Genomic DNA, 72,089 nt, shown 5'->3' with positions numbered 1-72,089 from the left:
ACATGTTCAGGGTGTGAAGTTTTTTTATTTACTTTATTCACACCACACACACACACCACAATCACTGTGCGGCATCATGTCGCTGAGCTGCATCGGGCCACATCACCTCATCCACATCGCAGGCTATATTCTCTCTTGCCAGGCACTGCGGGAAAAACCTCCTGGAATGGCGAATCCATCCTTGGAAGGCCTACACTGGGATGTCAACACAGGCCAGCTCCATTGCCCTTAGGAGGTTCTCTCTAGTGTATGGTTGTCTGTCATAAACCTTCCATCTCCACGATGAGAAGAACTCCTCTGTAGGGTTCAGGAAAGGGGAGTAGGGTGGCAGACAGACGTTATAAAAACTGGTTACTGTTGGTAGTGAACCACTCTCTGATTTGGTTTGTTCTGTGGAAGCGGACATTGTCCCAAATGATCACATAAATGGGATGTGCGGGCCCAGGATGGTGTTGTTGGCAGTCCAGGAGGATGTCTCTTAGCTCCTCTAGGAAGGTGAGGAGACGTTGGGTGTTGTAAGACCCAAGGACAGCATGCTGGTGGCCCCTCCGAACCCATGGCCACACAAAGAGTAATATTACCCCCCCCCCCCGTTGGCCAGGAAACCTCAGTGATGGCTCTTTGGCCAATCATGTGTGCAAACTGTGCACTCTGAACTTGCTTTTATACATGTGGTCATAGCATTAGCAACGGGTGTGTTCAATTTTGAGTCGTTGTGTGTAAAGAATGACGCCAGGTGTGTTCATTGTGTTCAAATATTGCTGACTGTGGCAAGCATTTTGCATCACATGAGCTTTCATTTGAGAATATGAGCAGAGTTCTTTTGCAACTTGTGTTTTAGCAAGGAAAAATGTGTTTAGATTTATGAGAACGGAGGATTGTGTTTAGTGAATTGTGTCTTCATGTGATATGTGTTTATGATATTGGCAAATATCTCTAGATTTAGTAAATGTGTTTAGACAACTGGTCATTTGTTTTAGAGTATTGGCTTTTGTGTTTTAGCATTTGAAAAAAACTGTAAGTCTCTTTCTGTCCCTCTCAGAGCTTCCACAGCCCCAGCAGACCACTGCGTAAAAGACCGCAGATGCAACCACAGAGTCATAGAAAGTCCTCAGTAATGTCCTACATACTCCAAAGGACCTCAGTCTTCTCAGGAGATGGAGACGACTTTGGCCCTGTCTGTACAGGTGTTCGTGGACCAGTCCAGTTTATTGTTTAGGTGTACACCCAGGTATTTGTACTCCTCCACGATCTCAATGTAAAAACCCTCGATGCACACCGGTGTAGTCTGTGGTGTTTTCCTGCGGAAGTCAATCACCATCTCCTTGGTCTTGCCGGCATTGATGTGCAGGTGGTTTAGTCCACACCAGTCGACAAAATTAGAGATGACTTCCCTGTATTCCAAATCGTTTCCATGCGATACACATCCAACGATGGCTGTATTGTCAGAGAACCTCTGGAGGTGGTAGCTGGTTGTGTTGTGTCTGAAGTCCAATGCGTAGAGGGTGAAGAGGAAAGGAGAGAGCACAGTACCCTGCGGAGCCCCGGTGATGCAAACTGCCACATCCGACACACAGTCGCAAAGCCTCACATACTGTGGTCTGTTGGTGAGGTAGTGGATGGTCTATGCAGCCAGGGGACAGTCTACTCCGGCACTTTCCAGCTTCCAACTTAACAGTGATGGCTGGATTGTGTTGAAAGCACTGAAGTCAAAAAACATGATCCTCACGGTGTTACTAGTGCTCTCCAGGTGGGAAAGAGAGCAATGAAGCAGGTAGATGATAGCATCTTCCAGACCAATGCCTGGTCGGTATGCAAACTGTTTGGGGTCCAGCTTGCTACCCACCAGGTGACGAAGATGGTTAAGTATAATCCTCTCCAATGTCTTCATCAGGTGGGAAGTTAAGGCTACAGGCCTGAAGTGGTTGGGCTCCCTGGAATGCACTGTCTTTGGAACTGGAACCACACAGGAAGTTTTCCACAGGGCAGGGACTCTCTCCAGACTGAGGCTCATGTTGAAGATGTGCTGAACAACCCCACAGAGCTGATCTGCACAATCCCTGAGCAGTCTGGAGCTGATGCCATCAGGGCCAGTAGCCTTCCTCATCTTCGTCCTCTTGAGCTCCAGGTGGGGGACAGGGGGGTGGCTCCTGTTGGGTGAGGTGGGGGGCTGGGTTCAAGTCTGTGATGTGGATTGGAGGGGGTGAAGTGGTGTAAAGACGGAGCTGCTGGTGTCAGGGATGCACTGGGGGGAAGGCAGGGGATGCTGAGCGGTAACACCATTTGGTCTGGGCTCTGGTGGATGGTTGAGGGAACTGGGGTAGAATCAAACCTGTTAAAAAACAGGTTCAGCTCATTTGCCCATTCTCAGGCCCCTCCAAACCTCTCTGGCATTGTTCCCCTGTAGGTGCTTCTCCAGCTTCCTCCTATAGCTCTCCTTGCCTTGCCTGATCTCTCTTTTCTGCTCCCTCTGCACCCTCTTCAACTGAGTGAATTCTTTCAGTGCAGGGGACACCCAGTGTTTGTTAAATGGGAAACACTGTACCTTTCTGGTCGGCACAGTGTTGTCCACACAAAAGTTAATGTAGTCCGAGATGCATGTTGTCAAACTGTCAGTGTCCTCCCTGTGAGGACTGCACGACACTTCCCAGTCGGTGGTGTCAAAACAGTCCCTCAGTGGACTCATCTGACCACGTTTTCACATACCTAATGGTTAGCCGTTGTTGACTCATCAAGTAAGTAGGTTGCAGATGAACCAGGTTGTGATTAGATCAGCAGAGTGGGGCAAAGGGTGAAGAGCTGTAAGCATCCTTGGTGTTTGCAGACAGTACATCCAGTGTTTTATTAGGAGCTCGCATGCTGCTACCGCCTCGCCTAGGGGGGGGGGGCGAACCGAATGCTAACAGCTAGCAGCTCAATGTCTCTTGTGCAGCACTGCTCCTTTACACTAATATGCACTGGATCACATCATCTGTTGTTCACAAACATCGCTATGCCTCCACCCTTCCTCTTACCGCCCTCCGTCACTCCGTCACTCGCCTGTCCGCTCTCAGCAGATGAAATACTCATGCTGCAGTCTGGCTAGTGGCAGTTGCTACTTAATCAGACCCCCCACACTGTGCCAATATCAGCAGTTCTTGATGACCCTGTAATTGCACATAGCCTTCTGGTAACTGCTTTTTTTTCAGGCTTCTGATTGGAAGACATGGCTTTAGGGATAGAAGTACATAGTTGCGTGTTGGTTTGCCATGTTCTTGACAGTACTTCAGTCGTGTTTTTGTGTTTTCATATTGGCACAGACTTTTTTGATAACAAATGAGAAAAAACCCTGTTTTAAGCAGAATGTTAATGTTGCTTCATGTCTGATGGATGTGTAAGCGAGGGCTCTGCAGTGGGGATTTAAAACCACCCAGAGCACCATTGGTACCCATCTATCGAGCATTTGTGGTATTGGAGAGGAGAGGTGCCTGTGCAGAGCTCAAAAGATTCTAAAAGACAATACCCACTCCAACAACAGCCTGGTCACCCTGCTGCTGTCTGGCAAGTGATACAGAAGTATCTACTGCTGTACTACTGCAGAAGAGCTTCTTTCATCAGGCTCTGAGACTTCTGAATTCATCCTCCACCATAAAAAATACTTTATTTGTATGACTTATTTTAGTTTTGTGAGGAGCACAAAGGGACTACAGTTTGCATTTTGTTGTCCAACTCTGTGTTGTAGAATAATAACTGAATGATCCTTGTACCTTGTACTCCTTTTCCCTTTCCACACTACCACTTGCCTCTGGTATCACATCTCATTTCATTGTCACATCACCTTAATCTTAACATACATGTATGTCATTACCTATATTAATTGACAGTGAGAATCTTGTGTAATAGTAATTAGGTCAACCTAATCAACATTTCTTTTGGGCCTTCTTTGGGCCTCTCCTCCATTTCCTTTGTTGTGCTTTGTTTGTTTTTACCTTGTGCACAGCAAAGTCAGCTGTTTTAGTTCAACAGTAATAGAGTTAAATACTTTCAAGGTGTCTATATTGGCCCACACTAAATATAGTTAAAAATACACTTCTTAAAGTGTTAAACACAATTGCAGGTACTAGTATGTAGTGTCAAAAGTTAACACAATCAGGAACATTTTTTTAACACTAAATAGAGTTGCTGCGATATTAATACTATAGAGGAAGTAAAATATAATAATTATAAAACTGTGATAGGGTTTGTAATAAATCAACTCCTCAACAGAAATAACAGGAAATGAATTAGCTCTCTCCTCACAGTATGGATTTAAGTATGCATTAAAGTGGTCAACAAAATAAAAAGTGTCAACTCTGCAAGTCACAATAAAATTTAATCTGTGATGATATTCATTTTTCAGAAAACAGGAATTTCCATATTTATTCTAGTATATCTAGATATAGATATACTAACACAAATTACCCTCATTTGCCAGTGGGAACACACCTCTGAAAAAAACTGCCCACACAAGGTGTTTTGGGTCATAACTGCAAACAAAAAGCAGGCAGTGTAACTGCAAAGCTGGCAGCGGGGGCAAAGGTCTGACATATTATCAAAAAAGTAAAAGACCAGTAGTTTGTTTTCAATTTCTAAGTTTTACTTTTGAGATGACATTTTTTGCTTCAGTGCATTTTATTCTCTCACAAATCCTTATTATTTTTTTTTAAGTTTTGTTTGATAATATGACACATTTGATTATATTGACATATCTCTCACCATCAAAAAGATGAAAAATCGCAAAGGTAGTCTTCATGTTTGTCTTCCATGCAACAAAACTATTGCTAATCTGCACAATATATTTATAGCTGAATTTCTGATTTGCTTCTTTTCACTCTACTGTTTCCCTCAAGAATTACTGTTGCATCTGACAAATCAGATAGCACAGAAAATTAGGTGTCTCACACATGTGACTCAAACAAAGTGAGAGTTAAAAGAAATACGCATGCACACGACATACACGCCCACACACAGACAGTATAAAAAGTATTGCTCAAGGCACACTAACAATCTTGACTTGGCTTGACAACCAAACTGTGGATCACAGAAATTCACAACAGCCTGACTGACAGTGAAGTTTGATGAACAACATTGTCATTAGTCCTCCAGAATACTTTCTCATTACAATACTTCTGGTTATTCTGGATAATTTTTCCCTACTGTTGCTAAGTCTTACCTGTAGACTGATGGTGAGGTTCCTTGCTTGAAAAAGTTCCTCAAACACATTTGCATCCACTTCTGATTCATCTGTCATGTGCAGCTCAGTCTGTAGTGAAACTTCAACTAACTTTTCTATAACTGAGAGAATATTAAATACAATAAAATACAACAGAAAAAAACCCATAGCATTCTTAACAGTGTGTAGAGTTTTTCTACAATTTTGATAATCTACTGATTCTTATGACAGTTTTGTTTTGACTTGTTCAAAGACATGGATACTATAGTGACTTGTTCTTAACAAAAACAACAAAACAAACCTAAGCCACTGAGGGGCTGCTGCTACCTGCTAGAACTAGTAATTGAATCCGTCGTCTTCCGGGTCCAATGAATCCAACACTCGTTTGCAATTATCGACATTTATTTATAGATTTACGTTCTTGACACTATGCCCCGGTACTGAACTGTGCATACAAAGGCTCACATAATTTGTCACAACGCATAAACAAAGTCGACAAACACGATCCGACGTGAGGTGACGGTCAAAAAACTGTTTGCTCTCATTCAGCAGCACACCTGCTGAGTAATTACCTTTTACTCTATTTAATCATTTCTGCCCCCCACAGTGCAGAGCGCCCCCTACTGTGGCTTCCAGACAATAAACAAAAAATAAACACAAATACACATAACCCAAAAAATGGCTCTAACAGATACAAATGGCAAAATATAAATAAATGCAAATTGGGTAGATAGGCCATAAACTGAATTGACATCACAGCTATCTGACAAAAGTAGTCCCAACCTTTCTAAAAAAAATTATTCCTGTCTTAATAGTCTTCCTCAGTCTTGGCCACTTTGACATATTTCTGACTTTCATCAAGTCTCACCTTGAACAACTTAATGTCTTATAAAGAAAACAAAGTACCATCATAAACTGAATACAGCTTTATATAATTTATAATAACCAGGCCTGGTGCTACAGCACATTTCCATTATGCTAATGTAACATTATGAGTAAGTCACTAAATGTCCCAGAAACACTGTCTCAACAATACATTCCAGAGTGACAAGTTACTAGGCAGCCCTGCCGCACACACAGACCTCGACCCTCTTCTCCCTTAATTAACAGACTTATGCGTGAAAACAAATAAAATTGAAAGACAAATGTTACAGTGTTAATACAGACTTTTCATGTATTTTAACTCAACTTAACTTCACATATAACACAGCTTATAGCACAGCTAAAGCTCAGAGAAGTTATTTTACCTTCCTGCAAGAACACCATACAAATAGGACGTAAAGCCCAAGGAAGCGCAGCAAGTGCAGTTTGTAAAATAAGATGCTTGCTTTGCTTCAGGAAAAACCCCCAGCATTTTCTTCATGGAAAGGTGACTAACCTTAATTTGAAACCCAGTGCACTTATTTACAAAATTGCATAAGAACATACTGTGGACATATCAAGAACACTAAAGGAACCAGGAAACATAATACTGGAAATTATAACTGACATCCTTCCATATAAAAGTCTGTGCTACATCCACACAGAATTTGTCCAAAATGTACAATGCCCTTCTCTATAATAACATCCTAAAAATCCACATTAACCCAGTCAAATACAGCACACAGCTTTGAACATATGCATCTACCTAACCTTGATGATCAAAGCTAGTTAGCGTTTAATTCTGAAACCCTCACAGAAAATGTGCTTGATCTGTTTACACCTCTATTAAATTCATCTGACATTAGAAATTACATTAGTGCATAGAGCAAGTTATGCATATTAATAGATATTTCTGTGCATCAGGGATATTAATAAATATGTACCCATCCAAATTCAGCATAAAGCTGAGAACCTGCGGCTAGCGTCTGTGTCCTAGCTATGACAAGTGTTGCCTCATTCTGATTTGATTTAACTTATGCCAGGTCAGACTACACAATTTTTTTTTTTTTCTTTGACAATGGTCAAGTGCCATAAACTCTTGTCTTGGTCGGGTGACTGGCGAGACTACACTGGAATATTACTATGTGAATGTTATTAAATAGACACATGAAATTTATGGAATTTACTTGCACATAAATGTTCATGCTTTAAGTGATGTTTGATCATGTCCAGTCAAAAGAAAAGAGAGTAGTTGGATGGTTTCCCTCCTCATTTCAGACAAACACCTTAGATTTTGCTGTGTGCAATTAGAAAAAACAACTCAAAGTCAGCTCAAGAAGACTTCAACTCAAGAAGACTTTCCTGTCATCCCTGGACAAACAATGCTGACTCATACCCAGTCTAATATGGGAACCTGACTCTTCTCATCAAGGGCTGCTCTGTTCCTGAAGCTTTAATCCTATCTTCTCAAGCGCCTCTTAACTGCTCCCCTAAAAACAGTTTCATTTATCTCCTATAACTTATCCACTTTGATCAGTCTCCCCTTATTTTCCAATGACTCTTTTTTACACTCCTTCACACCCTGCCCTGCTTCTCTCACAGAAGCAAAAATTGAGGTTAAAGTATAATTAGTTAGAGTTAAAGTTTAAGACAAATCATGGTTACAGTTAACAAAAAGGTGAACAAAAACTGCAGGTCTGTGTCGGAACATAAACTCTGGTCTCCTGCATGAACGTGAGACAGGCAAAGCCCCCCTGACCTCCACAGCCTTACTACATTAAGAGTGGAAAGGTGGGAATCATTCAATGGGGGCGTAATTTGAGACTGTCAGGGAAAACGACAGAATGTTTCAGGAAGTGCCCCAAAACGACATCTGTTTACATTCTAGTGGCCATAGTAATTATGATGACAGCAATGGAGGAAGTCAAGTTGTGTTGTTATTGAGTGACAAATCCCACAGAGAAAAAAGGTTAGGATGGATGGGTCCATGTACCCTCTGCTCAAAGCTATGTTGAACTTCTCTGATAAGAACATTTTTCTGTTTTTTCATTTCTCTGGGTGAATTAAAAAAAACGTATGAATTCTCTTGGCTGTGCAAAGAGTTAGGATCAGTGGCCTGATCCCCTTTTTCATAGTGTGTGGTTTCCCTTTTCCCTTTTATGTCTTGTCTGTCTCTGCCTTTTTGTCTGTGTGGGTGTTTTTCTGCAGGTCGCTGTTCTCCTCCACCGACTCACTCTACCTGCTCACCTCCTGACCTCCCTTGGGGTGCATCTCACAGCGACGCTGATCCGAGTCTCTTCACCGGGTAGAGGCATACAGCCAAGAAGGCCTGGGGGTGGGTTCATTGTTCCACAATGCTATATAGCTCACTAGCACACACACTTGCACTGTGTGGGCAATGCAACGTCGCACTGCCTACATTGTCCATGTACCAGCTACATATAAGGTGCACCCAAAGTATTACTTCACGTGCATTACCTGAACACACATCCCCTCGCTCTGCTCAGTGAGACCCCTGTGAGTCAAATGGCAATTGTGTGAATAAACCTTGCTAGTAACACACTGACGTTGAATAATACAGTCCCAAAGTGAAATATGTTCAGCCAGAATGACGTTACTGTACTACCACTACTGATCATAAATAATCTGTGGCTGGGCTCATAACAGGGATGTATTAACATGTCATATGTGCTCCACAGTGAAGTCATAAAGCAGATGGGGATGGAGGGCATACTGACCCCCACACAGGTGTCCAAGAAGTTGGACAACCTCAAGAGGAAATACAAGGTGAGCACTGTATGTAATATGGACAAAGTGCACATGCATGAGCATTTGGGACAGTAAATGTTTTACATAGTGCAACACATTCTAGTGGTAGGCTAGGAACTAAAGAATCTACCGACGGGGACAGGGACAAGCGGGGGGGAGGCCACGGCAGCCACATGCCCGTTCCCCAAATGCATGAGGCCATTGGGGGGCACCCCTCTATTGAGCCCCCAGTTCTGTTAGACTCATGCGACAGGGGAAGCCACACTCCCGTGCCTGACGTTGCCGCCAGTGTCAGTGCTGCACTATCCCCTGGAGCTTGGGCCGGTACATGCAGCCAGGCATGTGTCGAGGACAGGGAGTCAGACTCCCCACAGCCTGGCACAAGTTGCGGCACCACCACACAGGCAGATGATGGGCCGTCCACCTCAGGCAGGCCCCCATTCAAGAGGCCCCGCACATGGAGGGGCGCTGTGATGGCGTTCCTCACAGTGGAGGCAGAGAGGGAGCAGGCCCGTTTTATGGACCGTAGTGCAGATACAAAATACTTCCTTGAGTTATTTAGAGAATAAGTCAGACAGTAAGTCAAATATGTGCAGTCATATGTTTAGTTAGTTTTGTATCATTATCATTATCATTTATGTTTCCATTGAATAAACTCTTTCAGTTTTGGCATCTAAGTCCTGACTCCGTGTTACTGTACCTCTGCGTCACAAACTGTAGTAACACCTGGAATTATATGTATGCTACATGTGATCTTGGCAAGTGAACATCTCTACTGTATCGTTCTATTAATGCAGTTGATACAATATTCAACATACTGTCGTGGTTGACGTTGAGACCTTTCAAGGTAACGTTATCCCTAGTACAGCTGTCATATATGACTGCATGCAGGTGCTGGATATGTACTGCAGCAAACTGGGACCGTCATCCAGCATGTGTACACCCTGTGCTGCAATGTCAGTGTCCACTAGGTATATGACGGCGAGTCTCACTGTCGCTTTGCAAGTGGTGTGTCAAACCTATACAATGATGCACATGACATACTGCCTGTTGTACAGGACTCTGAACAATTATGGACAGAACATCTGTGTCCAGTAGGCCCATCACCCGCAGGAGGGATCAGAAGGGGCCAATGCGGTGGGATTTGGGTGGCAGTCGTGGGTGGGGGCCCCGACGGCCCAATCCCTGGGGGGGGGGGCGAGCTAGTGCGGGAGGTTGAGCGGTACGAGCTAGAGGTAGTCGGGCTCACCTCCACGCACAGTCTGGGGTCTGGGAACCCAACTCCCTGAGAGAGGCTGGACTATCTTCTACTCTGGAGTTGCCCGCGGTCAGAGGCGGCGGGCTGGTGTGGGCTTGCTTGTAGCTCCCCACCTTAGCCGCCATGTGTTGGAGTTTTCCCCGGTGAACGAGAGGGTTGCTGCCCTACGACTTCGGGTTGGGGACAGGCGCCTCACTGTTGTACGGGCCGAACAGCAGTGTAGAGTACCCACCCTTCTTGGAGTCCGTGGGAGGGGTGCTGGAAAGTGCTCTGACTGGGGACTCCATTGTTCTACTGGGGGACTTCAACGCTCATGTGGGCAGCAACAGTGTTACCTGGAGAGGCGTGATTGGGAGGAACGGCCTCCCCGATCTGAACCCGAGCGGTGTTCTGTTATTGGACTTCTGTGCTAGTCACAGTTTGTCCATAACGAACACCATGTTCAAGCATAAGAGTGTCCATCAGTGCACGTGGCACCAGGACACTCTAGGCCGGAGGTAAATGATCGACTTCGTAGTCGTGTCATCTGACCTTCGGCCGTATGTCTTGGACACTCGGGTAAAGAGAGGGGCTGAACTGTCAGCTGATCACCACCTGGTGGTGAGTTGGATCCGCTGGCGGAGGAGAAAGCTGGACAGACTTGGCAGGCCCAAACGGGTCTTGAGGGTCTGTTGGGAACGTCTGGCGGAACCCTCTGTCAGAGGGGTTTTCAACTCGCACCTCCGGAAGAGCTTTGACCAGATCCTGAGGGAGGTTGGAGACATTGAGCCCGAATGGACCATGTTCTCCACCTCCATTGTTGACGCAGCTGTGGCCGTAAGGTCTCTGGTGCCTGTCGTGGCGGCAATCCCCGAACCTGGTGGTGGACACCGGAAGTAAGGGATGCCATCAAGCTGAAGAAGGAGTCCTATCAAGCCTGGTTGGTTCGTGGGACTCCTGAGGCAGCTGACAGGTACTGGCAGGCCAAGCGTGCTGCAGCCCGGGCAGTTGTGGAAGCAAAAACTTGGGTATGGGAAAAGTTCGGGGAGGCAATGGAGGAGGATTATCGGTTGGCCTCAAGGATATTCTGGCAAACCGTCCGGCGCCTCAGAAGGGGGAAGCAGTACCCTGCCAATACTGTTTACAGTGGAGGTGGGGATATTGTCGGGCGGTGGAAAGAATACTTTGAGGACCTCCTCAATCCCATTGCCACGCCAGGGAGCAGGGGCTGGGGTACCAGAGGTTGGCTCATCCATTACTCAGGCTGAGGTCACCGAGGTAGTTCGGAAGCTCCTCGGTGGCAAGGCACCGAAGGTGAATGAGATCCGCCCTGAGTACCTCAAGTCTCTGGATGTTATGGGGCTGTCTTGGCTGACACGCCTTTGCAACATCACGTGGCAGTTGGGGACAGTGCCCCTGGACTGGCAGCCCGGGGTGGTGGTCCCTCTATTTAAGAAGGGGGACCGGAGGGTGTGCTCCAACTACAACACTCCTCAGCCTCCCTGGCAAAGTCTATTCCAGGGCTCTGGAGTGGAGAATTTGGCGGATAGTCGAACCTCGGATTCAGGAGGAACAATGTGGTTTTCGTCCTGGTCGTGAAACACGACCAGCTCTACACCCTTAGCAGGGTGCTCGAGGGTTCATGGGAGTTTACCCAACCAGTCCACATGTGTTTTGTGTTTTGTCCCTCGTGGCATTCTGTGGGAGGTGCTTCGGGAGTATGGAGTCCGGGAAGCGTATGGAGTGAGGGAAGGATGGAATGTGAGATTGACAGGCGGATCGGTGCGGCAGCTGCAGCAATGCTGTCGTTGTACCGGTCTGTCGTGGTGAAGAAGGAGCTGAGCCGAAAGGCAAAGCTCTCGATTTACCGGTCAATCTACGTTCCTACCCTCACCTATGGTCATGAACTTTGGGTCATGACCGAAAGAACAAGATCTCGGATACAAGCGGCTGAAATGAGTTTCCTCCGCAGGGTGGCGGGGCGCTCCCGTAGAGACAGGGTGAGGAGCTCTGTCACTCGGGAGGAGCTCAGAGTAGAGCCGCTGCTCGTCCACGTCGAGAGGAGCCAGCTGAGGTGGCTCGGGCATCTTTACCGGATGCCTCCTGGACACCTTCCTGGGAGGGTGTTCTGGGCATGTCCCACCGGGAAGAGGCCCCGGGGAAGACCCAGGACACGCTGGAGGGACTATGTCACTTGGCTGGCCTGGGAACGCCTCGGGGTCCTCCTGGAAGAGATGGAGGAAGTGTCTGGGGAGAGGGAAGTCTGGGCATCCCTGCTTAGACTGCTGCCCTCGCGACCCGGCCCCGGATAAGCGGAAGACAATGGATGGATGGATGGATGGACATCTGTGTTGTGCTTACGAATGAATGGTGCCCCAAACATGACTGTGCAGGCGGCACCATTAGGGGAAACAAGCCTGCGTGTGCACCACACCTCTATCCCAACTACGTTATGAACACATAACACAGCCCAATACGGACGGCTGATGCTATTACACACCAGCATGTCATGTACCTGAATGTGCACATGGATTTACACAGAATACCTCACCTGTGTGCCCTTCTACATGTATTAATACGCACATACCAGTATGGTTGTATACAGGACATGTACAGGCGGACATGCAGTGGCAAAATATTTATTGAGGCAACTGAATGCAGCCACATTCATTACAAACATAAACATCCCTTTAAAGGATAATGTGTGTCATGACCCGTGCTCTGCACGCCGGTTTTTGTTAAGTTTCCCATTGTGTGTTGTCTTTGTCTGGGTTTTCTCACATCCTGTTTTATGTTGAAGGTTCATGTTATGTGTTTTGGTTTACTTTACTTCCTGTGTTTTCCCTCCCTTGTGATTGTCTGATTGTTTCCACCTGTGTGTCATTAGTGTTCCCCTCCTTGTGTATAAGTCCGTGTCTTCTCCACTGTCTTTGTCGGGTCGCTATCTGTGCTATCTCGTTGTCTTGTTCCCTTGCTGTTAGCCACAGCCACAGTCCTAGCCCTAGCCATAGCCCCCATAGTGAGTGTTTGTCGTGTTTCATGTAAGTGTTTCTTGTTGCGTTACCTTTGTTCATGTCCATGTCTGTGATTCCTTGCTGTCTGCATTCCCTTTCCATAGCCATAGCCATAGTCCCTCAGTGAGTGTTTTTTGTTACTTTGTCTTTGTTCATGTCTGTGTTTCTGTTCATGCCTGAGTTGTCCTTGGGTTTGTCTGTGTTCATGTCCGTGCCGTGTTCCTTGTGAGTTTTCCTTTTATTATAATTCGTATAGTCAAGCTTTGTTTTGTTTTCGCTAGTTATTGCCGAATTTCAGTTCTTTTTTAGATTGTTCCTTGGTTTTGTTTTATTTAATAGTAGTGTTATTTTCCTCCTAGTTTCCAGGAGTGAATTTTGTTTCTGTTGTTTTGTTAGATAAGTCCAAGTTCTTTCATAGTTTCTTCCTCCTACGGGAGCATTTTCTGTTCTCTATTTTAGTCATTGATAATTTGTCCTAGTCTTGTCTTGGTCTATAGTCCTGCCACGTTTTGTGTTAGTGAGTTTCTTGTGTTGTCTTAGTCTTTTCCCCTGCTCCGTTAAGTTTGCGTGCTATGTGTTTATTCATGTCAGTAAGGACATGTTAGTTAGCAATGTGGTTCCGAATCCTTCTGGTGGGAGGAAATGGAACCCGAGGGCAGCAGTGCAGGAGGCAGAGGCAGCTCTTAAGCATGCAGATATAGTAGGAAATGTTCAATTTGGCCGGGGAGGCTTGAGGCTTGGCCCAGGCAAACCAGTGTGGAATAAAGCAGGTCTAAAGGAGAAAAGAAAGCTTGTAGTGGAACAGGTGCATAGGCATGAGGAGTTGTTAGGGGGGCAAAAGCAGTTGGTCAAGCCAAACAGGGACAATGGTTGAATTGGGAAGGTGTTGAGAAGAGGAAACTTAGTTGGAGGGACCTGTGGAATATGGAGGAAGGCCGTATTAAATTTCTGGGGGGCGACATACGATGTGTTGCCAACCCCGCAGAACCTAAGTCTCTGGGTACAGGGCGATCAATCATGCCCACTCTGCTCAGGTACAGCAGGTTTAAAGCACATTTTGTCAGGTTGTAGATTAGCTTATCACAAGGCCGGTATACATGGCGGCATAATCAGGTGCTGAGAAGCTTAGCCGCAGGCATTGAAGAGAGAAGGAAGCAGGTGAATTCTGGAAGTTCTAGAAAGGAGAGGTTAGGTGTGCAGTTTGTTCGAGAGGGGGAGAAAAATAGAGCTGCTAAGTCAGGGAGAAGGCAGGTAGGTGGCTGCCTGGTAGGGGCTGATGATTGGCAAATGCAGGTCGACTTGGGAGGAAAGCTAGTTGTGCCCCAGGAAATAGTTTATAGTAATCTGAGGCCGGACATTGTCTTATGGTCCATGAGTAAAAAGACTGTGTATTTTATTGAGTTAACAGTCCCTTGGGAAAATTCAGTGGAGGCAGCTTATGAAAGGAAGAAGAGTAAGTATGCAGATTTAAAGACAGAATCTGAGCAGAGGGGATGGAAGACCAGGGTCTGTCCGGTTGAAGTTGGGTGTAGAGGTTTTGTTGCAGGGTCAGCTGTTTCACTGTTGAGGGAGCTGGGAGTGCATGGGAGGACATGCACGCCTAACCCGGCGGGAGAAGGGGTTAAAGTCTGAACAAGACACCTCTCCTCTGCTCTCCTTTCCCCGCCCCATCTTCTCGCTCTCCCAATAGCAAGAGAACCAGGAAGAGGAAGTTTAGATAAGGTGGGGGTGTGGCCAGCTAGAGTCTCTCTTTGGGACCATGCGGCCTGTTCAGGTGAGTTTGCGTTGTAAGATACAGAGTTTTGTTTTTTGATCTTGTTGGCTGTTTTCCTGTTTTGTTTGCTTCTTGAAGGAAATGTTAGGGTTTGTTTTCCTGCTCTGTTTGCTTTTTGAAGGAAATGGTAGGGTTTGTTGCTTCTTGAAAGAAATGTTAGAAGAGGCTGTTAAATCTAGTCTGTGGTTTAGGCCTCCACCTTCAGCACCCTCTAAATTTTCCTAACCCCTACCCAAACAAGGGTCTGTATCCAATCCCTACTTTCATCTTTGACTCTACCTCTTTACTTTCTACCCCCTACCCGAACCAGGGTTTGTATTCCCACCCGCTTTTATTGGTGCAGTCGGTGAGAGGCAGGGGTAGATGATGGGATGATGATGGTAGTGTGGCAATCGGCAGTTACATGTGGCATCTAGGCCTGTGGTAGCATTGTAGCGGCTAACAATAGCTAACGCGGTGATAGTATGATAGTATCTTAGCAGTTAGTATTGGTAGCTAGCAGTTAACATTAACAGTATAGGTGAATTTAGCTTTATTGTCTTCTTCTGTTCCTCTTAGCAGGCAGTGGTTAGCACTTAACATTAGCTAAATGGTAGCATCGGAACTGTATTGTCTTCTTCTGTTCTTCTTAGCGGTTAGCATTAGCATTAGCAATAGTTAAATGGTAGCATCGGTACTGGCCACTACCTGGAGCATCTCTGGGTCAGTTGAACGTGGCAGTGCTGTTTGGATTGTGTAGGAGCAGTGTGAACTGGCACTAGGGGGGGTGACTCTGGGACGCCGGAGTTCACCGCCTAGCCTCCTGGAGGTGTAGTGGGACTAAGTAGGCGAAACACTGTTGAAGGGAGGTTTCCACCTGATGACCCCCAGAGACGTGTTAGGAATCACTGCTCTTTGGCATATATAGAGGCAGATTAGAGCTCCAAGGTTCTTCACTGAGAATGAATCCTCTTTTTGAGCACAAGTATCTTGTGTTTAAATTAACTAATTGTTTCCCTGTGTTGTATGTATAGCCCTTCCCCCAGTGTGTGTGTGTTTAATCATAGTTTCCTTAGTTGTGGTTTTTTCGTTGTGTTTAATAAATTTATTTATTTGAGTCAAGCGCCCCCTTGTGTGTCTGCATATGGGTTCTACCCCATAGTTCTCCCTTAGTCCCCAACTTCCTGACAATGTGCAAATGAACAGCAGTGGCACAACTCAAACATTTAGAAAACACAGGACCTCGTACACACAAGGCTGGTCACATAAGGTAGACACATTGTTAACAATCCACGTGGTGACACATAGCATATCATACAGAGTGGCGTCCCAGGCCTGCATGTCCCCATGGCCTACAGATAGTCATGGTCCTGCAATGCTACAGGCTGCACACGTGGAGCAGAGAGCAGCCCTGCCAGTCGATCACACTGGCCATGTCCACTTGCCGCCCCCCTCACTGGTCGCGGTGGAACCACACCAATATCCACGCCTGGTTGCACGTTCGCACTGTTCTCATTTGCACCATTCATTACTGTTTGTGCACCCCCTTGTGTATTCTCACACGCCTCTGCTACAGTCAATGTTTCCACTGTGTGATCAATACAGTCTTATCTACTCTATTTAGGCATTATGCCATGGTGTGTGATGGGACAGCCTACAGCTACCAATGTGTTTGCTGTATTTGCTATGTTTTTGTGATATTTACCAGTCGTAGGCACAGGACGCACGCTGCCTCGGTCCTCCCCATTCTCGAGCCTATGCCAAATTGCCAGCGCGCATGCCGTTCGCTGTCATCGCCGTCGCTCCATTGTCTATTTGGCTTGTTCTCCAGATGTGGTCTGGTTTTGTTTGACACTTATATAGACCTGGTACCCGACAATCTTCATTAACTAATTGAGTTGACTGGGGCTCAACTGCTGACTTGCTGCATGACAGTAATTACACTGCATGACACAGCTCCTCACAGTCGCTGAACACTGTTGATTGCCACCGATGGTTTGTGGCATCCTATGGCAAGTGACACCATGACAATATACATATGAGCTCACCCACGAGGATGGTTTCTGTCTTAACCTGGTGTGCTTCACATGAATATCTTCAGTGTGTCATGGGTGCTGCCCCACATATCACAGACTTTGGTAATGACGTTGTCTGCAGTCACTTATACGTCTGTTGCACTTTGATCATTTCCGTGTGCATTCATCACAGTGCTACATACTTCTTTCTTGATGCTGGTGACTTCAATCTAATATTGTGTTTGTGTGTGTATGTGTCTACAGAAGGAGGGTGGGGTTGCGTTTGTGTCAGTCTGCATATAACGGTGACTGCTGGCCCTTTCATTCGCAGATCCAGCTGTGTCACATCATCACTAACGGACGTCGCTTCATGTGACGCTACAGAGGAAAGGACGTCTCAATTCTCCGTCCTCGTTTCTTCTCTCCTTGCATGGTTTCCTAGCGTCCTTCCATGCATCCCTGGTGGGAGGGACTAAGAGGCAAGGAAAAGACACAAGTGAGGGAAACGTGGATGCAATTTTGAGAAATGGGATGTACCCATAATCTCAATCACCAATCAATTTTCACCTGGTGAAAACAACTATTAGTCAAATTGTCCATTATGCAGCATGGTAACCTAATGTGTTAGTTTGTGAATCTGCTCTGCTTGCTTGCTACTGACCTGCGTGCTTACCTGCAATTATCTGTTGCACATTTCTTAAATTGGTCATTAAAGAATAATTGATTATTCACTACCTCTACTGTCTCCGAGTCTGAGTGTTGCATTTGGGTCCTAGTTTTTGTTTATATGTATAATACTCTGGTCAATAACATCAAAAGGTCCAAGATCACAACCCCAACTAGTTTCCTATCATCATGTATGTGTATGTGTATGTGTGTGTATATATATATATATATATATATATATATATATATATATATATATATATATATATATATATATATATATGCACTCTGTGGTAGCACAGAGCGGGACAGGAAGAGACTAAACAAGCTGGTCAGGAGGGCCAGCTCTGTCCTGGGCTGCCCACTGGACTCTGTGGAGGAGGTGGGTGAGAGGAGGCTGTTGGCCAAGCTCACAGCCATCATGGACAACAGCTCTCACCCACTGCACCGGACTGTAGAGGAGCCGAGCAGCTCTTTCAGTGGACGACTGAGGAACCCTCAGTGCAGGAAGGAGCGCTACCGCAGGTCATTCATTCCCACCGCTGTCAGACTGTACAACTCTACTGTATAGTTATTATGTGCAATAACCTCTGTTCCTCTCTGATTACAAACATCCAAACATCCAAATCCGCTACTGCTGGGCAAAAGACACTCTCTAGAGACACTTTCTAAATTTTTTTCTTAAAGTTACTGTACATAGTTTACCTTATTTTCTTTATTATTTTTCTATATGGAAATTCTTTTTGTGGTTTCACAGTTGTAATTTATTGCTCATTTTGTTCTTATTTGCACCTTTATTTTTCTTGTTCTTCCTATTGTTCCTACTTGCACCCTTATTTGCCCCCCGGGAACATTTCATAAAACATATATGACCAACGCATACACACTCCTATATCAACAAAAATAAATGTCTGAGAAATGGACCATACAATTTTTGTCAGTGTGTTGACCTGTGTTGTGCTTCTCGTTACACCTGATTGTCCTTATCAGCTCTCATTGTCATCTCATCAGGAGTTAGATCTAATGAGGGTCAGTCTCTCATGACTGCCCATCTTGGCTCACCCCAGTCTGACCTCTGACCTTTACCTCCCAACGACCAATTAAGGTGTGGGGGGGGGGGGGGGGGGGCAGATACAACACAAAATTGGAAAAAAAAATTGTGACAGAGTGCTTGAGAATAAAATGGGGAAAGGGGAGCCAGATAAATTTAGATGGATTTTTTTTTTTTTGGGGGGGTGGGGTCACAGGAGGATTAGGAGGTAACAATGAGTTAAATGTTGCCGTCAGACCGTGCAGAGGCCGAAGCATCCCCCCAGTGTCCACGATTTGTCTGGAATAATTGAGTGTGTGTGGGTTTGTGTGGGGGAGTGTGGGTGTGTTTGTGTTGCCAGGGCTCAGGCCTTGCTGTGTGGTTGCTGGAGGTGAAGGGGCTCTCCAGTGAGAGTGGAGGACCCTCGCTGTCAGACAGGAATCTGAAGAGACCTCCCAGTAGCCCTCGGTGGTGAGATCCTGCAGCTCTGTTTATTCACAAGTCTCAGCAGTGGAGAAAGGCTGAGAGTGAAAATGTTCATGTCATTTGACTTCAAATGGATTCTGACATGTACCAAACCATGTTTTTACAACTTTGTGTAACTTTTCAATTGAAGACAAAAAGTTCACAAAAGTCCAAATACTATATAATACTCTCATATGATTCCTGAAAATGTTGGAAATGTGTAGAGTAGTGGTGAACGTGGTGTTACCCAACAAGGTGGAGATGGTAGTCAGTGGAGGTGATGAAGGTGGGCAGTGGAGGTCAGTGATGGAGGTGGGGAAAGTGATGGTGAAAGACGAAACAACGGAAGAGGACACAGTGTGTTGTTGGTGGCAGTTTCAACCGTAAAAGAAGACAATCAAAATAAAAGGATGGTCTTTTGGTCCAGTGAATGTTCAAGCATGTGATTGAGTGTGTTGACATGTGCTCTGCCAGTGAATGACAATTTAAAGGATGCACTGCCATCTAGTGGCTAGACTGAAACTTACTAACATTCTGAGTAAGTTAAACTGTAGATACTTTTTTATTTTATGCAATGTTCAGATGCATCTAATGGCCTGCATTGGCATATGGAGGGTGATGTCTCATTGTTCTCTTATGACCATATTTACAGTATGTAATGACAACCAAACCATCTCTATGACAACTGAGCAAAAACCACCCGTTGATGGAGGCTATCAAATGTATCTGAAACATAAAACTTTGATATCAAAATGTTCAAATGCCATTAATGTCTTAATGGTATTCAAAGAACTGTAAGACCTAAGCTGCCCCAACAGGTCTACAGTACATACTGGGTTAAAAAAAATCTCAGGATTCTTCCACCTTCACTGACACCCTCACGTTTCACATTTGGTTGCATTTTGCAATACTTTCCTGATTTACAAACACAGCTGCTCACATACGTACACGTGTCCCAGCAGCTATCTGGCACAGACTAGACTGTGTAGGCATGCTCTTGACACATTTGGGTGTGTAAAGGGTGTGTATGTCCTTTTAATTATGTCCCTGTCCCTGTGTTTGTCACTGGGATAGAAAAGTATTTTTATCAGCTTAACTCAGTAACCTCTGAAGACATTTATGTCATCTTTTCATCTGAACATACTGAGCAAATAGAATAATCCTGTTTGTGTTTGCTCAGCCTATCACAGCCATGCCCTTCACCTTAAGCTGACCAGTGGGTGGACCAGTGGATGTCATCGTACATCCTATTTATGTGGAGGACAACAGCATGAAACATACACACCCTTTTGATGACATATGAAGAGCTGATTCTTTTGAAGTTGTCAGTTTGCTTTGTCTATCACCTTTCAGATAACCTCTTAACCTCTGTGACACGTGCAGAGGTTACTCTGGTTCAATTTCAGCGTGGCCCGTAAGGATATATGGCAGATTTACATGTATGACATATATTACATAGATTGTGACTGCATCAAAATCATGAGGCAACTTACTCGAGTTCAGGTGCCTGTAGATCTGTGTGGAGAATGCATGAAGTCAGCAACTAACTGGGGTGTGTGTCTATAATCCATAATCCAGGTTAAGACACTCTCCATGCAGACCTATTCAGCCTGTTATGGATATAGTTCCACCTTACTATCTTAAGCAAGTACAGTTGAGCCCAATATTTTATCCATAAAAAAAATCAGCCCTAGTTAATGTTTACATCCCACCCACCCTCCTTCAACCATACAAAAAAAAAAAATTACATCTGTCTGTATAACTTCTGACCAAATTCAAAATGATCATTTCTATCCAAGGTTCTTACAACTCACCTACTTTTTCAGATCGAAATGACATTCTGGACAAATTCAAGTCAGGTTTTAGGATGCACCACAGCACTTACTGCTGTGTTTTTTGATTATTGATTATTTGATTGATTTATGTAAATATGATATAGAACTGAGAGTCTTGCAAATATTTGAATTCCCTCTTTCAGTTTCACACACTGTGGTTTTACATTGAAGTTGTACTACATGCTGCATCTTGCCATCCATCAAATGCTCGTTATGGTGTTTACTGAAAGTCTGGACATCATTACATTATTATAGTCAGACATAGGGCAGTTGGATCATAAGGGTTGTAATCTGTTATCCGTTGCAGTCTAAACATGTCTCTTTCATATGTTTTGCTAAAAGTGAAAGCTCTTTAAAAAACATGTTGTGAGGTTTGGAGATCTCTCCTGAAACAGACCATGTATTGGAAGACCTTTGAAACGTGTACTGTAAAGTCACAGCAACTGGCACAAAATCATTAAGGTTACTAGGTCATTGTACACACTGTATTGGCCTGTATCTAGTTTATTTAGACTGGATAAAGGACACTTAGAACCTGAAGGTATTCACTAGAGCGAGGTAAGTCTTACTCATCTCTGAGTGATAGATTAGGTTATCCCTGCTTTTTCGTGAATCATTGTAGTGGACTAGTGCACTAGTGCACATTTAATTTCTTTTGCACCAAGCATACAAACAGTGCTGTGCAGCAGCCATTTGTACAGCTGTGGTGCTTTGGAGTCCTGCCAGAGTTTCTAAGTCTACACTCGCTCAGTAGCAACAGAACACAACACACACCATTACACATACACATCCATACACACACAGAGTAAGAGAGATAAAAATAGTTTAGACTGTCAGCCCTTATTTGAAAGCACACTCTTTTATTTTTACAGTAGATTGCACTAGTTAAATGCATAATAATTAAATGGGCACTTCACCAACTGGTGAAGTTATCAGAGCTATCTTGGTTTGGGTTTGTAGATATATACAGTATGTGCAACATACTTTACCATTTTATGTCGAACAGGAAATGCTGCAATATATGTGACGCCAGAAGTCAATCAAACTTTGACTTTGGCGTATCACAGTAAATTAAACTCTATTATTTGACTAGACATCAACTGGTTCCTCATTGAACGTTAAATACTTTGTTTTCCAAGATTCTTCACCACCACCCACTATTATATTATATATTACCAAAAAATTACATATTTAAAGATAAAAATATTTAAACCACGCATAATCGATATTGTGTCACTTTTTCAGTGTGACTATAGATTTCGAACCTGTTTAGAATCACTTTATCATGGATTTGGGTTACAGGTTGTGTGTCGGTTTTTGGTCATTTATTTCGTTGCAAATGATAACCAAAGTTAAATATCAACTAAATGGATCCTGAATTCTTATCTTATGTTGTTGTTTGGTTATATGATGCTAACATGGTAGATATTCCTAAATATCTTTTAAATTAAGTTCACATCAAACTAAAAGCCAGACATATTCCAGAGTTGGTTGTTCAGGGGTCCTAGGCCACATAAAGGTCTTTTTCACAGCAGAAATTTGAACGCCATAGTAGTCCATGTGTAACATGTGTCCCAGTAAACCATGACAGTGTGACAGTGAGCCAGCATGAACAATATCAGGACCCTGAAACTGAACCAGCATTATGTAATAACACCACATTATGTAATAATTTGTTTCATTCTGTAATAAACATTTTGAACACAATATTTGATAAATTGCCCTGAATTTTGTAATAACTTATTACATATTGTGGTGGCTATTACAAAATTGAGTTGGAGTTGAACTTTTAAATGAGAAAAGTAATATAATATGGTTTATCATGTAATAACCAGCCAAAATGGATGTCTTCATCTGTCCATGTTACATTTTCAACAATCAAGCAAAATTAATTATGTTATATATAATATTACATTATCACACTGGGGTGGCACCTATAGTTACGTAATATAATCTTATAACTATAGCCACTTCGTGTCAAGTTGACCTGGAAATACTCTTTTATTTCTAGAAGAGTTGTGCACTGCAATGGTCTTTTAAAAGGCCATTAAAACGCTTCAGCATATTCAAAGTGAAGTTGCCAGAGTTCTTAAAGGGACCAAAAGGTCAGACCACATTTGCCCAACTCGTAAGGCACTACACTGGCTTCCTGTCAGCCACAGAATTGAATATAAGGCAATGATACATTTTGGAAATCAGAACATGGAGTAGCACCAAAATACAACCAACATTACAGACATCTTTATGGACTACACTTCTAGCAAGCCTGTCAGGTCAAGTGGGAGTGGGCTGCTAACAGTCCCTATAGTGCCAAGGCTAAACTTGAGAAGCAACCTTTAGTCATTGTGCTGCACATCTCTGGAACAGACTCCCTGTCAGTCTTAAAGGGGCACTTTGTTGATTTTCAACCTTTTCTATATTATATCTGAAATAGCGATACAATGTGAAAAAATATAGAATATCATTGTAACATCATAATATAAGTTAAATGCATGAATCCAGTCCACCATCAGAATTCTCCAAGTCAGCTTTACTTCAAGTAGATTCTTGGTAATTATGTAGACATAACTGTCAATATATTTAAAATTATAAAAAGAAAATTGCAAAGTAGAATGTGACAAAATCAGGAAGATCATGGGGATTAAATTTAAGGCCCTTTCAGAACCAATCTAGTGGGTCTTGTGTGGCACTTTGCTCTGTCAGGATCAGGTTAAAATTGAACAAATTTGTGCTGTATGGCTTTTAGAAATGTGTTGTTGAAAACCATGACGCAATATCCATCTCGAGTGTCCCACCATCTCATGCAGCGGGTGAGAGGAGTTGTCAATGATCAATATCAGCTGGCTAACATCCTTCTGTCACCCACCTCCTCAATGGTGTCCAGAGGGCAGTCCAGGACAGAGCAAGCTCTCAAGACCAGTGAGCACCCACAGCTCCAGACCACTGCATAGAAAATTGCAGAAGCCACCACAGTGTCATAAAATGTGTCCTGCACATTCTGAAGGACCTCCTTTGTCTTGCTGGTGTTTATTCTGGTGTTCTTCTGTGCAATAGTATTAACACTATTTATTATTATTAGTAATCTGAAGGCAGCATACATTTTTTATGCAGCAATGCATTATATATTTTTTTCTACATATTTTTTCTTTTATATTGTTAAAACTTAATTTTGCTTGTATAATATGTACATATATACAGTATATAGTCAATTTTTTATTTTGTTATTATTTTTTTATTTCTCTATCTCTGTTGCCATTTTTCTTTTATACACATGCTGCTGTAATGCCCAAATTTCCCTGGCTGGGAATAAATAAAGTTTTATGTTATCTTGTCTTATCATCATGTGTTGGTGGTTCACTTCACACCATTTGACAAAATTGATGATGACCTCCCTGTATTCCAGTTTGTTCCTCCAATAATAGCTGTATCATAAGAGAACTTCTGGATGTGACAGCTGTCAATTTTTTGTCTAAAGTCCAATGTGTACAGGGTCAAGAGGAAAGAAGAGAGCACTGTGCCCTGCAGAGTAGGTGTACAGTAAGTGGAGTAAGATGTAAGCATCCTCCATGTTAGCGTACAGTAAGCCCAACGTTCTGTTGTCTGGTGTGGCATTTAACGTACTATGTGAAGGTGGGGAAAGTGGTAGATAGGGAAGCATGATTGAAGTCTCAGAAGATGAGGAGGAGGGCCTAGGGGTGCAATGTCTGCAGTTGTGAAACCACAGTGTGTAGGAGCTCACAGGCTGCTGCAGCATCGGCTGAATACTAACAGCTAGCAGCTCTATGTCTCTCCTGCAGAAATGCTCCTTTTCACTTATGTGCCTCAGATTGCACCATCTGTTCCTGACAAACATCACAATGCCCCTCTTACCACTCCCCTTTGTGCTCCTGTCTGCTCTCAGCAGTTGAAAGCTGTCCAAAGTAGCATGTGGATTGGGAAAAGTTAATTCGGCCACATCTCTGTGAAGCCTGTTGTGCCAAAGTCTGTCCCTTTGTGTTTCCCGTAACTTGCACCCAACATTATCCCTAACCAGCCAGTAGGTGGCACTATAGGAAACACAATTCTAACAGAAGGGGAATATTATTCAATGTGGAACAGACTGTGACACAGCCTTTGAAGTCTGGTTACCACTGTTAATTCTTCCAACTTATTGGGGAGAGATCTCATACCCCATAATAAGAGACGGTATGGATGGTCTATAACATCTTTTCTTCTCACACCACTTCGCTACAGCTCTGCATCTGCTTTTCCTTCTCCGTATTTCACTGGGGATCTCCAGTCTTTCCACTGGGGGAGTGCCTTCATGTGACATTTTGGTTTGCAGTGAAGTGTCCTGCATCTGGCACATTAAAATTTAAAAGGAAACAGTAAACTCACAATCAATGGGGGACACACAATTTTTTTTCAATAAAAAATTCCTAACAATACCACATTGTGCACAACACTTGCAGATGAGCATGTGTTCTAATGGAGCTAACAGCTAATGGAGTTAATAGAGATTACAGCTAACAGAGCTAATGGAGCTAACAGAGCTAAATACACAGAAGGACTGAGAGTTTCTGTTCAGAAGAACATTGAATTGCAGATAATTGTGACAGTTAATAAAGTTTACAGTAGATAAATGCTCTGATGTATTTCAGCTGAGTGCAGTTTAGAGGTAAAAGTACTTCGAGTTTGTAATCAATGTTACAGACACTTGAGACCAGTGTTTTACCAAGCTTTTGTCAGAGATGAAAGTAACCAGTTACATTTTCTCCAGTTCTGTTATGAAGTACACTGAGGAGGCACTTGGACTTTGATAGCAGTAAGTGTATGTATAGCTGTTACAAATTACCTTCTAATTGCATCAGACAAAGGACTTGTCTCTGTATTAGTCTTGTTAGATTATATGGATGGATGGCAACTATGGATGGCATTGCGCTGGCCTCCAGCACCACTGTTGATTAGTATATGTCCTTGAACTCTCACATTAAACAAATTTTCAAGGGTTGCCTTTTTCCACCCACGTAACATTGTACAAATTAGGCACAGCTTGTCTCAAAACAATGCAGAAAAACTAGTCCACGCATTTATTAGCCTACATCCAGGCTGGATTATTGCAATTACTTACTATCAAGCTGCTTCAGTTTGTTGTGAAATACTCTCCAGCTGATCCAAAACGCTGTGGCAAGTGTTCTGACTAAAACAAGGAAAACAGATCAGATTTCTCCCATATTAGCCACTCTGCAGTGGCTCCCTGTAAAATCCAGAATCAAATTTAAAATCCTTCTCCTTACTTTTAAAGCCATAAATGGCACCATCTCATCTTAAAGAGTTTATAGTACCCTATTACCCCACTAGAACACTGTATTCCACAATGCAGGTTTACTTATGGTTCCTAAAGTCTCCAAAAGCAGAATGGGAGCCAGAGCCTTTAGCTGTCAAGCTCCTCTCCTGTGGAACCATCATCAAGTCTTTGTCTGGGAGGCAGACACCCTCTCTACGTTTAAGACTAGGCTTTACTTTTGGATAAGCTTACAGTTAAGGCTGGATCAGGATTGAAGGCTAGTTATGTTGCTATAGAAATAGACTGTCGGGGGACTTCCAATGATACAGACTCACACAAATTACACACAAGGCTGGCAAGATCATTGGCCTCCCAAGTTTGAGAATGTGCTGGTGGTGGGTGTATGTTGTTGGATCCATGTATGTATCTGTTGAGTTTTGGTGTATTCTGTCCAGTTTGATGTACTTGTGCATTCTTGAGGCTGCGCAGAAGGTGGAAGCAATTTTTCTTGCAAAGGAAAAAAATAAATCTAAATCTATACATCTCATCTAATCTGTTCTTCTCTCCCCCTCCGTCTGTATGCATTCATGTCCTACCAAGGCACGTTACCAGCTTCTTCCCTGGAGTCTTTATACTTTCTCGTCTTGTACAGTATCATAGATAGTTGTTGAATCTGGATTGTAGATTATAGTTATGTCTCCTGCCATGGCTCTGTCTGACATTCACTGCAACTGCTATTACTATTAGTCATTCTTCAGTTATTATTAGACCCATAGTGTTGTCTTATGTATGTATACTATCTTGGTGCTATATAAATAAAATTGAATTGAACTGAAATGGTTATTCCAGGAAACATACATCACATATATCTGCTCTCATCTGTTAACCTGCAGTGTTTCCATTGGCTTGCAATGCCCACAAGCATCGACTTAAAATGAGGACACCAGTGCAATGGCATTGAGGCTGGCAAATAAGACATTCAGATAACGTCAAGGTTAAGAAATGGTATGGTCCACTTTAGAGAAATGGTATTTCAAGACATATTAGTATTATATTTTTTATAGATTACAAACTGTGCCAGATTTTTACTGCATGTAAGTGTTTTTACATAATCAAGTGAAAATGTGTTACATTTTATCAAGTTACAAATGCGTTGTCACACAGTTCAGTTGAATTCAGCCATCATTACTTTTATTATTTAGACCTGTGCTTTTTTTTACTTCCAATATCAAAATGTCTAACATGAAAAGGGCCTACGAAGCTCCCAACAGGGCTAGATTTACCCATTAGGGTGCCCAGGGACTAGCTGTGGAGCACTTATAGAGCTCCTCGCATCCTCATCCACAGTTGGGGTTGTGATAATTTGACTACACTCAAGTTTATATAAGAATGTGCACACTGTAAGGATAAAATCAACAAAAAGCCTGTCTGCCTTAATATCAGGTTAAACTGCAAGAGCTGCATTAAGGTCCTTATCAGTTCAGGTTAACAACCATATTTGCCCCAAGGCCACCTAATAGGTTAAAAATAGTACTAAAAAATCTAATTTTATTGGTTTTGTCATTCATGACTTTGGAGGGTTATTAGAGGACAATTCAACAAAAATGACCAAAAATGACCATATGTTCCAGACAGGTAACTATCTCCTTACTTTTTTCACTGCTCCTCAGTCGAGTGTCCCCACCCTCACAGACCAGTGAGACTTTGCCTCAGAGAACTGTTTGTATAACTAAATCATTAATCTGTGTTAATGTTGCTGATGAGCCCAAATCTAAAACCTCCAGCTGTGTTTTCACAGCTGTTAGCGGGAAAACAGGTGTACATGGGGGGTTCAGTGACATAGCACATCCTCTTTCCTGGTAGTATCAATATAAATCAGCACTAGATTTAGAACTATTTGTTTTCACCACCAGTGATAAACATCCAAAGCTGCTCATGTTTGCCTTTAGCTTTCTTTTCAAGGGGTAGAAGTCTGCAGACAGGTTATCTCAGCAGATTCAGACCCAGCTGGAGAAACCTCCTTTCTTCTTTCCACTTGCGCCATCTGCTGTCAGAATGACACATTTCAGCTAAAAGACTGCTGTTCAACAAATTCCAAAGTACCTGCACTATTTTGCAATGCAAGATCTGGATAGTCCTGCTGCTTTCGAGCAAACTTTTTTCAACTTTTCACAGAGAGACTGTTGACTGTGACTTCTTTCTAGGGCTAAAAAATTACTGTATAGACAGAAAAATTATCTGCAACTATTTAGAAAATGATATCAATTTCAGACCTATTTATTTTTATTTATTTGGAATGTGTGTGTGAATGTGTGCGTGTATATTATATATATATATATATATATATATATAGACAGACAGACAGACACAGAGACTATGTGCAGATGCATGGATTTCACTACATTCAAACAGAGAAAAGAAAAAGAGTATTTTTTTAATTAAATAATACTATGATATTTACAGTTTATTTTCGTTAAGGTGTGGATTATCTGTGTGTCAGTACACCAGAAACACAGCAAATTCCAAATTATGCATCATGTGGAAGGAAAGCTGTTCTTTTGTAAATAATATTCTGAAGTGGGTGTTAAGTGGAAGTGGAAGGCTGCTAGAAGGTTGATCTGTTTTTTGCATTCTTCCTCAATTTTAAATTGTTTTTGTAGAACTATGTATTGCCTCTATTTCATGAACATTTCCGTTGATGAACAGCCTCCTGTCATCTGGCAGGGCATACTGTCTGGGGTGCTGGCACTACTTTGTGGTAGACTCATGGGGTTTTTCTGTGGACATGGGTCAGACCCTAGACCACGTAGACATTATTATATATTAGTTTGTCCTGCCTTTGATGATGACATAATTTCAAGTATCCTGTAAGATTTAGCACTGTTAATTTCGAAAAAGAAAATTCAAAGCTTGAGACTTCATAGAGCTGACAAATGTTGCTATTTTTCTGGTTGCTGTACTGTGTTCTTTTCATTTTTTGTTTACCTCTGCCTCTTTGGTTTTTGTTTGATTGAGTTATTCTTGTCTTCCATTGACTGGAGGGTGGCGTACAGTACTCTATGATTGAACCGTACACAGAAACGGTGACTGTTCACCTCCAGACTCCGAGGGGGCAGCATTTCAGTAATGATGAAGGAAGCAGAGCAGGCTGGTGGAAACCGATGGAGACCGAAGAGTGAGGTGTTAGCAGCGGTTAGCGACAGCAGCGTATAGTGTACGTCTTTAGTGAATTAAGGTAACTAACTAAACACACGGCTGTGAAAAGTCCGTGAGCAGTAGCAGAATAAGCTTGTAAGTTAGGTGGAGATGGCAGGTAGGTCTGGAAATGAAGATCTATTTGACAGTATAATAATGGCGGAAGAAAGGTAAGGTTTCCTGCAGGGGAATGTTGTTGTTGAACAGTGTTTGGGTTGTGGAGTGAGGCTGTTAACGGTCTGTGATTGTCGGAGTTACTATAGCTGTCAGAAAACAGGGCGTAGCTGTCCTGATTCGTCTTTTTTGTTTGAGGAAAGCTATTACATACTGACACTCGTTTTGAACGTTGCTTAATGCACGGGATTTATGGAATTCGATCTCATACCATTGTGGGAAAATAACTGAAAGTCGGAAAACTGTTCAGTGCGCCATTATTATCACATATACATACATACATACATACACACACATATATATGCACAGCGTTCGACCCAGCCATCCCTGAATAACAGGAGGAGGTCACGCGCACCTGTGACAGATATGGGTGTCATGTTTCGGTTTTCATGGCCCTGGCCATATAGTGTATGTTTTCTATATCTGATTAAATAAAATCTTGTCTCACAAATTAATATTAATACTCATTTAAAATATATCTAGCTGATATGTAATGTGTTTTAAGTGCCCTTCATAGCATTAAGGCTATAATTTAAATAGATAATTTATTTTAGAAATAAAACTTTGCTGCTTGAGTTGTGAGTTGTTTGAGTTGAGTTGTTTTGTGCTGCACCCACAACATAACAATGTGGTGATAATGGCACAATGGAATACATTTATTTGCCAGAATGTTAAGAAATCAAATCACGCATTTATTTTTTATCTGTACTGGGGCTTTTTTTTTATGTTTAAAAGGGCTGAATATTGACATGTTTACGCAAACAGGCCCCAAGAATAGGTGTATTTTGAAAATGTATTAGAGATAGATATACATTTTTCCAACATAATCTGCAACAACACGACACGTTCAAAATGGGAATGAGTGTTATTATGTGACACATTTCCTCAAACAAAACTCAAAAGACGAATCAGATATGTTTTGACATTGTAATGAAAAACTAAATAAAGCAACATTCACGTGAACAGCTACGTATTGTCTAAACAGCCGTCTGAACAAGAACAATAACACACACATTCCGTTGAAAGTCACCAGTGAACAGGGTCACTCGTTAAACTGAAACACCAGGACACATGTTGAAGTTACCTGGTAACATTAAAGCCCCTGCTGAATCACTGGGAGTAGTTTCTTAGTTTATCATACACCCAAAACACAAAACAGCACTTACTAAGCAACTGGGCAAGCTTGACGTTTTGTCTTCTAGAACAAGTCCAATTGCCTCCATAAAGCACTTAGAAGTACCATGACCTGAATGAATGAGAAACCTTACAGACAAAATAGCAGCTATACTTGACTATAATTACCTTTAGACAATTTCCCACAATATAGTGAAAGAGGTGTTGACTAAATGTTGCTTATAAACAAACAAAGCCTGTGTTCAACAAGCGGTATCAACACTAATGACAAGTGAAGTTGATCTTCACAAACTTGAGGCAGTTTTTATTCTTCTTGCCAAGCATGTGAAAATCCAGCATGTGAAAAAAAAAAAAATAAAGTTTGAGTCGAGCAACAACCAGTGACTGAGGGTTTGATTGTTTTTTAGGTTCCGAGGGGAGGGCTACCGGGAGGGATTTGAGAAAGGGACCTACCGAGGACTGCAGGGTGGCCGCAGGCATGGAGCCTCTCATGGGGCAAAGCTATCCACTGAGGTGAGTCAGCACTGTGAATGTGACTGTAGTTAAGTGCCTTAACTTGACCTGCACAGAACATGACTGACATCTAGACCTGTAAACCCTCCTGTTTTTCCCAGGATTCTCTTATATTTTACCCTTCTGTCCCGCTGTCCTCCTATTTCAATATTTTCCCTTATATTCTCCCTCTCCCGTATGTAGTAGAGGGCTGCATTGGGATTGGGTCCCGTCGACACAAATCTCACGGGAGCGGGCAGTTTGACTTTTGCTGCGGGCGGGAGCGGGCGGCTAAAAAAAAACACTGTGGGAGTGACAGGATGATGGAGTCAACAACTGAAATCGAAAAAAAAGCTAAAACAAGGTCTCTACCAGTGTGTCAAAGACACGCAGCCCAGGGAAACGAATCAAACATCCCCATGAGCATCTATTAATAACCTATAAAATGACGTGTTTTCTCCTGCGGGACAGGAGAAGACACAAAATCAATTCATTTCTATTATTGTGCGGGCATAAATTCTCAGAGTTTTGCTGGTGCAGGCAGGAGTGTAACACACGTCGCGGGCAGTAATGGTCAGAAATTCAGTGGGAGCGGGCAGGAGCAGGATTAAGAAACAGTCCCGCGCAGGGCTCTGCACTCATGCACTCAAAAGGCACCCACCAATAAAACAAGAAGAAGATGAAGATGAAGGATGAATGTGAGAGGAATGGAGTACCTGCCAAAAAGGCAAAAAGTTTGTACAAATATCCCACCAAATGGTAGGAGTCTTGCCCGGACTTAATGAAGAGCAACGTCAATGTTGTGCTTTTTGTAAAATTTGTCTCACAGATTTAAGTCTATCACAAGGAGGGAAAGCTAACATGATCTGGCATGATATATCTGCCAAGCATAAGCATGCAGAAACATACTCTACCAGTGATTGTATTTGTATTATCTCTCCCATCCATTTTCAGAATCACCCTCTCCTACCAACTGTCTCATTTGCCAGTAGCAAATGTGTTGCTTTAAATTCCTCCAGCCTCAGGTTTTTTTTCCTGTCTCTTGGTCTCTAATCTACAGATTTCCTTCTATTATGGGTTTGCCATCACGTGGAAATGTCTCCTCCGACATAATACAGATCTCAAATCAAGGTATGGTCTCCTCAAACAAGGTCATTATCTTCTTCCAATTTAGCCTAAACACTATGCTGGGGGACATTCATTGTTTTTCATGTACATCTTATAACATACTACTACATTCATCATGCAAATTATTTAATTCTAACATTTCTAAAAGCAATAGGCAGAGACCCCTGTCTGGGCCCCACAGACAGTTGACTGACTTATCAATATTGGATGTAGTTTTTTTGAATGACAGTGCACTCTTCTTCTACCTTCTCATCAAAAACAATCATCATCCCTATAGTAAGTAGCAATATAGTAAGTAGTAGATACAGAGTAATTTGTTTCTAAAAAAATGGGTCACCCTCAAAACTCTTGGTCATCACCAGCTAACTGTGAATAAGCCTGCAGATTTGGGCTTGTGGATTTGTTACAGACACATTTCAATCCAACTTCGAAGAAAAGAAAAATCCCAACTTGTGTCCAATCATCAACAATCAAATCAAGCTAACTCAGTTATCCAACTACAAAGAACAATGTGCTATCTGAGAGTTTTGAGAAGCTGTTTTCCAGATGTGGCCAGGGTGGATAAAGGGGAGTTTCGTATGCTGCATCCAGCTTTTTGGGTCCAGCTGCACCCAGAGGCTGTGTACCTTTGTAGAGGATCCATATTCAGAGAACATTTACTGATTATGGTAGTGACTTGCTTGTGGAAAATCCAGTGACTTACTTCAAAGCCACAGTGAGTGTCCTGTCTGATCATTTTGTGTCTGTGTGTATCTATACTGTTAGAAAGCGTATGAAAGCACTGGGTTCTCTTCTGGGTTTGATCCAAAACTCTCCTCATGATGATCCGCAGTCTGCAAAGCTGCAGGAGGACATGGAGAAACTGCGTGCCAAATTCAGACAGGTACTCGTTTTACTTTAAGTTTGTAATAGTAAAGGATGTCCAGGGGTCAGTTTAAGTTTGTAATGAATCACTACCAGCTGTTGATCCTTTGTTTCCTGTAACCCACTGTGGTCCAGGCATGTCAGATGTCAAACACACTCTATTGTGCTACATTAATACTCTGGTTCTGTAACCTAAGCCACATCTTAATGAGTGAGTAGCCGTGATATAGTTTGTTAAAATTAGTACAAAATGTATTACAAATATCTGCAAATATGTACTACCTACCTGTATACATTGCCCAGTATAAGTATAACAGGTTTCTCAGTGGACAGTAATCTGTCATTGGAACCATGAAAACATTTAAACCAACGCAAGTACACAGGAGTCAATGCCAGATACAAAAAATATACTAAATATGTTGGATGTATCCTTACCAATAAAATTTTCTATTGTCCTGTGTGTGCGTGCGTGCGTGCGTGCGTGCGTGCGTGCGTGCGTGCGTGTGTGTGTGCGCGCGCTTGCACTATGCAGCCTGTATAGACACTGTAATGTGAATGTCTGGTATGCTTATCCTACTGCGAATTACATGTAACCATCTGCATTAGCAAAGCAGTTATTGCATGCTAGCTAACTTCTGGTATTGTCCAGGTCTGCGCTATGCTGAGTGTCCCAACTGACTTCAACGATTACATCAAAACTTCTGAAGGGACTTCTTTCTGAATCTCTCCTGATCATGTGGAGAAGCTGGGCTGACCTTCGTGTCCTGTGCAGCTGATGTCAGTCTCACAGGTGGCATCAAGTGATTGTCTGCACTGGATTCATCAAAGGGTTTGGAGTACGAAATACGAACTGTCAGTTTGACTGTGGTCTTTGCCGTCACATTCTGGTGGGAAGGTCTAACATGTAGTAACTACAGCAAAAGACACAAAAGTCAAATCTTGGAACATGATTTGCTTATTGGTGTCTTGATTCTTTGGGAATTTGACTAAACTACAGTGACAGAGTAACTGAAGAAACTCTTGCTTCTCAGTTAGTGGTGGAAAGTAAGTACATTGCTCGTGTAATTTTCACTCTGTACTACTCTGTACGCCACTCTATTGTGTTCTTCTCTTCACAACATTCATCTGATGTGTATTTTAGCTTTCAGAAAAAAAGATTTTACAAAACATTTGAAGAGTTTAGAAAATATGATGCATTGTTATAGATTAACAGTGAACACTTAGTGTATAATGTCAACATTGAAATGCCAGTGGGGTGGACAAAAGAACACCTTTCTGTATAGCACAATACAACTCAACAGTACCACAGCTACAAAGTTAGCCTACCATGGAATCCACTCTTTAAAACACAAGCTGAATATTATAGCCTTTATGAAAACCGATTTATTACAGAACTGTTGTATTAGACAGCCTTAGTTGTAGCTAGGGGTACCCAATAAATTGAAGTGAAATCTGCCTCTACCAGCTTCAAAAAAATAGCAAAAAAAGTTTCTGACACTTTAATCAGCATATTTTTACACTTTGGAGGAACACAAAAAATGTAAAGCTTTCTTATTTAACTGATAACTACTGTATTTAATAAAGTAGAAATTTGTCAGCATGAATTTTACGCTTTTTTTTCTTTATTGTTTTGTTAAGTAACTTAAGTAAAGGATTTGAATAGTGATGGAGAGAAAAGCCAAACCATCACAACATGGCAGCGTGCAGGTACACATTTACTCTGGTTTTACACCTGACATATGTACACTCCCCTCGAAAAATATTGGAACAGTGAGGCCAATTCCTTTATTTTTCCTTTAGACTGAAAACATTTGGGTTTGACATCAAAACATGAATATGAGACAAGAGATCAACATTTCAGCCTGTTTACACGTATTTACATCTGGATCTGATACACAACTTTGAAGATTATTTGTGAAGCATTATTTGTAACAGAATGCCAAATTTATAGGTGGGCAAAAGTACTAGAACAGAGACTTAAAATAGGTTAAAGTGATTAAGACTTAATGTTTAGTTGCAAATCCTTTGCTTCTGAGTTAATTTTGTTGCTGCCATCATGTGTTACATGCCCAAGCTATGACATAACCTCCACTGTGTTTCACAGATGAGCTTGTATGTTTGGCATCATGAGTAGATCCTCTCTTTCTCCAAACTTTAGCCTTTCCATCACTTTGGTAAAGGTTAATCTTTGTCTCATCAGTCCATAAAACTTTGTCCCAGAATTTTTGAGGCTCATCTCTGTTCTTTCTGGAAAATTCCAGCCTGGCCTTCCTTTTCTTCTTGCTAATGAGTGGTTTGCCTCTTCTGGTGTAGCCTCTGTACTTTTGTTCCTGAAGTCTTCTGCAAACAGTAGATTGTGATACCTTCAGTCCTGCCCTCTGGAGGTTGTTGCTGATGTCAGTAACAGTTGTTTTAGGGTCTTTCTTTACAGCTCTCACAATGTTTCTGTTGACAACTGCTGCTGTTTTCTACCCGTTAGACGTCTGTTACTTAGTACACCAGTGTGTTGTTGTTGTTTTGTTTTGTTTTGTTTTTTTTTTATCTTTTTTAGGACATTCCAAATGGTTGTACTGGCTATGGTCAATGTTTGTGCAATGGCTCTGATTGATTTTCCATCTCCTCTCAGCTTCAGAATTGCTTGTTTTTCACTGATAGACAGCTCTCTGGTTTTCATGTTGGTTATACCTCTAACTAAAATGCAGTCTGCACAGGCAAAACACAAATCTGAAGCTGATCATAGACATTCAGCATTATTTATTGTTTGAATAATCAATGTAATAGGACACACCAGGGCAACAAAACACATCTGTCAGTCACATGTTCCAATACTTTTGCTCACATGAAAAATGGGTGGGTTCAAACAAAAGGTGCTGTCTTCTAAGTCGGGCATCAGATCCAGATGTAAATACCTGTAAATAAAAGCTAAAATGTTGATCTCTTGTCTCATATTTATCTTCTGATGTCAAACCCAAATGTGTTCAGTCCACAGCAAAACAAAGGAATTGGCCTTGCTGTTCCAATGCTTTTGGAGGGGAGTGTAGGTCTTCAGCTCTAACATTTTATTACTTATCACAACAATTAATTGATGGGTACAGAATTTATCAGCAACTATTTTGATAACTGATTAATCACGTGAGTCAGTTCTAAGCAAAAGTTCCAAACATTCACTGTGTCCAGCTTCTCATATTTGAATATTGGCTGATTTTATTTATCTTAAATGATATTTAACTACTACATATCTTTTGGAAGGAAGCACTTTGAATCTGACAACTTAGAGTTTTGGAAACTGAGACAGGAATTTTTTTATTGTGATATTTTGTGGACCAAACCATTAACTGATTAATTGAGAAAATAGCTGTCATTTGCAGTCCTTGTTGCAATAAGGGATAGACTTCATCTATAGGTTAATGTGGCAGTATTGGGAAGGGCACGGCAATGATCATGCAAATATCACAAGCCAAAAACTTTCCAACAAGAGGTGAAAGTCACAAATCATGTCACTTATGTTTGAAAGAGGCAAGAGTATTGAGCCTCCCTTAAGTGGAGAAACGTGTTATGAAGGTTGGCATTCATTTAGAATATTTTTTTTCACACCATGTCATTAGAGGTATTTTTGTGACACAGTTCAAATCAGTCACATTGAAGCAGTATTTCACCTGATGCAGCAGTGTTTTAGCTTTTTATGTTTGTGTTTTGTGCCTGCCTTTTGGACAACAATGGTGGTCTGTGGCACAAAGGCATAACCTACAACAGACTGTGGTTCCACAGACAGTATTTGCTGGAAGAATCAGTTTGTTGTTAGTTTTGCTGTCATGTAATTTTTTTTATCATAATACAATGATAACTCAATGTAGTCTGAGTGATAGAAATCCCCAGATACCGCTAATGTACTCAGATAAAAGAAGGAGGATATTCTACAAGCTATAGAAATTGCATGTCACTAGAGAATGGTGCTGTCACTTGGTGATTACACCATAATCGCAACCTCGTTTCTTTATCTCTCACCCACACATATCTATTAAAGTTGAGGTGAGTTTTGTTCAGTGATAACAAATACCTTAAAGCAGTCTTTTAGATTTTATTGGAAAGAAATGGCTGATATGCTGACTTGATGGGTGAAAAATTTCCTCTCAGACACTGTTGTAAATAATCTATAAATAGGGTATAACAGTAATGATGAATATTGTTCTTATACACACACACACATACTATATTGCCAAAAGTATTGGCTCACCTGCCTATACTCGCATATGAACTATGAACTTGTGACATCCCATTCTTAATCCATAGGGTTTAATATGACGTTGGTCCACCCTTTGCAGCTATAAGAGCTTCAACTCTTCTGGGAAATCTTTCCACAAGGTTTAGGAGTGTGTTTATAGGGATGTTTGTCCATTCTTCCAGAAGCACTTTTGTGACACACACTGATGTTGGACGAGAAGGCCTGGCTCTCAGTCTCCGCTCTAATTCATCCCAAAGGTGTTCTATAGGATTGAGGTCAGGACTCTGCAGGCCATTCAAGTTCATCCAGACCAAACTCTCTCATCCATGTCCGCTTTATTGACCTTGCTTTGTACACTGGTGCACAGTCATGTTGGAACAGGAAGGGGCCATCCCAAAACTTGCCACAAAGTTGGGAGCATGGAATTGTGCAAAATCACTTGATATGCTGAAACATTCACAGTTCCTTTCACTGGCACTATGAGTTTGGTGAGGGAATACTTTTGGCAATATAGTGTGTGTGTGTGTGTGTGTGTGTGTGTGTGTGATATATATCACATGGCAGCAACTCAATGCATTTAGGCATGTGGACATGGTTAAGACAATCTGCTGCAGTTCAACCCGAGCATCAAAATGGGGAAGAAAGGTGATTTAAGTGACTGGCATGGTTGTTGGTGCCAGACGGGCTGGTCTGAGTATTTCAGAAACTGCTGATCTACTGGGATTTTCACGCACAACCATCTCTAGGGTTTACAGAGAATGATTCGAAAAAGAGGAAATATCTAGTGAGCGGCAGTTCTGTGGGTGAAAATGCCTTGTTGATGGCAGAGGTCAGAGATTCAAGATTCAAGAGTCTTTATTGTCATTGAACATGTCAATGAAATTTTCATTGCAACCCCCATGTAAGGAACAGATAGTAAGAAAGATAAGAAGACTAGAAAGAAAAAAATTAAGATAACTACAATAAAATTAGATAAACATGCAGTAAAAATATTTGTAAAAGCAATTAAAAATATAACAGAATGAAAATATACTAAGGCAATAAAATATATAAGCAGAATAAAATATACACAATACTATAATAAACAATAAACAATAAAATATGGAAATGAAATGTGCAAACAGAATAAAATATATAAGCAGAATAAAATATACACAGTGAAATGTACCGACAGAATAAAATATACCAGTGGACAATAAAATATACCAATGGAATGTGCCAATATAGTAAAAAAGAATATAACTTAATTAAGTGTATGTGTGTACCTAAAAGTTGAGTACACAGAAGGTGCAGGTGGAGGTAGAGGTGTAGGTGTAAAGTGCAGTGTGCAGTGTTCACAGTTCTCACAGTCTCTCACTGCAGTGAGGGGCTGCTGGGGGTGATAGCTCTAACAGCTCTGGGGAAGAAGCTGTCCCTCAGTCTGTTAGTGGTGGTGCGGATGTTCCTGTACGCTTTCCTGATGGAAGCGGTACAAACAGTCTGTGGCCCGGATGGCTGGGGTCCGTGGCGATGGATCTTGCCCTCTTCCTGACCCGGCCTTCATATATAGAGTCTAGGTCAGGAAGGGGGCAGCCCACGATGCCCTGTGCAGTCTTAACCACCCGTGCCAGTTGTTTCCTCTCCTGTGCCGTGCAGCTGCCATACCACACTGTCACACTAAGGCAGAGGATGCTTTCAATTGTGGCCCTGTAGAAATTAATGAGCAACCGAGAGGAGAGTCCAGCCCGTTTCAATTTCAAAACAAGGAGAATGGCCAGACTGGTTTGAGCTGATAGAAAGGCAACAGTAACTCAAATAACCACTCGTTACAACTGTGGTATGCAGAAGAGCATCTCTGAACGCACAACACGTTGAACCTTGAGGCAAATGGGCTACAGCAGCAGAAGACCACACCATGTGATACTCCTGTCAGCTAAGAAGAGGAAACTGAGGCTACAATTCGCACAGGCTCACCAAAATTGGACTTCCAGCAGGATAACACACCATGTCATAAAGCTTGAATCATCTCAGATTGGTTTCTTGAACATGACAGTGAGTTCACTGTACTCAAATGGCCCCCACAGTCACCAGATATCAATCCAATAGAGCACCTTTGGGATGTGGTGGAACGGGAGCTGCAGCAACTGCGTGATGCTATCATGTCAATATGGACCAAACTCTCTGAGGAATGTTTCCAGTACCTTGTTGAATCTATGCCAAGAAGGATTAAGGCAGTTCTGAAGGCAAAAGGGTGTACCTAATAAAGTGGCCTGTGAGTGTATATATATTTATATATAAGGGATAATGTATAGTGAGCAGGTTACTATGGAGAAATAAACCCCAACAGGATGACATAGAAGCCCGTCGCTGCTCTCACTGCCCAGCGGCTTTGAAAGTAAATGCGTACGTTGCATAGCAACTGCCTGTCACTGTACACAGGCAGGATAACTTATTTTTTCTTTGTGTTTTTTTCATGTCCGTCCGCATCAACCTGGTCAATCTCTGTGTCCTCAAGTCACTTGTGCCTTAATATTACTTCACCTGTCGGTTCAGCGTTGTTCTTGTCATGCCCTCCACCTCTGGCAACATCTAGTGGCAATACCTCTCCCTCCCTTCTTTCCCTGGCAGTGTGAGCATGACTGCCACGCTGGTGGAGGGCAGGTGCAGCTCATCCCAATCACCAGATTGTTTCCAGCCCAGCGGGGAGTGGTCACCTCAATTGAAGCATTCTCCAGCCTGTATAAAGATTCCAGCAGACCACTACTCGACGCCAGTCTGTAAACGACCTCCAGTCAGTGCACCCTGGCTCTGTTGGTAATTTTGACTCGAGTTCTGAAAATTCTGTTTTGTAACCCTGTTTTCTCTCTGCCTAGTTCCAACCCTCTCTGCCACCTGAAGATCCCTCCTGCCACACTCATCTGCCTCTGGTTGACCTGCCTGGAAACTGCCTTCATTCACCTTCAACTACAAGCCAGCAGCAGCCACACTGCCACGCCACCCAGCCCTGGGTGTACTCCCTCTCCTTTCCCATTTCTGTCTGTCAGTAAGCTCTGATCTGTTGCAGATTGTTTCAGTTCAGCCTTTATAGGATCTTCAGTTTATTAGCCTTGTTAATCTGTTCAGTTCTCCGTTTTAGTTTTGTTTTCTGGTAGTTTTTCGCCTAGTTGCTAGTGAGCACAGGTAGCTTTGTTTTGTAGTTTTGACCACTACTCCCTGTGTTAGCATTTTGATTATAAATATTTTCATTTGGACGCTTCTGTCTGCTGTGTCTTTGTCCGCGTTTGGACCTCTGAACCTGATCCGTGACAGTTCTTTACTTTTCTTCGCTGGGGACATGTCATTCTCCAGCAACACATCAAGTGTTTTGTCCTCTCCAAACAATTAATTAATTGTCAATGTCCGGAAAATGCTCCATATTTTGCCGCGCAAATCAGCTGGCAATTTGTTGTTGAGCATTGTACATTAAGGGATTGCCCCTTTAGCCTATGACTGTTGGGAATTCCTGAGCAGGCGGTCCTTTATCGAGAAATAAACACCCCTGAATTTTGCGGCTTGACCAATCAGAATTGAGTATTATATATATCAGCATGGATGTAATAATGGCACCCAACTAACCATCAAGGTGTTCTAATTGGAAAGAAGCACCAGCAGACAGTGTCCTGCCAGAGTGTCGTAAATTCAGTGATTGCAGGATGCACAGCGCCTGATGTGGTGTCAAGATAGGAACGCTTGTTCGCACTGACGTTAAAAATGTTTGCAACTCGATTAAAGGACGCCATTGGTTAATGTTAAACTCCTCTCCCTCTGTCTGGATAACACCAGGTCACCAACCTCTGCTTTGAGTCATGTATGTACAGAGTGTATACATGCTGCTGCTCGGTCCACACACGCAGCAACAAAACAACAAAAGCATCAGGAGGCACCAGAGAGGACTTTTTCAGCCTTTGTCAGCCAGACTGCTTTCTATTCCATGTCCAAACACACTAACAATAGCCCAATAGATTTGTGTGTGTGTGTGTGGTGGGGTACAGTAGCAGCTGGTTTATGCAGTGTTAGTCAGCAGGTGAATGCTGTCTTCTAGTCGGCAGCTTCTGAGGGCGCACAGAGAAAAGAGTAAGGGGGGAGGAGGAGGAGAAGGGGTGACAGGGGCCAAATAAGAGAGACTGCATTTAGATGAGTGTTTTAGCACGACTTGTTCTCTCTTAAAGTTAAAAAACCAAAGGCAGGATAGAATGAGCAATTATCAAATAAAGAATCCAACAAAAAAAGAAAAGGAATGAATCAATTTTTTGTTGAGGTAAAGAGGAGGAGAAAGGGTAAGGAGTTAGAGGAATAATAATCAGAGGAGGGAGAAAAGGAGGTGCAGGAGGAGAGGAGAAAGATGAGGAGGGAGAGGAGGAGGGACTGAGGTCTTTGAGAAAATGTAGAGGAATGTGGGGAGCAGGTGGTGAGTTGTGACATGAAAAGCAGTGGTGACAAATGCAGTGGTCCGGCAGCAGGAGAGCCTTCTGAATGAGATGGTGGCATCGGATTTCACCACAAGCACACCAAGAGCTCCACGAGGAGGAGGAGGAGCCTCCATGGAGAACAGCAGATACACATGGTGCAGTCTGTGTGAACACACATAGTTCAACTATTGACATTTTTGTTTTTTCATTCAGTTGGATAATATAATATACATTCTGATCATACGTATATTGTTTGCAATATCGTTATTAATGAACAGGGTGGATAAGGAACTGGTTGCAAGCCTTAGACTTAACTTTCACTCTCAATAAAGCAGTTGGATATGATAATTACTTGTTACCCCTTCTGTTTCCTTTAGCAGCTGCGGCAGACAATTACAACAATAATCATTATTATTAAGGTCAAGGCCTTTTGAGAAGAAAGGTAAATGAACCAAAATTAATGCCACAAGCTGCAACAACCATCTTTTGGGGTACACAGAGCTGAGCATAGTCATTTCAGTTAGATTCATTTTGTTTCAACAAGGAGTGAGAGCAAAGTTCCACCATGTAGTGGAACTGAGTCTCACCACTGAGTCTCACTCACCACAAAGTTTAATCATATCGGATCATAGGCGTCTTGAGTCATAACCAAATATATGACAGGCCACGTCCATTTCCACCAATCAATATGGCAGTTCAGATTTTGATTAATTCTTGTCCATAGTCCATGTACACTTAAATTGGAAAAGACATGGCCTGAAGATATGTACCAGGATTTATGATGATCGAACAAATCATTCACAAGTTATGGCCATTTTGTTGCTAAGCCCTGCCCCTTGGAAGAATAATAGGTTGATCTTGCTCATTTAAAATAGAAATGTGCCACTGATGCTGCTTGGGTGTTGTTCTATTCTCACTCAAAAACAAAACAAAACAAATCTAAGGAATGTGGCCATTCCAAAATTGAAACTTTGGGCCTTAATTACAATGCCACTGTCTAGCTGATTGGACATTTTTTGGGGGGAAGCCCTTGCACCTCAATTCCAGTTATTTGGCCAAGTTTCATGTTTGTAGCTCATTGCAGCTCACAGCAATTTGAGCTTTTGCGGCAGAAAAATAATGAACTGGTACAAACACAATATTATTCTTACCCCGGGGTTTGAATCGTTTTGATAATAATTATAATAATAATAATGAACCATGATAATACAAAGCTAATTTTAAAAATGGACAACCCATATTTTCCATTGTCACTAAATCCCATGAAATCACCAATATAGATACTTTCATTGAAAAAAAATGTAAGTAAAATAATTTCCTAAAACTTACTGTAGTTTTACCAAATGTTACAGGAGCATTTGTTTGGGACTATCAGACTTTCAGTGGCAAATGAATCCATATTTGGTGCTCAAGTGATAATTTTGGGGCAGCAAGATGGTGTGTGTGGGATTGAGTCAAAATAAACAGTGTGTATGTGTATGTGTTTATGCTAATGAAGGACAATTTCACCTGAGCCCAGTCTCATTCCCATTTAAATACTGAGGATTTGTGCATCTGTTGTAGTAGAAAGCGTGACAAATTCCTGAGAGGGGTGGAGATCAGGGTAAAGTGGAGTGACAGTCCCTGTTAGCCAGGAAACTAAGGTTAATGTGCTGTGTGAAACCAAAACTAAAAACTAAAAACTACCTTACTTAACCAATGAGTTTTTGGAGACTAAACCTAACCGAACTGTGAGTGTATCATAGAAGTGACCACCAGGGGGAGCCCAAAGAACTGTATGACATGACAAACAATACAAACTGTATCTTTCTATGGTATTTCTCAGGGTAACACTGACTCAGGAGTTGCTCCCAATGGACAGTCCATTGCCTTGCATGGCATCTCCACAGTCATTGATGTGAATGCATTAATGAGAGGCAATCTGGTGAAGCTCTGTGTATGTTTTGGTAGAAAAGTACTGTACTTGTTTATTTAAAAGGTTACTACATTTCCTCTCCCTTCAGAACTGTGTCATTCTCTCCTTTTTTCCCCAATCATCACAAACTACCCAAGCACAAGCATCCCTCCATCCCAGCATCCTTTCCTCTTCTCTTGCTTCTACCTTTCCTGTCCTGTCTTCTCGTCCATGGTGGTGTCATCAGCCAAAACCTCATCATCATCATTTCCTCCTGTTTCTTCTTCCCCCCCTTCCCCCAACCTTCATGTATCCAGTGTAATTAAATATGTCCCTTTTCCCCATAGCGGTACTCACAGCATGTCCCCATTTGCCTTCCTCTGACTAACAGCATCACTTCAATCACTGCATTACGTCTGGTGCACCCATTGCATCAATCCAACCACCCCCCTTGTCACCCACACTCAGACATCTGATTCTTGCCAGACTTACTTGTTACTCATCCTTGATCTTGCAGTGTGGTTCAGCAGTCACAAATCTTATACATACCACACTATCTTTGCATTCCAAGGCACCAGATGCCCATAGCAATACAACCTAGGAACATACTGAGACATCATGAGTTCATGCAGAGGCTCACCTTAGTTTCACATCAATTCATCATCTGTGCCTCATCCAGGCCACAAAAACCTAACTGACTTCAGCAACACACTGCTGCATCCAGTCTGTAAGAAGGAACGCTACCGCAGGTCCTTCATTAGGTTATTCAACGCATTGCATTGTATTGGCATTGTATAATGTATCACTGTGTTCACACACAAACTGACTATAAACATCTTTCTATCTCATACATCTCTAGCTCCACACACTTTATTAATGCTCTGCCAGGGGATTTATGGTGTTACAGGTAGAATTAAGTACAGTGAGTGTGCTCTATTGCACAGTATAAATATATGTGTGTCATGGTAGAATAAACATATATATGCATAGGTTGAGTACTTGAAGAGAATGAAAATGTAATATTGCACAAGGAATTTTGTGTATGTGCTAGCAGGCTACAGTAACCATAAATCACACATTAGTGCAGAAAAAGTTTGAATATTGACCCAGTGCTACATTAAGCAATGCTGGAGTTGAACGCTCTGACAGCTGTTGGCATGAAAGAGCTTCCACAGCCCCAGCAGACCACTGCGTAAAAGACTGCAGGTGCAACCACAGAGTTTATAACAGTGTCCTACACACTCCAAAGGAACTCTTCTCAGCAGATGAAACGACTTTGGCCCTTCCTGTACCGGGCATCTGTGTTGGTGGTCCAGTCCGGTTTGTTGTTGTGGTGGACACCCAGGTATTTGTACTCCCCCACAATCTCAATGTCCAAATCCTGGATGTGATCTGTGGCACCTTCCTGCGGAAGTCTATCACTGCTGGCGTTGATGTGCAGAGTTAGTGATGACTTCCCTGTATTCCAATCCATTCGCCTGTGATACACATCCAACAATGGCTGTATAATCAGGGAACTTCTGGAGGTGGCAGCTGTCTGTGTCGTGTCTGAAGTCCGATGTGTAGAGGGTAAACAGAAAAGAATAGAGCACTGTACCCTGCGGAGCCCCCGCGCTGTCAACTACCACATCTGGCACACAGTCACTAAGCCTTACATGCTGCGGTCCACTGGGGAGGTAGTCGATGGTCCATGCAGCCAGGTGACAGTCTACTCCAGACCCTCCTGTTTCCCCTTCAGGGGTGAGTTCAGGGCTCATGCTGCTGTCATTACTGTGGCCTGAGATGGTTTTTAGGCCCCTCCAAACCTCTCTGGCCTTGGTCCCCTGCAGGCGCTCCTCCAGCTTCATCCTGTAGTTGTCCTTGCCTCTCCTAATCTCCTTCCTCAGCTCCCTCTGCACCCTCTTTAACTCAGTTCTGTCCCCAGACACTCTTCTTCTCATTCAATAGGGCTTTCAGTTCAGGGGACACCCCGGGTTTATTGTTTGGGAACACTGCACCTTCCTGGTAGACACAGTGCTGTCCACACAGAAATGTATGTAGTCCATAATGCAGGTTGTCAGACGTTTGATGTCCTCCCCATGTGGACTGCACAACACTGTCCAGTTGGTGGTGTCAAAGCAGTCTCTCAGTGCCATGCTGGACCTCTCTGAGCATCTTCTCACATGCCAATTGGTTGGCATTTGTTTATTCACCAAAGGTATGTAGACAGTAGATGAACCAGATAATTTATTTACTTATATAGATTGGTTGTGATGCTGATGTGGGGGTTCAGATTGTGTTAAAGGATCTGAAATGGCTTTGGCAGGCTTTGGTCTCAGTGGAGACTTACACTGTCATTACATAGATGCAAAGATATTTAATATGAGAGAAAAACAGGGGCAAACAATCAACATCCTCAATCCTAAAAGTGAAAAATGAAGCCAACAAAACTATAGGTCTTGGAATAGCCCCTTGAGGCTGGCTCCAAAAGTGATAGTGAATGGCCATAGACCCCCATATTAAAATGTGCAGCCTGCTTGCAATCTGCTACAAAAAACACTTTGGGCTCATAGCTAATTTCTCCATTTATGACAACTGTACCAGGGGTGAATTTTTGTTTAATCACTTGTTTATATTATTATAATTCGGAGCCCCTAGAGTGTCATGAAGAAAAAAAAACTAAATCGTGGGCACGAGATTCTAAAACGTGCGCTCGATTTAATGCACTCGTTCATTTATACAGACAGGTAGCAACAACAATAGACAGCCGGGCTCCGTTGCTGAAGCGTCGAAGTTCTACACCTACAAGAAGTACACTTACTTCAAGTATTGGTAAGTTGATTTGATTATATTGTGAGCTCATCATTGTGTAAATCATTCTGGAAAGGGACAACTAGGTATGCAAACAACATATCTGCATGACGGTAGCTCAGTGCATATTGAGAGCATTTGTGACTGTTAAGTCCGCGGCCTGACCAGCGTTTAAGTATCTTGTGTGCTCGATTTAGTATTTTGTGCGCAAGATATAGTTTTTTTTTCTCTTCATGACACTTTAGGGGCTCCGTATTATAAGGCTTAAAGTTATGCATAATTGTCGACATAGCCGGTTTGAGTGACAGCCAGCCAGAACCTTTCAGCAACCATCATTTGGCCAGCCTCAGCTCCACCCATGCAGAACCTTTTTGCCCATTTTTGGATTTGCCAGGAGTTTGGTGGAGTCAGGCACTGTCAAGATGGTGACAGCCTGAGCCACCACACTGAGCTTTCTCAGTGTCTCTTCTTGTAGGAGTTGCTGCTACCCTCTTGCACTGAAGTGGGCATTGTGTACAGTGCACAGGAACATCGCTCTTAAAGTCCTGAATCAAGATGAGCTGCATGATTTGTCTGGAAGTTAAACCTTCACCCAGGGTGAGATTCACTCAAGGCTTTATGTTTATCATCCTTTTCTGGGACATAATAATCAGCATAAGGATTCAGTAGGGTGGTTCTTTGAGCAATGCAGCCATGCGCTTCATGAGTGCTGCCTTATCAGCTACTGCCTTTAGTCTTGCTGATTAGATAAGTATAATTCCTTCGAAAGCACAGGCAGACACAAGTAGCTTTTTTGCTACTGTTTTTTATTTTTTTTTTGGACGATTTCTCTCCAAATCCACCATGAAAACTAAACAAACATTACCGAGTAAATAAGTTAAAATCATTATGACCTAACATAGAAAAATAGTATGCACACCATGTGAAAAGTACAAAAGTGCAAAGTTAAATAAAGACAAATGAGACAACTACCACGTTGACTGCATGCAAAAAAGGAATGGCCTTCTATCTTTATGGATTTCTTTACTGTACAACTGTCCATGCAAACTGCTTACCCAGTGCCGCTGCTCCACAGTTAACAAGACTCACAGGCAACTCAGTCTTCAAAATAAAAGCACTATTACATTCACTAAATAAAATCATGTTTAAAGGACAAATGCAACTTAAATGAATTCCCAACGATGAAATTAGACTTTAAAAAAGTAAACACATTAATTACTATCCCACCAAATCAAACAAACCTTAATGTGGAATTTTTCTAAACACAATGCAAATACAGACTTCAATTTCTCAATTCAACATTTCCTATTATTAACCATTTTACATAACGCGTCAGGCAGAACACATTAAATTCTTGGTCTGCCTCAAGTAAAGTAACAACCTTATGTATAGAGCTTTCAAGGAATACCATTCTAGTTTTGGCACGGCCAGCTTCCATTCATTGCATGGTTCAAGATCATCTTGTAGAAGGACGATGTCATTGACCTTTATGTTTCTTCTGTTCTTGTGCCACTTTTGTCTTGGTTGTAAGTTCAAAAGATATTCTTTCCTTCAATGAGTCCAAAACTCATTAGACGAATACTGAACTCTTTGCCACCTCTTTTGAAGATCTTCTCTGACAAGCTGTCCAGGGGGGGGCAGAATGATTGTGGACTTCATTCTAAGGATGTGGTTCGGAGTTAAGGGTTCAGGTTCGGATGGGTCATTCAAATGTTCAGCAGTGAATGGTCTGCTGTTAATGACGGCCATAAGTTCATACAGGAATGTTCTTAGAGAGGTGCTGTCGAGCCTTTGTGCTGACTGGTCAAGAATGGCAGTAAGAACACACCTTACAATTCGTATTTACCGCTCCCAGACACCGCCCATTCACAAGAAAAACACATCCAAGAGTCTTTCTTGGTCCATTTCTTTCATGAGTAACTCTCTCCTTGCACCAACAAAATTGGTTCCTTGGGCACATTTTACTCGATGAACATTACCTCTTATGGTGACAAATGTTCTTAAGGCATTGATAAATACGTCAGTTGTCATGTCATCAATCATCTCTGTGTGTATGTCCCTTGAACATAGACAGACAAGTAAGAGACCATATATTTGCTGGAGTATCTGTTTCTTCAATAGGACAAAGGGTGCCATGAACCCCAAGGGATCATACACAGAGGCTACAGTAGAGAGCACACCTCTTCTTGTAAGTGGATTGGGTTTTACTTCCACTCTGAATTTGAATGAGTCAGATGTAATGCACCCCTCTACTTCAAGAGCTCTTTCCATTTGCAGTAAACTAAAGGCGTTCCACTTCTGGGATGGTTGCCATCACGTTCTCACTATTGGAAACAAACTTGTACAGTCTTAACTTGCCAGTGCAGCAAAGTTCCCTTGATTGTTTCATAAGTTGGATGGCTTCCATCTTCGTTTTGGACACTTGCCAGACCATTGTCTACATTAAAATTTCCTTGAATGAAGCATACACCATCTTCAATGAACTGACCCTGCCCTTGTGCTGCCAGATGTTTTAGGCCAAAGTTGGCACAGCCAGGACAAGGCTACAAGTGGACCGTCATTCTGTAGATTGATGGTGTGGCTTCCAAGCTGCCATTCTCCCACCATAAGAATCCCAAACTAGAAAATTCCCCCTGGGAAATTTTGAAAGGGACACGGGGTGCGTTCGAGCCGACAAAATTATCTACGTTTTAAAGTTTGAATGAAGTCTCTAGGAGAAACTATGGCGAAGCAGCGGACAATTGAAAAAGGCTGCAATGTGAGAAAACAGCAGATATCAGAGGTAGTCAGTCCCTGATTAATGAATTGCTCTCAGCTGTGTTTCTGTGGCTTTCTCCTTGTCTGTCTCTGTTGATCACCTCTGCTTCATGTCTCTGTTAACATGAATTAATGAACTGAATCAATAAACATGAATGGAGCTAATGCGAACGGAGCTAACAGAGCTAACACTAACGGAGCGAACAGCTAACGGTGCGAATAGAGCTAACGGCGCTAACGCTAACAGAGCTAACTGTGCTAACAGAGCTAATAGAGCTAACGGCGTTAACAAGGGGGCGGGGGGATGGGGTTTTCATTATGCATTTGTCTGTGTGTGTGTGTTTATGTATCTGTCATTGTGTGTGACTGCGTATGTGTGTGTCTTTGTCTGTTTGTGTGTGTGTGTCTGCTTGAACTACACAAGCAGCCCAACCAGCTCCTACATGGAGATGTGTCTGGTATATGTGTGTCTGAATGTGTGTGTGTGTGTGTTTGTGTGCGTGTGTAACTTCTGCCCCACCTGCTGATAATTACCTCTCTACCTCTCCCACTTTTTACCTGTTCCTGTTCAGTTTTGACGTGCTTGTTTTTAATCACTTTTTAGCTGTTGGTTAGCCCTGCTTGTGTGTGTCTCAACCTTTTTGGCAAAGTGCTTGGTGAAGCTGAGTTTAACTGTTTGTTGGACGGAGATTGTTTTCAAACAATGCCCTTGTTTTGACTGAGCTCGTTAAGATAATCATTCTCAGGCTTGTTGTCCTGCAGATGTGTGTGCGTGGGTTATTGACCGGTGTGTGTGTAAATGACAGTTAATGACAGTTACACCTGTTAACTGAAAAGCGGCTTTTTCGCTGTCGGTTTCTTCCGAACAACTTGCGATTGTGTCAAAACCGTAGCTGCTATCAAAAAACCGATTACACTGTGAGATGCGGACAAGTCTGGGCCAGATGTACGTGTGTTTTATGTCCAGATATTCTTTAGAAAAATGACAAAATGGTCGACTTAAAAAGACTCTGCGACTCAGAGAACAGGAGTTTGTATTGTATGCAGTGAGATTTGGGTTCGGCGAACCTCCTGAACTAAATCCTCTGGTGAGAGAACCGTACCTCGTATCAGAGTGTACTATAGATCATCGGACTCCCGAGAACTTCCTGAGTCCGACCATCTCCTCGTTTTATTCCTGACACAACAACTTTTCGTTTTATGGCGATCTAAAGACAGGAGGCATTTCTGCTTTGCTCACAAAACAGCTCTGAATTTTAACATGGGACTTAATGGGAGAGCAGGAGGGAGCTGGCTGCACAAAAAGTCTCACTATTTAAATTCAGTAAGTCTCTCGGCTTTTTCGAGGACATCACACGAAAGAGGACAAGTTTGTCTACAAACTGATCCCAAAATTATGCGTGTAATTTGTGGCCGTAGCGACGAGAAAAAGAGAAGATTTTCAGATCGTTTTTAGACTCTGTGCCACTCTAGCACGCACTCTAGCACGAACATTCCGCGCAATACACACCCATTATAATCTCAAAATTTCCCTCCAAACGATCACTGTCATTGAACAGTGACTGATCAAAAACTATAGGACCAATCAAAATGTGGATGAACACACCAATAGACCAGACTGGGGTCTACATTTTAAAGTTGAAATGAAGTCTCTCGGTGAATGTATGCCTGAGCTACAGATGTTTGAAAAACTCCAATTTCAATCTTTTTTTTTTCGCCCGTCCCATTCATTTCTTATGGGAAATTTATCGCAATAGCACACCGATCCCGATCAAACCGCACGTTTTGATATATAATTTGCGAGGGTTTTCTCAAAGCTGCGGGACGAGTTAAGGGACGAAAATTTGGAGGAAGATGAAAAATAATAAGAAAAAAACGCCCCGAGTCACTGGCTCCTGCAGCTATTTCCTGCAGCTATTTCATAGCTGTAGGAGCCAGTGACTCGGAGCGTGCCCCATGTCCCTAATAAGAAGAAACACGCGGGATAGTAATAAGTACTGGCGGGATAGTAATAAGTACTGGCGGGATAGTAATAAGTACTGGCTCCTGCAGTAGTAATAAGTACTGGCTCCTGCAGCTATTTCATAGCTGTAGGAGCCAGTGACTCGGGACGTTGCCCCGTGTCCCTAATAAGAAGAAGAAGAAGAAGAAGAAACGCGCGGGATAGTAATAAGTGCCTCGGAGCGTGCCCCGTGTCCCTAATAAGAAGAAGAAGAAGAAGAAGAAACGCGCGGGATAGTAATAAGTGCCTCGGAGCGTGCCCCGTGTCCCTAATAATCTTGATCTTTTTCATGTGAAACTGATGGAACATTCGTTCAACGTCGCACATGACTGCAATAGAACCCTTTCAGAAACAGCATAGAACACCCACCAATGTATTTGTCAAATCAGGACCAATGAGGAGATGGTCGTTGAGGGAGATTTCTTGAAATTTGTCAGAACTGTCAAATACTGCATGCGTTTTACCTGGTTTCCGTGGATGATAATGATGTGGAATGTACCATGCTGGATTGTTCTCTGCATTGCCATGTGAAATGATGTCTCTCATAAAGTTTGTAGTACTTTTGATCCTTCCTTAGTCTCCTTTCAAGACATTTTAGGCGATGCATTGCGCATGTCTTGTTGTTATGTAGTCTTGGTAATGGCATTTCATAGTGACCATTGTCCCTTTGCATGATGTTTTCTCTCGACTTTGACAGGAAGTTGAAGTCTTCCTGAGACACGGGATCCTATTCTCCAGCTCTTTCTGAGAAGTCTAAGTAAGGACTTTAATTATGTTTGAGGTAGTGATTTCTTTTAGTCTGGTTCGGCTCACATAAAGTACTTCAGTTTTGAGGTTTACAGACGTTCCATACCAGGTGTCACTTTTCTCACAGCTATACGTTGGCTGATTCTGATGGCGTCACCGCAGTCTAGACAGGGACTTTATTTATCCCCAGTCGGGGAAATTTGGGCATTACAGCAGCATTGAAAGCAGTGGGAAGAAAAAAAATAGCTGCAAAGGTAGAGAACATTCGAAAAAAACAAAGTACAAAATAAAAAGTAGACTTTATATACGTACATATTATACAAGCAAAATGGAATTTGACTATATAAAAGAAAAATAAAATCTGAAGAAAAAAAAAATTATAAAAAAATATATATACATATATATGTTAAAAGTGTGTATTGCCCCAGTAGCTGTGGGAAAAAAAAAACAATGTAAGATGCCTTCAGATTAAAAATAACAATACATAGTGTTACTACTTTTGCACAGAAGAATAAAATATACAAAACAGTAAATGATATGTAATATACTGCACAAAATGTAAAAGGAAAATATGTAATATTGTATGGATATGAGTGTAATTTGTCAAACAACATCAACACAGTCTTATGTTAAGTGATGGAGTTGAATAATCTGACAGCTGATGGAATGAAGGACCTGCGGTAGCGTTCCTTCTTACACACTGGATGCAACAGTCTGTTACTAAAGAAGCTGCTAAGGGCCCCCACTGTGCCATACTCGGTCTGTAGTCTGTGATGTGGATTGGAGGGGTGTGAAGTGGTGTGAAGACGGAGCTGCTGGTGTCAGGGATGTACTAGGGGGAAGGGAGGGGATGCTGAGAGGTAACACCGTCTGGTCTGGGCTCTGGTGGATGGGGGAGGGAACTGGGGTAGAATCAAACCTATTAAAGAACAGGTTCAGCTCATTTGCCCATTCCCGGTCTCTTGATTCTGGGCCCCTGCCGTTGTCACTGCTGTGGCCTGAGATGGTTTTTAGGCCCCTCCAAACCTCTCTGGCGTTGTTCCCCTGTAGGTGCTCCTCCAGCTTCCTCTTATAGCTCTCCTTGGCTTTCCTGATCTCTCTTTTCAGCTGCCTCTGCACCCTCTTTAACTCAGTTCTGTCCCAAGACTTAAAAACCCTTTTCTTCTCATTCAGTAGGGTTTTCACTTTAGGGGACATCCAGGGTTTGTTATTTGGGAAACACCGTACCTTCCTGGTCTGCACAGTGTTGTCCACACAAAAGTTAATGTAGTCCGAGATGCATGTTGTCAAACTGTTAATGTCCTCCCCGTAAGGACTGCACAACACTTTCCAGTGGTGGTGCCAAAACAGTCCCTCAGCGCCATACTGGACTCATCTGACCTTGTCTTCACATGCCTAGTGGTTGGCTTTTGTTTAATTACCAAGGGTATGTAGGCAGGTAGCAGAAGAACCAGGTTGGAAGATTGCACTGAGTTTACATTGTCAGTGGATTCCATCAAGACATGCAGTTGTTCCATGTACCTCTTGGCTTGTTTGCATATGAATCTTGCATATTCACGTTTTTGCATAAAATGCCAAGCCCTTTATAGTGATCTTGGTACTTCATTTTTCAGAGGGCACGGACAGAGTATCACTCTTGGCTTTAGATGTGATGTCGGACATTGTCTCCTTGTCTTGGCCTATTTGGCTCATTTGATTTCCACACTTTTTATTTGCAGCATCAGAAAATACAGGAAAACATCCTTATTTTATGGGTAAGCCTTGCATCATAGATTTTATGAATGAATACTGAAGGAGGCTCTGGTAAAGAATTGCACAATCACAATGTGCATCGTCCAAAGTGCGGCATCATTTAAATCCCAATATTCATCAACTTGCAGTGAAACAATGACTCAAGCACTGCAATAGTTAAGCCGTTTTCCAATACAGCCTCCAGAGTAAATGTTTACACATACCGATGATGTTGGGAAGTTTTGTGTGATGTTCATGGAGTAATCACAGAGCCCAGACCAGCAGCACGTCCAAAATCTCAGATGGGTCTAATCTGTTCAAATGTCTGTCTGATGGTCTTGTATAATTATTTTTTTACACTCAACATTGTGACTAATGGGATTTGTAGTAAGATACGTGCCAACATGTCTTTCAGCGCATCCTTCTTTCCTTTATGAACAATCCATACTGCCAAGTTCATCAACAAGAATGTCCTCTGTAAGGGTAGGTTTTTTTACTTGTAAGTAGTGGCTTGTGTAATGGCACTGGTCTTTTTACTGATTAAGTGCAGCTTACTGGCTTTACTGAGGTGGCACAAAACAAATTGTACTCAGCACTCAGAAACAAGCAGCAGGTACAATGATTTAAGTATCTCAAACAGCAGCAATAGGACTTGGGTCTGTTAATTTCACAACAATTCAATAAAGCTTATGTAACAAATTTACAGTGACACACTTTCAGTAACTTGACTCTGCCCAGACAAAAGCCTCTTACTTGAAATCCTTTACAAGCAATTAAAGGACTGCCATTGCACTGTACAATAACAGCTAAAAAAAACAAAAACAAAAAAAACAATACTTTGTACCACTACTGTTGCTACTTTTGATATTTTAATTATTATGTATATAATTTTTACTGCTTGCTATTTTGATATTTTATTCTGTATAGTTTGCTCTTTTTAGTCCTATTTCACAAATTTTCACTTTTTTCACTGTGTTATAGTTACAGTCATGGTACACTTTATTTTCTACACACTGCCATTTGCTGTAGATATTCTTTTTTGTGCAATACTTTTTCATTACTACTGTTTACTATTTTGCTATTTTATTATTATGTATATAATCTTTTTACTGCTCGCTATTTTAATATTTTATTATGTATAGTTTGCTCTTTATAGTCTTATTTCAGAATTTTTCACTTATTTCACTGTGTGTAATGCTGCTGCTGCACTGCAATTTCCCAGCTTGGGATAAATAAAGTATATCTATCTATCTATCTATCTATCTATCTATCTATCTATCTATCTATCTATCTATCTATCTATCTATCTATCTATCTATCTAATGTGTGTTTCAGTCCGTCCAGTGCATCCACTGTTTCTTTGAGCTCAGACGGTGACATGGCTGTTGTGTTGTTTAGTTGCTGGTTTAAATGCAGACGAGTCCTTGTAGGCAGTGGAGGAAACAGTGGAGAATAGCGACTAGCTGAAGTTATGATGAATCAGAACTTCCCTCTGCAGACCATGTGAAATTGCTGGATACACAACCAGCTAATCTGTTTTAGCTATTCAGATCCAAGTGTTCGGTGAACACAAAGGTAAAAGGGCTGCTGCCTAGGCTCTTAAAGTACAAGTAGCCTAGCCAATTGGAAATTGGAAATGCCTTTTGCTATGTTGTAACATAATCATAAAATTGAGAATATTGCAGAAATAATGGTATAAAACAGAGCATACAGTTATAAATGTATACAGAAAATATTTGGCTGTTGGGTAGTATGACAGATGCATGCACACACACACACCCCCCCCACACACACACACACAACCAAATTCATGACCTCCTCTAGACTTATGCCTGGCAGAGAAAAAAGTGAAAGCATGGTGACACACAACAGCAGGTTGTTGTACGTGTTACAAAGTATATGTTGGCGTGTGGTAGAGAGAGAGAGTGTGTGTGTGTGTGTGTTTGTGTGTGTGTTTGTGTGCTGAGGGTCTTTGTATGCTGCTGGTTGAGCTGTTGCTGGCAGGGCTGTGGGAAAGGATTAGACTTTCACGCCTTTTCCTCCACACTGAAGCCCCATCAAAGACATTCCTTGCATAACAAATCAATGAGTACTGTCACACACACACACACACACACACACACACACACACACACACTCAATACTCATTAGCCAAACAATAACTTTCAGGGTTCAGACAGAACTTTCTTGTTCTCTCCTAAAATGAGGGTAGGAGGAAATTAGCAGACTTTATAGGTTGAAACATAAATAAAATAAAATAAAAAATAAATAAATAAATAAATAAACATGGTGCATAGTACTGCACAAACATAGTACTGCATGTGACTGCATCTTAGTGTTTGTGAGTGCTTATGACAGAGAACATAATGACAAGGAATAATAAATAAATAAATACAGCAAAAGTGTTTTAAATCGACAGGAACTAGAAAAAGCACGAGCCAGTTTCAAGTTTCAAGGGAACAATTTTATGGTAAATCAACAGAAGTACCCCATAGCTCTACCACCTTGTGAATCTTTGGTATAGGTTCTTCATGGTGTTTCCACCGGTGTACATCCACATGGCTACTTTGGAGTGTGTAGATGTACAACATTAAAAGGAAACAGCATGACTGGCAATATTTTGCCATATAACCAGATCGCACTGATTCAACGTTTTTCCAACAGATTGATTGAGATTGAGATTCCAATACCCAAATTCAAGGTTCATGTAGATACTAAATAAAGAAATCTTAAATATGTAAATCTCCCTGTGTGGGACTCTGCAAAGGGGGTGTAGCTATTGGATAGCATCATATGTCTAATATGCAATACATGTAACACATTCCAGTGAAAGGATTACAGGTTCTGTGTACAGATTAAAAATGAGATGTTGTGAGAAACAATGATCTGACTGGCTGCTGCATTCACTGTTCTCTGTACGTCCACACAGCAGCTAGTGTAATTACATACTTTAACTGCTGCTGCTGTGGAGAACTTAAGTATGTAGCTCTGCAGTTCTTTTAACTCCAATGGCCAAAAGACACATGCATTTTCTGACCTGTTCTCCTTCATCACGCTTTATTAAACACATAATAATATGTATCTAAGCTATCTAAGACCTGACAAAATGACCCTTATGTCATGTTTAAGTAATAGTAATTACCAAATTGTGACTTCCGCCTCCGTAACTAAACAGCCTACCATCTACATTTATCTCATATGAGGTGAACCAACATTAAGCATTAAATATCAATAACATACAGTGTAAGTTCACTATTTCACTTCACTCATCATCACCTTGTGGCAAGAACAGACAATGTTCCATACTCCATCAAATTCATGTCTTTATTGTGTACACAATTATGAATACACTGTTTGTCCCAGTTGCAGACAACTGGCATGAAGTAGACACAACTGTGGGAATGATTTGTAAAAACAAAACAGTCTATGGCTTACCGAGCACAACACTGAACCTATTTACAAACTCAAATCAACTCACTGACAGTTTGAAAAGTTTGGAGCAAAAAGCTTTTTCTTTTATAAATATAAAACGGGAAAGGAAAGAGGGCCACTATGGGCCAAAAGGGGGCTAAAGTCTCTTTCACCGAGACAGTTTAACACTCAACAGAGTTATACATATCCCATTTTCTGTTATGGCACCAGTATCAAAGCATGCCCTAGACTTGCTGGTTTTGACCCTAGATGCTTCATCTCAAGCAGGTTCAACAGAGCTAGTAGGCACTGAACCAACATGTAGAATAGAATAAGAACTAAACAAATAAAAAGACTAAAAATTAGACATAGATCGTTACTGTCACATGAGGTATTGTGGATCAAAGCATTTCTGTACATTGTCTCAATTTTCCTAGTTTTTTGGAATAGTTTGGAAAATCATATGTAATTATTAACAAAAACTGGTCACATAGAATCTACTATAAAAAACCACAATTAGGATGTCAATAACAATTTTCTATGAGAAAATTCAAACCTAGGATGGCAGTATATTGACATTTATATGTATAAAAAATTCAAAATCAACCAAAAATGTAGCAGCAAACAAGACAAAAGCATTGTTTTTAATCCATCATGTTTTTTGTCTTTTTTTTTTTCAAACATGTATCTGGGATGTATTTTCTATAGCAGCGGAATACAAGGAGTGTTTCTCTCCTACTCTCTATCCTTACTGTACAATCAGAAACCTAATTTACAGGGTTCCTAGACAGTTCACACTTAAAGAATTCAATACTTTCCTCAAGAAGTGGATTCGAAGCGAGCGCTCCTGCTTGCAGTAATCTGTCTATCTTCATCCTATATTAAGTATATATGGACTTGGTTATGACATCTTTCCTGTCCTGTGTAGGAACCCTGACTTGAACCCTACAACATTAAGACACACCTCCCTGTTGAGCCGTCACCCTTTTTGCCACCTTTTCACCCCTGTGTGCTCTTGCCAGCTTTGCTCTCCACATTTTCAGGCAAGTCCCCAAGAAACGCAGCCCATGTCTTTCTAGCTTTGTGCAAAATCACGTCAATAGACACCCCCCAACCCCCCACTCACTCACACACACACACACACACACACACACACACACACACACACACACACACAAGCATACACACAGAGAGAGAGAGAATCCATGAGCAGTATTTGAACTGAGGTGGAGCAACTGTCTTGGTGATTCAGAGGCAGACTGGAATTTCACTTTTAAAGACAGCTAAACATCAGTAGGTGGAGTCATATTTTCCTTAAAACATTACTAGATAAAAATGAAGTATTATTTTAACTACAAAAATAATACTCTGAACCTTCAGCTTTTGGCTCTACACACTGAGGTTTAAAGCAATGGTACTTCTTTAACTGTAAGAGCAGCTTGGTCTGTATGAAATGTTTGTTTGTAGCTAAAACTCAAATTGGAGAATTGAAAAAACAGTTACAGCAAGCCAGTGGCTCTATGAGACTCATGACAGTCTCTAGCAGCATTCATTTTTGTTTTGAAAAAAGTATTTCTGCCATACTAGTCAATTCTTTTGTCCCATCACATTAAGCAGATCCAGGGGTAACTGTTTGCAGGCGCTGCTCTGACTCTCCATCACCAAAACACTCCTGCTCAAATCCCCATTCCATTTTCATGTTGTTTTACATACTTCATCACTGTGATTTCTTTTTTTTTTTAGACGACCAGCAGCGCTGACCAAAAGTGCTTTTTTTTTCAGAAAACAAGGTTGGAATGGTTTAGGTTCAACTACACAGAGAAAGAAAACACAACAGACTGTGGTATGCTCTACTTGGTTGTGCATCAATTTGATCTCATCAAACAACAGCAAGCTGAAACCAGTAAAGCAACTGTTGGGAATGAACAAAAAACAGATTTGTCCAAACCTTAACGTCAGCAGTCCACAGTCACTCAGGTCAAATAAACAGAGCGTCTCACAATACACTTGGTTTAAAAAACAAAAAGCTTGTAAGAGGTATAAGACTAACTGATGAAGAAGTCTAAAATCATTTATAATAAAGTGACTAAACATAAGCAAGCAGGGATATATGAATGTCTCCACTGCAACAGGACAAACATGGGAGCTTGGACAGAAAGTCTAAAACATTCTAGATAAAGAGAAATAAAACAAATAAAAGCCTTCTCTCCTAAAAGTCATTTTTCAGGTGAACACCTGGAGACTTCAATGGACCTACTGTACATTACACTTTGGGATGGTTTAGTAGGCAAGTTGAGTCTGAAGTAATTTTAAGATTCCTAGTTTAATATTTGAGGGAATATGAAAATATATATATTAAAATGTCTGCTTTGTGACTTCAAATCCAGCCCACGCAAATTATTCGGTGTCTTTTGACTTTTGCACATTTCTGTAGTGTTCATTTCATTTCCCAGGATACGAGGTGACACTGGCAGGAAATGTGACTTGGGGTTTGTTGGGGGGTGGGCGGGGAGCACTTGGTCCCGTCTTGGCAGTTGTAGAGGACAGTGGGCATGTGAGTGACATGTCGTCCATGAGAGCAGCCCACCAGAACGAAGGGGGGGGCTAGCACCAAGCCCACTTGTCACTACCTCCTGTCAAAAACTTTTCCTTGAGCATCAGGTCATGGTCTGACAGCCATTTCAGATGTTGATGTCTCTTACATCTGTTGGGGTACAGGACAGGTCCGCATCCTCGTCCACTCGTTTGGTTTCTGTTGCGCTGCTGTGCTGCTGAGCCTGCCGCAGGCTGGACTCGAGCAGAGACTCTATCTGTTCCTGACATGCCCGCAAGCAGTCCTGCAAGAACACAGTCAACACTGGGTAAACACCATCAGACTGTTAAAAGTGCAATCAATGGCCTTTTCCATATACAAATATGGGTATGGAAGAAAGTGCATTTGCATACCGGGTCACTACGAATGACCTGTGACAGGAAGTTGGTGAGGTTCTCGGAGGACAAGGAAGCATCTTGGCTCTTCAGATAGAGACCTTGAACAGCTGCCACCACGCTGCCCGCTGCCACCATGGATGGGGGACTGGCAATGAAGTTGACATCTGTGGAAATGAAACAAGCATGCATTACCAAGAACATATCCTCTATCTTTAAATCAATGAACAGAAACTTTCATTATTATAACCTATGAGTTCTTGTCATTAGCCATGCCACAGTCTATGTAAGTGTGATTCTCGTTTTGTCCGTGTCATGTAAATGTTTGTCCACCATTTTCTTGTGTTGACTTAGTTCCCTTCCCATGCCATGTCTCTTCATGTTTCTCCACAGTCCCTAGTGTGTTACTTGTGTTTTCTAGTGTTGTCTTTGTCAATCGGCCATGTCATGTTGTTTGTAAGCGTTTGTTCTGTGTTTCCCTATGTTATCATTTTCTATGTTAACCCATTTACCTGTGTCATTGTTTTTCCTTAGTTCCCTGAGTTTTGGTTTAGTTTCCTTAAGTTAAATAAATTTGTTAATTTGAAACAAGCGCCCCCTTCGTGTCTGCATCTGGGTTCAACCCATAGCTCCCTTAAATCCCCACCTCCCTGACTACTACAGACCAGGCAGTAACCCTTTCTACATCTTCTTCACAGAAAAACACAGAACACACACACACAAGCTGTGGACTGGCTCAGGAGGACGAGCGGTCATCCACTTAACAAAAGGTTGATAGTTCAATCCCTGGTCACTGTATAAATACAGTCCATTTACCATTTGCATTCCCTCACAGAACGGGGGGGGGGGCAGCATCTCAGCCAGTAGTAGAAATTTTAAGATTCTTGTCAAACTAAGCTCAAAAGTTCGGCTACAAACTGACAGCTTTCATTTTAGCTTGCCCTTACCAGGGCACTGTGGTGGGGTAAAACATAGCAGTGGTGGATAGAAGACTGCGGTCAGAGTAGATGAAAATATTGCTCTCTACACCTTGTGTTTTAACAAAAAACTCTTACTGGCTTTTTAATCACGACAATCTGGCTTCTATACCCATGTAGTGTGACATGCTAAACGATCTGTCGTGCAGAACCTGGGATGCCCCACAACACCCAAACAAAAAGACTAGCATGTCAGAATTTCTTTGTCTCGACACACCTAGTGTGACTACTCCCTCGACATGTTCCTGAGCATTTACCAGTCAGGCATTCGCTCCAGAGCACAGTCAGGGAATGATGCCGAAGAGGAGGAGGGATGCTGAGGATGCTGCTGTCAGGCGGGACAACGAAAGAGAGGAATAGTTTGTTGGGGCCATACTGTGCTCATTTTCAGGTTCATATTTTTGTTTCGGTGTCCACTACAATAATTTTACATGCTTAAATGTTAAAAATACTGCCCATTGCTGTAGCACCAGTATTCTCTCTGAATGCTCCATTTTAGTTCCAGCCCTCCTCAAGGTCCCCTTCCTGAAAAGCCCAGTCTGCTCTGATTGACCAGTTCACATAGGCCTAAGCAGACACCACTCGCCATGTTTCCCATTAGCTCTGCCAGTGTTTTTTAGTTTCCAGCTACCTGCATTTCTACCATGAATAACACTATAATAACTGCTTATAAAAACTTTACCACCACACATTTGAGCAGGAATCTGATCCGTATTAGCCTGGGCCTCACTGCTGAGCAGGCCATTAATGCTGTAATGTAATGCTGGGATCAGACCACACAAATCTAGCTCTATTTTGAGACGATTTTGTTGTGACTGACTAATTATCAGCATTGTGATGACAATCAGGCAACTATACCCATGTAGTGTGACATGCTACATGCCCCACGACACCCCAACGAAAAGACTAGCACGTCAGAATTTTTTTTGTCACTTCTAGTATGACATCTCCCATGGCATGTTCCTGATTGTTTACCAATCAGATGCTCTCTGCAGAGCGCAGTAAAGTAAGAATGGCAAGGAGGAGGAGAAGGGATGCTGAGGTTGCTGCTGTCAGGTGGGACAATGAAAGAGGGGAAAAGTTTGTTGAGCTATGGCAACAGTACCCCTGCCCATTTGACTTTTCCTCAAGGGGGTACCATGAGCAAGTCATGCTGCAGAGACACAGCGAAAGCACCTGATCGGCCAACCGAGTAGCTGGTTATGCCGTCATAACATTATCGTCTAATTGCGGGAATATGTTTGTCATTAATAATTCCACATCTAACTTTAAAGTAGCCTTTTTGATGCAGCCAACACAGCCAAGCCTGTTCCTCAAAATAGAATAAGTAACTAGAATATCATTGCAAGTCAATAAGAAGCAGAGTCAATCATGCCTTTGCCATCCTGGGAGAAAAGTATTGTCACAGGGTGAGGTAGATCCGCATAATGACAGACAATGTGTTGTGCCTGTGATAGGCAGGATGACTGATTTTTGAGGTTGGAGAAAAGTGACAAGTTTGCACCCGAGAATTTTGGCTGAAACGTGAAACAGCCCTGTCTGAAAATGTGTCAGTAAATTGCAATAGGTTACCGGAAAGGAAATACTGCGACTAACTAAATACAGAAGAAACAGATATTAAATACACAAATATACAGATAACATACACGTTACAGCAGTAGAAGTTAACACAGAAGATTAAGTGAAAATATTATGGATTTTAAAAGAAAATGTAATAAGTAACAGTGTATGCTTACATGACAAATATTATTCAGAATTATTTTAGCAGTTGTAAATATTCACTTAAGCAAGTACATTTACAGTACACATGAAGAGGGTTAGAGTTACCCACATGAGCTTGTATTAAACATTATGTCCTACCTGTAGCACAGAGTGCCACAAAGGTCTGGGCGTGTTTCCTGAGGATCTGCTTTGTGGACGGGTAAATCTTCAGCTTGGACAGGAAGTGCTCAATGAAGTCATGAGGCGTGACTGAAGCCAGATCCCACTTCAGTTTGCTGAGAACCAGCAGCTCCATTTGCTGTGGACGGACCAGACCAGAGGCATTCACTCACACTGACCCACTTGTTTGTAGAGAAAAAATGACTCCTCCTTTTGTATCTGCTGTTACTTCCTGCAGCTTTAGCCCTTTATAATTAAAACAGTTCCTTCTCTTTTAGCTTTCTCAAAAATGTATTTTATTAAGTTCCTATGTCCTCAGCAGGCAATATTTACTTACTTAACTACATATAAATGCTATACACACACGTATGTGTATGTATGTGTGTGTGTGTGTGTGTGTGTGTGTATGTGTATATATATATATACACACACACACTCTGAGTCACAGCAATAGAAACTGATGCACATAAACTAAATATTACAACACAAGAGTGTGTGTCTGTAGTTCTATGTGTTCAGTTTGTCATTGCCAACAGTCCAAAAGTCTGCACCTCTGTCTTATGGCCACTAGGTGTCAATGTGAATTGGTTTTTTTCTTGGCAGTCACTGAGCCCATTCATGAAATCAGAGAGGCCTTCTAGTTACCATGGGAAAGTCACAGGCAGCCATTCAGACACTGCTGCACCAAAGCTACATTTCTTCTTTTTTTATTTCAACCAAACTATCTATATGTGACATTTCAATGCAACCTTTTTTTGCGATCATGGTGGCACCGACAAACCAGATGAACTGCAAACACTGTATTCTGGTCATGTGGTGTCCAGTGTATGCTGCTCATGTACTGTATGTGTTATGCAACATCCATGTCTGCAGAACTCAATTACCAGCAGCTCTCCGGGCTGGACCGAGTTGTCCGTGTAGATACAGAGTTTCTCTGCTGTTAAGGGCACAGTCTCCTTCATCTTAGATGCTAGAAACATGCATGTTGCTCCCAGCAGCTGTAGTCTTGTTTTCCTGGTGGCCTCCACTGATAAAAATCTGTCCAAATAGTTCATAGCCAGTGGAAAAACCTCCTCCTCACATTTCTGTTCCTCGCAGACCTGAGAGGTGAGAAAAGCACTTAGAGGTTGATGTCACTTGCTATAAGAAAATTTCCCCATTCATATGCATTATTAGGTCTTTGCCCCCACTGGCTCTATGTCTTATTCCACTCACAGCAATTTGTATTTTTTTTAGAGACATTAAAAGTAATGTTTTATGTATCTCATTTATTTGAGATTAGAGTTTAATTATTCTATTTAATATTACTATTACTATTTAATGTAAATTTCATCCGTAACTTTATCAAAATTTTATCCAGGCTTTTTAAGTAAGACTGTTGCCTTAATGAAAATGGGCAGGAATTAGTTTGCGGTCAGTTCTGACTGAGACACAAAGGTGGCGTCGATGCAAGTTTCACTCTCTAATTTCAACTTCGTCATTTTTTCAAAAAACATTTATAAATATTTAAAAATTATCAGGGTGCGTACAATTAACATGTAAATGATCCTTATCGAATACCTGACCGGATGAGAGTAAAATGTGTCGAATTGTGACACGTATGAATTTACAAATAATTTATTTCACAGACTGGGCTTTCTCATGCGCTGCAGGCGACACTTCCCCTTAGCTCTCACAAGCACAATTTCAGAAATTAATAAAAAATACAAATTGAAAAAGAATTCATTCCAAAAGTTCGCGTTAATGTTAAAAGACATCTAATCTGTCAAATCCGACTGTTAAATTTTGTTAAATACTTTCTCACTTTTAAGAAATATCCTTTTTTTCTGACCAAACTTCACAGACAGCAGTTATGCTCGTGAAGCAAAACAAACTTTAACCTGTTGATACAAGTCGAACAAGCTGTAGCAGTCAGTATGTAACCGTTTTATACTATAGATGCATTTTTGGCTGATTTAACCGTGTTACTGTCATTATTGCTGACATAATAGATTTTTCATGATATTAAAATCCTTCTCATATACGACAACAAAGATGGCGCGCAATAGCCTACTGGCAAGGGCCAGACTGCATACGTGTACATTGCTGTTATTTTGAAATATTTTCCACAAGTAATGACATTTCATAACCTTCTCAAAATATAGGCAAATGAATAATAAATAACAAAGGTATTCATGGTGGAAACTGGATGCAGTCTGTAGCCATTAACTCCTCTTTTTGCCGAAGGACCACCCAGCAGTCTTGAGGACATACTTTTCAGAGCGTTTATGTAACATGCACAGTGAAATAACAGACATTAAGCCCACAAAAACTCACAACTTTCAAAGTAATACTAATTTCTCATGTTTAAGCCTTTGTCGATAAGATAGCGACAGACTACCAATAAGTTTGCAGAAAAACTCGAGGACAAGGAAAGTTGAAGCGAAGTCGCTAAAAACCAACCTCTAACATCCAGGTGGCAACTATTTTCCTCATTTTGGGTACAATTTCTTTCTGGACACACTTGAAGTAGTTTGGCGACGGTAAGTAGTTTTCCTCAGCCTTCAGCATGGTGTAGAGAACGCGGTCGTTGAGCAGGTTGACGTCCTGGTAGGCTCTCCTGATGGAGTCCACCTCGCAGCACAGCAGCTGGTCGTCCATAATACTTGTGGTAATAATATTATTATCACCGTCGATAGCCTATAATTCTAACCCTGTTAAAATGTTCCTATATCACGGACGGAACAGGCTACAGCATGAAAAAGGCTGCAGACCGGTAATTTTAAATCACTTCTTGCTGGGTCGCCGCTGCTGCTGCGTGTTCCTGCCCCTCTCGTGTGCGCGAGCCCTCTGAGGCATAGACTGGTTCCCCCTGCGAAACAAAAACCCCTACCTCGCGCTCACTAAACGCGTACGCGTACGGGCGCGCGCGCGCACACACAAAGTTGATCGGCGAGCGCGCGCTGAGGAGGTGGGGTGGGTGCGCGCGATGACGTCAACTGTTGTTAAGAGGTGGGGGATCAAAGAGACAAGCAGTCTGCTTTGGAGCGTGCTCACAAGGGGTTCTATAACACACACACACACACACACACACACACACACACACACACACACACACACAAACACAAACACACACATGTGTGTGTGTGTGTGTATATATATATATATATGGAAGGAGATATTTGCACTCCTATATCTCCAGAGGTGGTGGGAGGTCCAGGGCTGAGGAGAGCTGATGGGGGAGGCTGGCAACTAGCGTCAGTAGGGGGCAATAACAGCTTAGCTACACCCCTCCTTCCTTATTTGTCTGTCTCTCCCAAAGACTCAATGAAAGCACCAGCTCTCTCAACTGTGCTCAACATGAGGTGAGCACATGGGACAATAGTGCAATCTGAAATACACAGTGCACTCTTATGTATTTCCCTCTATTCCTGGGCATCCAAATAGCATAGGGGTTAGAATAAAGTGTATTGTATCAGGTTATAATACATGTAGCTCTGTCAATAAGCATGGTTAACAACATAGAACTGAAGAAACCTCTTGGATGAAAGACGAAAGAGCTTCCAGAACCTCAAGCAAGTCCGGTTGCCTTTTGGAAGCCCTTAGAAACATGGTTAACATCATATGGGCTGCTCATCAACCCATTCTTTTTACCTTTAGAATATCTGTGATGTAATACATTATTAATTGAGTTAGACACTGAGAAAATGGTTTATTGTTGACCACTGAAGCTCCCTATGCACTTCCCTATGTTGTTAAATAAACAACAAAAAGTTCACCATGTGGCTCCCTCAGACTGAAACAACTGTGAGTCTGAGGTCTAACTTATGCTGGTTTGATGACTGGTGAGTATATGTAAATGGTAAGCCCACTGTGTATTTGAATATTTCATCAATTATTGATGTCACCGAGAATACATACTAGTCAAAAACACAATACTGGACTAATGTTGGCATTCAAATATCAGAGTAGACTGTCTCTTACACAGGCACTGACACACACACACACACACACACAGACGGGAGGAGACTGGAGTTGCACCAATGAGAGGTATCGCTGTTACTAGGCAGTTTCATGCAGGGAAAAGTTCAGTGCACTGGAAAAGTTGACATGGTTATTGATAACCCAATCAAAGTCCTTTCACTCAATAAAATCTTTCAAATAACAATAGGGACATTTTGTGTGGACAGCACTGCTTTATATGTACACCTCTGCTGCATATTTACACATAGCAAAGACTGAGGAGAGGACAAATCAATGAATCCAGCAGGGACCATCTATTCTGACATTTACAACTTGATGCAAATGTCAGGCTTTTTGTCAGTCTGGCTTTCAGTAACCATGTATTTAGTTAGTAAAGTTAAAACCAGAGTTTAGTTTTAAGTTGTGCACATTTCAATCTAGTTTCAATATGAATCAGAGCTTTTCACATTCCTTGAATTCCTCTCTGGGCTATTGGGTGGACTACCGTAATGCCTGAAGAGGGTTACACCTCTTACACCAGCCTGGAGTCATATCACAACATATCACCATTCTGTTGTTGTCGTTCCTGTGAGGGCTGTAAAATATGTTTTTATCATCCACTCAAACAGCTATCTGAACTGTAAATGTTCTGATTTTTCCACTTTTTTACTTTTTGCTGTCTATTTAGACCTCTTACAATTTGTCCTATGGTTCATTGAAATGTGTCCAATGCATACATTTTTAACAGTGTCTTTGTCCTGTGTAATTTCTTCTTTACAACTGAACTACCTGTCAGTACGATTAAAATAATAAAATAAAATAAGTTTTTTTACACCACCATAAGCCCTTTTAATTACTCAATACCCTTGTACAGATCTTGTACTACTCAAGTCTTTCATTTATAATATATGTATGTCATTACAAGCCACAATAGAAACTTTTTCTTAACTTGTTTATTATATTAAGTAACATTAAGTACATTTAACATGTTAGTACAAATGTCATCATGTTGAAAAACAAAATATAAATCCTGTGGACACATTCAATTAGGAAAACTTGAACCAGCACAATTCACATATGCCTTTCCAAAATGGCATGTTCTGTCCTCTCAGTCCCCCTCATGCACAGACAGAGGCTTTCTGTGGGAAACAAAGGGAGCTAGAGCATGTGACTTTTGCAGTGAGGCTCTTCTAGCAACTTTATGGTAACAGGAGAAGGAAGTGTTTAAAGGGATAGCAGAGAGCTGAAGTGAAACCACCAGGGCACAGAGCGATTCAGACTACTATCACTACACCAGAGTCCACAGCTGGAAAGTAAATTGTATGTCAAGGGTGCCATGCCATATCAAGGCCACTGCCTTTTTCCCTGCTTGAAGAAATGCGAGTAAGTTCAATACATACCCCCAGAAAAGAAAATAAATAAAAGTCAGCCATGCCAGCAGCAATATGAGGCTAAATGCTATCATCTTCATGATAACATGCTCATAATGACAATTTTAACATGCTGATGTTCTGCAGATAATGCTTACCACAGTCACCATTTTATTTTAGCAGTGGTGACATGCTAACATTTGCTGGGAATTTGTATGAGAAATATGCATTTGGTCTTAAACTGATATTGGACAAATACAATTTTTTAATGAATGAATTAAAAGCTCCAGGATCATTAGAATTATTTCAGTTGATCTTGTAAGGAACACGGTTATCTGCTTCAGTCTAGACTAATGTGCTGGACACACCACCTGACAGACAGCATTAGCACTACACAGCATTTGACGTGGAACCCTGTCACAAGTGTGGCTAAAAATCCTTTATTTCTTCACTGCGATCTGATCTCCCGATATAAACATTAAAGTGTTAAGGTTTATACAAGCTAACACTTAGGTTAATGGTTGATTTAAGAGTTAATACTTTAACTTCAGTTTCCTACATGTTGACCACCCCAGGTACAACAAGTTTCACTCTGACTGTATAGACACAGACTTCTCAGTGGACCAGTTTAGTCTACAGATGAGTAAAACATACTTTTCACATTAATTCAGTGTTTCTTCTATGACTTGAATGAGAATGTCAAATAACCCCATGTGTGCAAAAGCAACATCAGTTGTCATCATCAAATTCATTCATTTTCTCAATCTTGACCATTCATTAATTGCATTTCCCTGTTTTGCTGGTGTGTGTATGTGTCTGTGCTCACTAATTTCCTCTTCCTTGATATCTATAACCCCACTACTCAATTTTACTTTATTCTGTGCACTTTCTGCACCATGGTTGATGAATGTTTTGTCATTGACTGTGTGCAAGCCTATTCTTTCACACAATACACAAACCCACACACACACACTCTCACACACACACACACACACACACACAGGCACATATATTTACTCATTCATGTAAATATGCTGTCAGTTAACAAAGCCTGCCGACTGTAACATGTATGTCTGGCATACCTGCATGTGTGTGAACAACAAGGTAAACATTTGCCAAGGACTGCTCCTTTTTCTTTTGTGAACAGCTTACCTTCCTAATTCTATTATCCATAGTATATATGCACACAGAAAACTTACTTTGCTAACTTTGAATATTGTTACTACAGGGAAATATTCTTGAATATTCCTTGTCCTGCCTTTATCTAACCCGGAGCTTTTATACGTAAAAGCAAAAAAAGCAAAGCTGTGTGTGTGAGACTTTGCAGGGGTGTTGAAGTGGTGACATTTGTCTTCACCCTCATTCTATGTCCAGCTTTGAAGTCCTGATTCCTCTTCATATTCTAAATATGACCTCCAACAGCACACACACACACACACACACACACACACACTATCTGTGTGAGGACTTCCCTTCCTCCAGCCATCATCCCAACAGACTGAGTGAAAGAGAGTAGGCAGAGAAAGAGGGGTTTTCCCTGTGAATGAAGCTCCTTTCTCAGCTGAGGGCAGGTCCACAATGACCCTGCTAAGATGGATAGGGAGATTGTCCTGTGAAGTGATCCACGAACACAGATAGGCAGGGGGTCAATCTGTGTGTGTGTGTGTGTGTGCATGCAAGTGTGTCTATGTGTGTGTGTTCTGCACCATAACTGACCTAACAGCACTTCTGGTCCGGCTGGATGGGTGGGTGCTAAGGGGCCATGTAGGGCCAAGGGCAAGTATGAGAGGGAAAAACACAGCACAATGGGTCAGTGGGAGGGGGGTAGGTTGGGTTGGAATGCATGCAACCCATATCAGACACACACAACTTGAATCTACAAATCTGCTTTGATAAGTATCTGTGAATGAGGCTTGTGCTAACTAGCTAGGCTTTGACCAGCCAATATTCGACATACCATATGCAAACTTAACAAAATATGGATCCAATATTTGCTACAGCTAGGGTTTCAAAACAGTAATAAACAGTTTAAAATGTGACATTTTCATCATATGTCAGTATAACACATTGTGTTATACTATTGCGTTATATGACTAACACATTGTGTTATACTAACAAAAAATTGATCTAACCTGTGGCCAGTTCACTAGAGAGACGTGAAGCCACTGGTACCACGGAACGAAGTAGTATACTCTGGCGTCGAGGAGCGTCTCCGCAGAGTATAAATAGGAGTCTTGATTCGGAAGTGAATCCAGGTGTGACCAATCACTCCTCGACGCGGGAGCCTCAGAAAATAAGAGTAAGGTTAGCGCACACACACAGCAACACCGGAAGTGGAGAGTAAAAAATAAAAGCACCGGAAACACCAACCGTCACAGTACCCCCCCTTCAACGAACGCCTCCAGGCGTTCTACCCGGTTTGCCCGGATGGGCAGCATAAAAGTCACGGAGCAGTGATTCATCCAGATTGAGTCCCCTGGAGACCCAGGAGCGTTCCTCTGGGCCGTAACCCTCCCAGTCCACCAAGTACTGGAACCCCCGACTGCGCGGGCGGACATCCAGAATCCGAGACACTGTGTAGGCAGGATGACCGTCAATGAGTCGGGGGGGAGGAGGGGCGACGGTCGGAGGGCTGAGGTCGCTGGAACACACCGGCTTAAGCAGGGAAACGTGGAAAGTGGGGTGGACCTTCATGGAGCCTGGCAGCTTGAGTTTCACAGCAGATGGGTTAATAATTTTCAGGATTTCAAAGGGACCCACAAAACGGGGGGAGAGCTTACGTGATTCCACGTCCAGTGGGAGGTCCCGAGAAGACAGCCACACTTGTTGACTGGGGCAGTACTCCGGAGCGGGGACGCGGTGAGCGTCGGCCAGCCGTTTGTTCCTCTCGGCCGAGCGTGTGAGAGCGGCTCTGGCAGAACGCCACACCTCCTTGATCCTCCTTCCTTAACCGAGGGGACAGCCACCGCAGTCTCCTGCTCTGGAAACAGGCGGGATTGATAGCCAAGACAGCATTCAAAAGGTGACATACCTGTGGCCGTGCAGGAGAGGGAATTATGGGCATATTCCACCCAGGGAAGCTGGGAGCTCCAGGAGACGGGATGATGCGCTGCCACGCATCGAAGGGCGGACTCCAGATGTTGATTTGCTCACTCTGTCTGGCCGTTAGTCTGGGGGTGATAGCCGGAGGATAAGCTCGCCGTGGCGCCCACTGCCTTACAGAACTCCCTCCACACCTGCGACGCAAACTGGGGCCCCCGATCAGAGACCACATCGAGGGAAATCCCGTGGAGCTTAAACACATGATTAACCAGGAGACTGGCAGTCTCGAGGGCAGAAGGCAGTTTAGGCAGGGGAACATAGTGAACAGATTTGGAGAATCGATCGACAATAGTCAGAATGACAGTGTTACCTTCAGAGGGTGGTAGTCCGGTGACAAAGTCCATGGCAATGTGGGACCACGGGCGGCTTGGGATGGGTAAGGGGCGTAACAACCCCGCCGGAGGCTGATGGGAAGCCTTACCACGGGAACAGACAGAGCAAGCTGCAATAAATTCCCGGGCATCCCGGTACATCTTCGGCCACCAGAAACTCTGGCGGAGGAACTGGAGCGTACGATTGAGGCCCGGATTGACATGTCAGCTTGGAGGAGTGGGCCCACTGGAGAACCTGGGATCGGACGGAATCGGGGACGAACTTACGATTGGGGGGACCGGACCCCCAACCGGACCACTTGTTGGCTCTGCGCCTTAAGCACGGCGGACTCGATTTCCCATGTCGCCATGCCCACGATGCAAGCCGGCGGAAGGATGGGATCTTGGAGCTATAAGCGGGACACAGCGTCCGGCTTAACGTTGCGGGAGCCAAGGCGAAAAGAAAGGGAGAAGTTGAACCGACTCAGGAAGAGAGCCCACCTGGCCT

The 72,089-nt window shown here is 42.2% G+C and overlaps 2 protein-coding genes across 2 annotated transcripts; one reads left to right on the top strand and one right to left on the bottom strand.

Moving 5' to 3' along the window:
* The first annotated feature begins 29,270 nt into the window (after positions 1–29,270).
* lto1 (LTO1 maturation factor of ABCE1) lies at positions 29,271–34,693 on the top strand. Its single transcript, XM_041935668.1, has 5 exons — positions 29,271–29,467; positions 31,013–31,118; positions 32,158–32,228; positions 32,991–33,108; positions 33,739–34,693. The coding sequence occupies exons 1-5, from the start codon at positions 29,409–29,411 to the stop codon at positions 33,808–33,810; spliced, it is 426 nt and encodes a 141-aa protein (XP_041791602.1). The 5' UTR covers positions 29,271–29,408; the 3' UTR covers positions 33,811–34,693.
* Positions 34,694–56,971: 22,278 nt separating this feature from the next.
* ccnd1 (cyclin D1) lies at positions 56,972–65,667 on the bottom strand. Its single transcript, XM_041964642.1, has 5 exons — positions 65,299–65,667; positions 63,741–63,956; positions 62,836–62,995; positions 60,017–60,165; positions 56,972–59,907 (listed from the first exon to the last, which is right to left on the bottom strand). Exons 1-5 carry the CDS (start codon positions 65,494–65,496, stop codon positions 59,752–59,754), a joined length of 879 nt encoding a protein of 292 aa, XP_041820576.1. The 5' UTR covers positions 65,497–65,667; the 3' UTR covers positions 56,972–59,751.
* Between the last annotated feature and the right edge of the window lie 6,422 nt (positions 65,668–72,089).

Source organism: Chelmon rostratus, chromosome 1, assembly GCF_017976325.1.
Source record: "Chelmon rostratus isolate fCheRos1 chromosome 1, fCheRos1.pri, whole genome shotgun sequence".
NCBI classification, from domain to species: Eukaryota; Metazoa; Chordata; class Actinopteri; order Chaetodontiformes; family Chaetodontidae; genus Chelmon; species Chelmon rostratus.
Note: the sequence above shows the minus strand (reverse complement) of the source record. Positions and strands in the feature narration are given on the sequence as shown.

Bases quoted from the DNA above. Each gene is read 5' to 3' on its own strand.
- lto1 (XM_041935668.1), top strand. From the start codon at position 29,409: ATGGCAGGTAGGTCTGGAAATGAAGATCTATTTGACAGTATAATAATG. The intron at 29,468-31,012 runs GTAAGGTTTCCT...ATTGTTTTTTAG, and splicing joins ATAATAATGGCGGAAGAAAG to GTTCCGAGGGGAGGGCTACC. The intron at 32,229-32,990 runs GTATGGTCTCCT...CTATACTGTTAG, and splicing joins AATACAGATCTCAAATCAAG to AAAGCGTATGAAAGCACTGG.
- ccnd1 (XM_041964642.1), bottom strand. From the start codon at position 65,496: ATGGACGACCAGCTGCTGTGCTGCGAGGTGGACTCCATCAGGAGAGCC. The intron at 62,996-63,740 runs GTAATTGAGTTC...GTCCGTCCACAG, and splicing joins TCCAGCCCGGAGAGCTGCTG to CAAATGGAGCTGCTGGTTCT. The intron at 59,908-60,016 runs GTATGCAAATGC...GTGTTCTTGCAG, and splicing joins AGGTCATTCGTAGTGACCCG to GACTGCTTGCGGGCATGTCA.